Below are 72,089 nucleotides of genomic sequence, written 5' to 3'. Positions count from 1 at the left end.
AGTCTAAGTCCCAGGGTGCTTGTTCACCAGGGCCCCTGATGGTGGGGATGGACTTGGAGCTCCCTGAGACCAGGTCGTGACTACTGGGTGCGTCCGTCAGTGGTAGTAGTATGCGCAAGGGGCTCCCACGGGGAAGAGTCTGATGTGAGGAGGTCAGAAGACCCCACTGCACGGGATGGATGGATGAGCAAGGTCAGACGGGCCGGGTCGGTAATAGAGAGGGCGGCAAGGTACAGGGCAGCGGGCATAGAATGGTTGGGTCACACGCCAGGTCAGCAACAGCAGGTCAAATCCAATAGGGGGCATTCAGGAGAGAGGTCAGGCAAAGCAAGGGTCAGAATAGGAGAAAACAGCAAGGTCAGGTACAATCCGGGTCAATAACTTACAGGGTACAGGTTCACAGGATACAGGATGCAGGAAAGACCAGAAGGCACTGAATGACAGCTCAGGGCCATTTAAATATCCCGCCCTGCGCTGCCATTGGTGCCCAGCGGGCGGCCGCGGCTTCTACTGCGCATGCGCGAACTCGAACGCCGCGGCCGGCCTGGACCTAGTGCCCGTGTCCCTGCACAGGGCGGTGCACTGCGCCTGCGCCGGGACCATCGCGGCAGGGATCGGGGAGATCCCTGACACAATGACAACAATCCGTCCAGGCCCTGAGGCAGCAAAGCAGCCCCAAACCATGATGCTCCCTCCGCCATGTTTTACAATGGGGATGAGGTTTTGATGTTGGTGTGCTGTGCCTTTTTTTCTCCACACATAGTGTTGTGTGTTCTTCCCAAACAACTCAATCTTGGTTTCATCTGTCCGCAGTATATTTTGCCAGTAGTGCTGTGGAACATCCAGGTGCTCTTTTGCAAACTTCAAACGTGCTGCAATATTCTTTTTGGACAGCAATGGCTTCCTCCGTGGTGTCCTCCCATGTACTCCATTCTTGTTTAATTTTTTTTCTTATTGTAGATGTGTCAACAAAAATGATAGCATGTGCCAGAGATTTAGCTGACACTCTGGGATTCTTCTTTACCTCATGCAGCATTCTGCACTGTGCTCTTGCAGTCATTTTTACAGGACGACCACGCCTAGGGAGAGTAGCAACAGTGCTAAACTTTCTCCATTTGTAGACAGTCTGTCTTACCATGGACACATGAACATCAAGGCTTTTGGAGATACTTTTGTAACCCTTTCCAGCTTCATGCAAGTCAACAATTCTTGATCGTAGGTCTTCTGAGAGCTCTTTTCTGCGAGGCATGGCTCACATCAGACAGTGCTTCTTGAAACAAGTAAACTCAAAACAGGTGTGTGCTTTTTAAGGGCAGGACAGCTGTCAGCAACACATCCAATATCATCACACTGATTGGAGTCAAGGTTGGCTCACTCCTGGCTCCAATTAGCTCTGGGAGAAGTCATTAAGCTAGGGCCTCACATACTTTTTCCTCCCTGCACTGTGAATGTTTACATGTTATGTGCAATTAAACCATGGCAACATCTAATGTTTGTGTAGTATTATGTTCAGCAGACTATGTTCTTCTATTGTTGTGACTTAGATGACGTTCAGAGCACATTTTATGCCCAATTCATGCAAAACTCCACGTAATCCCAAGGGGTTCACATACTTTTTCTTGCAACTGTATGATGTTCACACCCGTGCCGCCCTGCAGCAATATTTCTGCCATAGGGCGGTCGGGAAGCGGTTAAAATAATAAACACTTTATACTTACCTGCTGTGTGAAGTGGTTTTGCACAAAACAGCCTTAATCCTCCTCTTCTTGGGTCCCACTCCACTGCCTCTGGCCCCTCCTGCTTGCTGAGTACATTCAGAGCAAGCTGCTTGCACTGAGGGCACTTATGTGTGCTTGCTCCCAAGCTGGCTGTGTGTCAATGGGACACAGAGCGTGGCTCAGTCCCACCCCCCGCTCTCTCCTCTCTGGCTGTGAATGATAGCAGCGGGAGCAATGGCTCTTGCTGCTGTCTCAGCCAATGAGGAGAGAGACCCAGGAGAGCTGAGGCTCCTGTGCACATTCATGGATCGTGATGGGGCTCAGGTAAGTATTGGGGGGAGGGGGGCTGAGAGGGAAGCAGCACACAGAAGGTTTTTTGCCTTTGTGAATTGAATGCATGAAGGTTAATTAACCATATTCTCCCATTTTGTAAAAGATTTAAGGGATCTAAAATAGTTCATTTTCTCCTGAATCTTTACAGTGTTAGTATACCTTTACAGAAAAACTTCAAAAGTTACCAAACACCAGGCACCTCTCTACCAAACCCCTTCCATCAACCCCCACCCAATCATGTCTACATTAGTTTTTTTGCACTTGCTTTTATTGTTCATTGCTAGCTTTACCCTGTGTCTTTTTAAATTCCATTTTTGCTGCTGCTATAGTTTGTGTTCACTTCATTGGGCATTGCCTCCCTACAGGATTTGCGTATAGAGGAGGAAACTTTCAGAGTGGAATTGAAACAACTAGTACAATTTTCCAAATAACTGCTTACTCCAGACTTATATACAAAATAAACTCCGCAAACCAACAACTGCAATGCACCCTGTACACTATGGGGTTGATTTACTAAAGGCAAATAGACATTGCAAGTGCAGCTGCTCCAGAGCTTAGTAAATGAGGTAAAGCTTTACTTTACAAAGAATACCCAATCGTGTGCAAGGAAAATTAAAGACAGCATTTCTGCTTGCACATGATTGGATGATGGAAATCAGCAGAGCTTCCCCTCATTTACTAAGCTCTGGCGCAAATGCAATTGCAGAGTGCACAGTCTGTTTGCCTTTAGTAAATCCACCACATTGCTGACAATATTCGTTCAGCTCAGCAATGAATGTGTTGCAGAAAATGTTGCCAAAAATTTACCAAATTAAATTCAGACAGGTTTCCCAAAAAAGTTACAATGTGGCCTTTGTGTATTAATATTAAAATAACCTTTGGGTGTTCCCACACAAAAGTCATAAACTAAACTAAACTACAGGAATTGAAAAGCTTTTTTAATTAAAGCATTTTTAGGAGAATTTTAACCCTTTTCTGCCCCCTCCTGGAGGCCCCTTCACTGGGTCCTAATACCAGGGGGCAGGATGGACTTCCCGATCATGTGAGCACTGTTATTGGCTGTCACAAGATTGAGAGCTTGTCCCGTCAACTTTCTATTCATAAACGAAGACTGTAGGATGTCTGTGACAGCTCACTAACTGTGCTGGGAGAACGCAGTGTGTGCGCTCTCAGCAGAGAAAACTCATGGCTGTATATATGTAGTATGTGAGCATTGAGGTTCACCTTCTCTGCTGCCACACATATAGGGCATCACAGTGGGTAAATGGTTAGCACTTCTGCTTTGCAGTACTGGGGTCACCAGTTCAAATCCCAACCATGGCATCACCTGCCCGGAGGGCTGTTGGTTTGAATCCCAGCCATGGCACAACCTGCCTGGAGTTTGCATGTTCTCCCTGTGCCTGTATGGGTTTCCTCAAGGTACTTTGGTTTCCTCCCACACTCCAAAAACATACTGGTAGGTTAACCTCCTTAGTGGTATTCCCGAGTGTAGCTTGGGGTAAAATTTGAGTACCAAGAGTGGTAACCCCGAGCTACACTCGGGCTTACCATGCTGCGTTGCTCAGGGAGTCCCTGCAGCACTTACCTTGTCCTTCGCTCCCACGATGTGTCCCCTGCAGCGTCCCCGGCCATCTCCCCCGGCCGATGCCGGCATCCGGCTTCCGTGTTCCGGTCCCTGTGACGTTGGGACGTATGGGCGCCGGAACCGGCGGCAAACTTGAAAAATTTAAAATGATTATTACATAGTAAAACATTGCTGTTTCAATGCATTTCACATACATTTTGTCCTGTGCTCTGCCTGCATTTTGACTGTTCTTTCTGCCTGGAAACTTAGAAAAGTCCATGGCGTCCAAAAAGCGTCCCTTTACGCCAAAAGCGGGTTTAGACCAGCTAGAGAACAGCGATAGTAAATCAGAACCACTTGCAGAATTGAGTGATAATGATTCGTGGGGAAATTCGTCATCAGACACTGAAAACGATTTTGCGACTTTCCTCAGCGATGTGCGAATTTGCCTCTGTATTTCAGATTTCAGTGTTTTTGGTTTGATTATATTATTGAATTACATTTATTATTATTATATTATTATTTTTTATGATTATTTATTAAATTATAATTTATGATTTCGTGTTTCAAATTTTATCCTACCCGGGATGTTTACTAGACTCTTGTTCGTACAGATTTCAGTGAGTTATTCCTAAAAATTACAGCCTACAATAAAAAACTACATATTTCCATGCAAAAAAATGGTACCGCTTTCAGCACAAAAAATTGGAAATAATCATACCGCCGAGGAGGTTAATTGGATCCTATCTAAATTGGCCCTAGTATGTATGAATGTAAGTTATGGACCTTAGATTGTACGCTCTTTGAGGGTTAGGGACTGATGTGAATGTACAATATATATGTAAAGCGCTGCATAAATTGACTATAATAATAATAATTATTATGTCATTGGCAAGAGGTAAAAACAGTTAAAAAAAAGAAATGCTTTGGTAATGGGCTGTCACCACCTCTACTTTCGATGCGGTTGCTCATGTACTGTATATTATGATTTACAAGGCTGACAAGCCTCTTTGCACTTTATATTTGTAATTTTGGACTTCAGAACTCTTTGTGATATGCTTGCATGTATTTGCAACAACATACTTCATGTGCTTAGGTATTTTTGTAAGTTTTTTTTCTAAATTCAATAACAATATTGAATTTAAAAAATAAATACTTTGACGGGCTGCAGACAGGCTGGACACTGCTTAGGTGTGTCCCTGGCACTTGAAAATGCAGGGATTGGACACACAGGGATTAAATGTCCAGTGTACATGTGGCCTTTTCATGCCCTAATCAAGTAAGCATATATAGCAGACAGTGTGGAGCAGCTGGATAATATATTCTTCTGCAAATCAGATTTTGTAGCATACAGTATAGACTTGCAGCAGTTTATATTAAGTCCCATGCACACTGATGACAAGCTTGTAGTTAAAGCTCAAAATTATAACTGGAGCTTCAAATGAATGTATTCTTAAATGAGCCTAAGCCAAAATCCATGTGATATAAAGCAAAGTTTAACCATTTTAGCACTGGAAGGTTTTACCCCCTTCATGACCAGGTCATTTTTTTTGCTATACCGCACTGGGCTACTTGAACTGGTAATTGCATGGTCATGCAACGCACAATCAAAATTGTATCACATTTTTCATACAAATCGAACTTTCTTTTGGTGGCATTTTAATGAACACTGGATTTTTTTGTGATAAAAATGAAAAAATACCCAAAATCTGAAAAAAACCCACTATTTTTTACTTTCTGCTATAAAACATATCCAATAAAAAAAATTGATTATTTATTACAGGTACTTATATCGCGCCGTCAATTTACGCAGTGCTTTACATATGTATTGTACATTCACATCAGTCCCTATCCCTCAAGGGGTGTACAATCTAAGGTCCCTAACTCACATTCATACACCTACTAGGACCAATTTAGACAGGATCCAATTAACCTTCCAGCATGTCTTTGGAGTGTGGGAGCAAACCCACACAGGCACAGGGAGAGCATACAAACATGCAAACTCCAGGCAAGTGGTGCAGTGGTTGGGATTTGAACCAACGACCCTAGTACTGCCAGGTGGAAGTGCTAACCATTTAGCCACTGTGCTTACCAAAAATCAAATTTCTTCATAAATTTTGGCCAAAATGTATTTTGCTACATGTCTTTAAAAAAAAAATCTCAATAAATGTATATTAACCATTTCAATACCGTGCAATTTTACACCTTCCTGCCCAGGCCAGTTTTCAGATTTCAGCGCTCTCACACTTTGAATGACAATTGCGCGGTCATACAACATTGTACCCAAACTAAAATTTTATCATTTTCTTCACACAACTAGAGCTTTCTTTTGGTGGTATTTAATCACTGCTGGGGTTTTTATTTTTTGCTAAATTAACAAAAAAAGACCAAAAATTTTGAAAAAAAAACACGTTTTTCTTTGTTTCTGTTATAAAAGTTTACAAATAAATAATTGTTCTTCATAAATTTAGGCCGAGATGTATTCTGCTACATGTCTTTGGTGAAAATAACCCAAATTAGGATGTATTATTTAGATGTAGGAAAGTTATAGAGTTCACAAACTATGGTGTATATCTGAAAATTGATCAATCCTGAAGTACTGACAGCCAATCTAATTTCTTGAGGTCCAAGAATGTCAGAATAGTACAGATATCCCCCAAATGACCCCTTTTTGCAAAGTAGACAGTCCGATGTACTTCATAAGAGGCATGGCGAGTTTTTTGAAGTTGTATTTTTTTTGTCATAATTTTTCGGAAAATGAAAAAATTAAAAAAATTATTTTCACTATTTTTTTTTTTACATACTGTCACCAGTGCAGTACAGCGTCATCATATAACTGGCATGGCGGTGAACAGGGACACTGACTGGTGACAGTATGAAAAAAAATATATATATATATTTTTTTTAAGATTTTTTTTATTTTTTTATTATTTTTAATTTTGTATTATTATTTTTTATTTTTTTTAAGATTTTTTTAAATATTTTACTATGACCAAAGTAGTACAATGTTACCATAGTAACATTGTACTACTTTGGGGAAGTGATCAGTATTTTTTTTTTTTTTTTTTTACACAATTTGCTTATAGCAAAGAATTACTTTGCAATAAGCAAGCATTTACCTGAATGAAATCGATTCATTCAGGTTTTTTTTTTTTTTTGTGCTTAGCTGTGATTTGGTCACAGCTAATCAGATGACATGTGCATGTGATTAGCTGTGACCATTCACAGCTAGGCACTAGTATACAATGGATGGCATGAATGAAGCCATCCATTGTATACAACTGTCATGTGACCTGCTGTGATTTCTCACAGCAGGTCACATGGTACCAGCAACGGGGGCCGGTACTCAGATCTGTCATCGGCCGTGTCCGAGGTACACGGCCGGTGACAGATCGCGCTGCTGCGCGGCTCTGCATTAGCGCAAAATGTCATATACCAAAATCATATACCTTATATCATGAAAACTGTCTCCTCTTTTGAATAAGCGCCCTAGAGCTATCAGCAATGCACAGTTTTAGTTCCTATTACAAGTTATGATTGCATCTATACAAACTGTAGCTGAAGCATGGAAAACCCCAAGACTCTCCCTTACCGAGACGAAACATAGAATCACTCAGGCCATGAGCCATGGTAAAATCAAAGTTGCATTACAGAGTCCCCAAAGATATCAAAACATGGCAACCTTGGATGTAAAACTTTCTGCCACCAGGCTCCGACTCCACACTCCTGATAAGGCCTACTAGAGCACATGCCTAATGGTCGAATTGGCAGTTGACAGTCAATCGAGACCCCCGGGACCCCTCTTTTCCAACCTACCTGACCCCGTCCCTAAGTAACCAACATTTAATTAGTTTCTCTCTCTCTTCCCACCATGTTACTTTTTATGTTTAGACACCTAAAAATAATAGGAGTTTAGATACATGCAACCTCATTCTGTATAACTCAGTATTTTGTATGCATATGTGTATACAAGCTTTGTGGTAACCCAAAGAATTGTTATCGGTTCATGTTACATGATTTGAATTGTACCTGTAAACATTCTTGAATAAAAAAATATTGAACAAGAAAATGTCTCATAATTTTCTTTATTTGACACGGCACCCCTTCAGGGCTATGATATAGCCTAAAGACCTTCTATATAAGCTTCCATGTAAAAATAAAGGTTCAATGGTTATACATAAGATCCTCTGTTGGAAACCTTGAAACAACGCAAACAGAGTTTAAAGATGCAGGAACTCACCATAACTTGCAATGATAGTCATATACAGATAACGAAACTCGAGAATAAATTCAAATAAATTGTTTCCACAGTTGTGTTCCACCCGGAGGTTCCACCTGGGGTAAATGGAGTCCATGAGGCACTAGGCATACTAGGTAATGAAATGCTGCAATACATTTTTGGCATTGTGTATGGTGTCTTTCTCTAGCCAAAGTGATAACCATCCAAAAAACAGAACAGCCCTAAATATCCTAATCCAAAATGGCACTGGATCTGTGACATCACGCTGCCCATCATGGGTGTAGTCCCATGTAGGTGTGCAGGGATGTATTGCTACCTACTATTGAAACATCTTCAGAATAATATAATCAACAAATACAAAGAATACAAAAAAGGCAAAAAAAAACACTCATAGACTTCATTCAACTAAAGAAAACAGGCAAAATGAGTTCAATCATTGAGGTTAGGGTTAGAATGTGCCTTGAGTCTATAAATCCATCTGTTTTCCAATGTAAGCACATTTTTTGTCAATATTTTGTTTTTAAAAAGGGAAAACCTACATGATAATTTCGTCTATAACGGATGTAGCAGATTAAAGATCAGATATCCACACCTTTTAACTGGGCGTTTCATCTTTCTGAATTAAAAATACCTGCAGTCAGGAAGAGCCCCTAATACTACAAGGTGCAAAATGCAAGGAAAGCAGAACTTTTGGTGGAAAAGTGAACCTAAAAGCTCTGTTTAAAAAAAAAAAAGTTATACTTACCTGCTTTGTGCAATGGTTTTGCACCGAGAAGCCTCGATCCTCCTTTTCTCGTGTTCCCTGCCGGCATTCCTGTCTCCTCCAACTCCCACCCGAGTGCCCAACATAGCAAGCTGCTTGTGTCTATAAGACATAAGCTCAGTCCAGCTCAAAGTCCCAGCTCACTGGCTGTGATTGACAGCAGCAAGAGCCAATGGCAGCTGCTGCTGTGTCTTAGCCAAGGAGGAAAGAGAGAGCCGGAAGAGCCTTGTGCACATTGTTGGATCAGGATTGAACTCAGGTGAGAAAATAGGTTGGGGCTGCGTGGGGGGGGGGGGGGGCTTCACTCAGTGTTTCACCTTCATGCATAGAATGCATGAAGGTGAAACACCTTCTGCCATTACAACCACTGTAACCTGCCTCCTGGTGTAGATGTACAGTATTTACACATGAAACAAGTGCCTTTGATCTGGCAAACAGCCTTTACATTTTTCTAAAAAATTATCATGAACCAAGGAATCCGCTATAGTTTTGCTTTTTTGTAAATTATTGAAGGTGAAGGTAACATAAATTTAGAGGTCACTGGACCTACCATAAGCTGGTGTCAGTGTTGTTTAAGAATGTTAATTACAGCCAGGGAACTGTCAGTGAACTTAGTAATAAATAAAATTGATGAATTCTCTTTAAATGATGTGATGGCTCATGAGAAGTTGAAGTAGGAAAATGCCCTGAAGAAAATTTTAGTAAGGCTCTTGGCCCCGTTTTATTGACTTAGCTCAGAATTTTATCTTTATTTGATCCATCTATGGGCAGACTCGTTGTACCCAAATTGATCCATCGAAAATGTGAGTACAACCAGACTGTGGGATTTTTTGCATGTGATCACTGCTGGTGGCTACAGCCGCTACCAGTGGTCATTGTGTTCTGTTGTCCAGGAATTACCTCCCCCACCCACAGAACACAACAGCGCTGCAGGAGGATACTGAAAGTGTTGATGGGGTAATCAAGCAACTTTCTTTCCTTCCTCCCATGGTCAAAGGAAAGAAAATACCTTGTCATCAGAGCAATTCCTAGAAACTGGGAGCCCTGGATTGTTGGAATAATTCTTTAATAACGTTTTTCTATTTTTTTAGTCTAGTTTGCTTTCTGACTTTTGCTTGGGAGCTTCCAAACCTTAAAAATTCTCTTGTAATATTTTGAATTGAAGTCAGGTTGCTACTTTTTCTTCACCTAATTTTTGATACTTTCTGTTTAGGACACATTCACACATACAGTGTCAAACCTACATTTATATGAATTTTTAGGATGTTAAGCATGTATGTAATTGTTTTTCAATGTGTCATTAAAACTCAGCATATACGTGAATTTAGCTGCCTTTCCAGGATCTTAGACTTATTTCATGACTTTGACAAAGCATGTATCTGTGCAAAACGTGTCATCATAGCAACCAGGTCTTGTTATGGTCCACCCCAGGCACTCTGGCTTCTCTGTCCATCCATTAGCATCCATCTGCCGTTTCTGCGCTTCACTGATGTCACTTCCGGCATGCGCTGATGTCATTTCTGGTGCGCGAGGTCCAGGGACATCCGAGGTAGCATCCTGTTCTGTGAGTGGTACCTTCTCACAGTTGGCGACCCATCTTCCAGCAGAGCAGCCCACAGGATTCCTCTGCACTGCCTCCTGCACCCTGTACCTGTTTCTGTACCAGTAAGCCAATTTTATTGACCACATTCACACACATACCACCAACTTTTTCCTTCATTCACATTGGACATATGACTATGAACAATGGTTTTAATTCCTTTCAAGTGGATAATAAAATCCTTCTTTTTTACTCTGGATAACATTGTCATCATCCTTGCTAATTTTTAATACTGAACTGGTCACTATTAATTTGGCTCTATACCAATAGCGCTCAGTATCAGCTACTGTTCTATTCACATATGTCTCCTATGGTTTATTGAGCAGCCGTGGTTATAGCCTTCACAAGCTACAAGACCTAATTTTTGGTTACTAGAGCCCAAGAAGTTTGTCAATTTCTTCTAATGCTGAGAACACCTTCTGTAAACTTTAATATATTAGTGTTTATATAAAGTGAATTTAACTACTTGTTAATCTAGCTGTGAGATTGAGACAGTAAAATACAGCAGAGTGTACAGTAACTAAATAATGAACTTAAAGCAGAGTTCCAGCCGTTTAATTTTATTCTAAAGGCACCCACGTGAGAGTGACAGCTTAGGCAATGCAAGTTGAGATAACCTGTACTTGGAATCCTTTGCTTTCCTTATAAAAAATAAAATTACTTACTGCACCCTCATATTGTGAACGCTGTCATCTTAAGTGTGGGCACCGGAAGCCCGCTCAGACATTCTCCTGGGAAATTGTGCAGCTGGCTACAAAGCATGCACTTCGCGTTCTCTCTCCTCCGCAGTGTGAAGAAGGAGTGGCACTTTCTCGCGCCTGCACAGTGTGAAGAAGGAGTGGCACTTTATTGCGCCTGCACAGTGTTAAGAAGGAGCGGCACTTTCTACCGCCTGTGCAGTGTGAAGAAGGAGTGGCACTTTCTCACGCCTGCACAGTGTGAAGAAGGAGCGGCACTTTCTAGCACCTGTGCAGTGTGAAGAAGGAGTGGCACTTTATTGCGCCTGCACAGTGTTAAGAAGGAGCGGCACTTTCTAGCGCCTGAGCAGTGTGAAGAAGGAGAGGCACTGTCTTGCGCCTGAGCAGTGTGAAGAAGGAGCGGCACTGTCTAGTTCCTGCACAGTGTGAAGAAGGAGCAGCACTTTCTAGCGCCTGCGCAGTGTTAAGAAGGAGCGTCACTTTCTAGCTCCTGCGCAGTGTAAAGGAGCGGCACTTTCTAGCGCCTGCGCAGTGTGAAGAAAGAGCGGCACTTTCTAGCGCCTGCACAGTGCTAAGAAGGAGCGGCACTTTCTAGCCCCTGCGCAGTGTATAGAAGGAGCGGCACTTTCTCACGCCTCTGCAGTGTGAAGAAGGAGTGGCACTTTCTCGCGCCTGCACAGTGTGAAGAAGGAGCGGCACTTTCTAGTTCCTGCGCAGTGTGAAGAAGGAGCGGCACTTTCTAGTTCCTGCGCAGTGTTAAGAAGGAGCAGCACTTTCTAGCGCCTGAGCAGTGTGAAGAAGGAGTGGCACTTTATTGCGCCTGCACAGTGTTAAGAAGGAGCGGCACTTTCTAGCGCCTGAGCAGTGTGAAGAAGGAGAGGCACTGTCTTGCGCCTGAGCAGTGTGAAGAAGGAGCGGCACTGTCTAGTTCCTGCACAGTGTGAAGAAGGAGTAGCACTTTCTAGCGCCTGCGCAGTGTTAAGAAGGAGCGTCACTTTCTAGCTCCTGCGCAGTGTAAAGGAGCGGCACTTTCTAGCGCCTGCGCAGTGTGAAGAAAGAGTGGCACTTTCTAGCGCCTGCACAGTGTTAAGAAGGAGCGGCACTTTCTAGCCCCTGCGCAGTGTATAGAAGGAGCGGCACTTTCTCACGCCTCTGCAGTGTGAAGAAGGAGTGGCACTTTCTCGCGCCTGCACAGTGTGAAGAAGGAGCGGCACTTTCTAGTTCCTGCGCAGTGTGAAGAAGGAGCGGCACTTTCTAGTTCCTGCGCAGTGTTAAGAAGGAGCAGCACTTTCTAGCGCCTGAGCAGTGTGAAGGAGAGGCACTGTCTTGCGCCTGAGCAGTGTGAAGAGGGAGCGGCACTGTCTAGTTCCTGCGCAGTGTGAAGAAGGAGCAGCACTTTCTAGCGCCTGCGCAGTGTTAAGAAGGAGCGTCACTTTCTAGCTCCTGCGCAGTGTGAAGAAGGAGCGGCACTTTCTTGCGCCTGCGCACTGTGAAGAAAGAACGGCACTTTCTAGCGCCTGCACAGTGTTAAGAAGGAGCGGCACTTTCTAGCCCCTGCGCAGTGTATACAAGGAGCGGCACTTTCTCATGCCTCTGCAGTGTGAAGAAGGAGTGGCACTTTCTCGTGCCTGCGCAGTGTGAAGAAGGCGCTGCACTTTCTCGCGCCTGAGCAGTGTGAAGGAGCGTCACTTTCTAGCTCCTGCGCAGTGTGAAGAAGGAGCGGCACTTTCTTGCGCCTGCGCACTGTGAAGAAAGAACGGCACTTTCTAGCGCCTGCACAGTGTTAAGAAGGAGCGGCACTTTCTAGCCCCTGCGCAGTGTATACAAGGAGCGGCACTTTCTCATGCCTCTGCAGTGTGAAGAAGGAGTGGCACTTTCTCGTGCCTGCGCAGTGTGAAGAAGGCGCTGCACTTTCTCGCGCCTGCACAGTGTGAAGAAGGAGCGGCACTTTCTAGTTCCTGTGCTGTTTGAAGAAGGAGCGGCACTTTCTAGTTCCTGCGCAGTGTGAAGAAGGAGCGGCACTTTCTCGTGCCTGCACAGTGTTAAGAAGGAGCGGCACTTTCTAGCGCCTGTGCAGTGTGAAGAAGGAGTGGCACTTTCTCACGCCTGCACAGTGTGAAGAAGGAGCGGCACTTTCTAGCACCTGTGCAGTGTGAAGAAGGAGTGGCACTTTATTGCGCCTGCACAGTGTTAAGAAGGAGCGGCACTTTCTAGCGCCTGAGCAGTGTGAAGAAGGAGAGGCACTGTCTTGCGCCTGAGCAGTGTGAAGAAGGAGCGGCACTGTCTAGTTCCTGCACAGTGTGAAGAAGGAGCAGCACTTTCTAGCGCCTGCGCAGTGTTAAGAAGGAGCGTCACTTTCTAGCTCCTGCGCAGTGTAAAGGAGCGGCACTTTCTAGCGCCTGCGCAGTGTGAAGAAAGAGCGGCACTTTCTAGCGCCTGCACAATGTTAAGAAGGAGCGGCACTTTCTAGCCCCTGCGCAGTGTATACAAGGAGCGGCACTTTCTCATGCCTCTGCAGTGTGAAGAAGGAGTGGCACTTTCTCGTGCCTGCGCAGTGTGAAGAAGGCGCTGCACTTTCTCGCGCCTGCACAGTGTGAAGAAGGAGCGGCACTTTCTAGTTCCTGTGCTGTTTGAAGAAGGAGCGGCACTTTCTAGTTCCTGCGCAGTGTGAAGAAGGCGCTGCACTTTCTCGCGCCTGCACAGTGTGAAGAAGGAGCGGCACTTTCTAGCGCCTGTGCAGTGTGAAGAAGGAGTGGCACTTTCTCACGCCTGCACAGTGTGAAGAAGGAGCGGCACTTTCTAGCACCTGTGCAGTGTGAAGAAGGAGTGGCACTTTATTGCGCCTGCACAGTGTTAAGAAGGAGCGGCACTTTCTAGCGCCTGAGCAGTGTGAAGAAGGAGAGGCACTGTCTTGCGCCTGAGCAGTGTGAAGAAGGAGCGGCACTGTCTAGTTCCTGCACAGTGTGAAGAAGGAGCAGCACTTTCTAGCGCCTGCGCAGTGTTAAGAAGGAGCATCACTTTCTAGCTCCTGCGCAGTGTAAAGGAGCGGCACTTTCTAGCGCCTGCGCAGTGTGAAGAAAGAGCGGCACTTTCTAGCGCCTGCACAGTGTTAAGAAGGAGCGGCACTTTCTAGCCCCTGCGCAGTGTATAGAAGGAGCGGCACTTTCTCACGCCTCTGCAGTGTGAAGAAGGAGTGGCACTTTCTCGCGCCTGCACAGTGTGAAGAAGGAGCGGCACTTTCTAGTTCCTGCGCAGTGTGAAGAAGGAGCGGCACTTTCTAGTTCCTGCGCAGTGTTAAGAAGGAGCAGCACTTTCTAGCGCCTGAGCAGTGTGAAGGAGAGGCACTGTCTTGCGCCTGAGCAGTGTGAAGAGGGAGCGGCACTGTCTAGTTCCTGCGCAGTGTGAAGAAGGAGCAGCACTTTCTAGCGCCTGCGCAGTGTTAAGAAGGAGCGTCACTTTCTAGCTCCTGCGCAGTGTGAAGAAGGAGCGGCACTTTCTTGCGCCTGCGCACTGTGAAGAAAGAACGGCACTTTCTAGCGCCTGCACAGTGTTAAGAAGGAGCGGCACTTTCTAGCCCCTGCGCAGTGTATACAAGGAGCGGCACTTTCTCATGCCTCTGCAGTGTGAAGAAGGAGTGGCACTTTCTCGTGCCTGCGCAGTGTGAAGAAGGCGCTGCACTTTCTCGCGCCTGAGCAGTGTGAAGGAGCGTCACTTTCTAGCTCCTGCGCAGTGTGAAGAAGGAGCGGCACTTTCTTGCGCCTGCGCACTGTGAAGAAAGAATGGCACTTTCTAGCGCCTGCACAGTGTTAAGAAGGAGCAGCACTTTCTAGCCCCTGCGCAGTGTATACAAGGAGCGGCACTTTCTCATGCCTCTGCAGTGTGAAGAAGGAGTGGCACTTTCTCGTGCCTGCGCAGTGTGAAGAAGGCGCTGCACTTTCTCGCGCCTGCACAGTGTGAAGAAGGAGCGGCACTTTCTAGTTCCTGTGCTGTTTGAAGAAGGAGCGGCACTTTCTAGTTCCTGCGCAGTGTGAAGAAGGAGCGGCACTTTCTCGTGCCTGCGCAGTGTGAAGAAGGAGCGGCACTTTCTTTTGCCTGTGCAGTGTGAAGAAGGAGTGGCACTTTCTCACGCCTGTGCAGTGTGAAGAAGGAGCGGCACTTTCTAGCCCCTGTGCAGTGTGAAGAAGGAGCGGCACTTTCTAGCCCCTACGCAGTGTATAGAAGGAGCGGCACTTTCTCACGCCTGTGCAGTGTATAGAAGGAGCGGCACTTTCTCACGCCTGCGAAGTGTATAGAAGGAGTGGCACTTTCTCGCGCCTGCACAGTGTGAGGAAGGAGCGGCACTTTTTCATGCCTGTGCAGTGTGAAGAAGGAGCAGCAATTTCTAGCACCTGTGCAGTGTTAAGAAGGAGATGCACTTTCTAGCGCCTGCACAGTGTGAAGAAGGAACTGCACTTTCTAGTTCCTGCGCAGTGTTAAGAAGGAGCAGCACTTTCTAGCGCCTGAGCAGTGTGAAGGAGAGGCACTGTCTTGCGCCTGAGCAGTGTGAAGAGGGAGCGGCACTGTCTAGTTCCTGCGCAGTGTGAAGAAGGAGCAGCACTTTCTAGCGCCTGCGCAGTGTTAAGAAGGAGCGTCACTTTCTAGCTCCTGCGCAGTGTGAAGAAGGAGCGGCACTTTCTTGCGCCTGCGCACTGTGAAGAAAGAACGGCACTTTCTAGCGCCTGCACAGTGTTAAGAAGGAGCGGCACTTTCTAGCCCCTGCGCAGTGTATACAAGGAGCGGCACTTTCTCATGCCTCTGCAGTGTGAAGAAGGAGTGGCACTTTCTCGTGCCTGCGCAGTGTGAAGAAGGCGCTGCACTTTCTCGCGCCTGAGCAGTGTGAAGGAGCGTCACTTTCTAGCTCCTGCGCAGTGTGAAGAAGGAGCGGCACTTTCTTGCGCCTGCGCACTGTGAAGAAAGAATGGCACTTTCTAGCGCCTGCACAGTGTTAAGAAGGAGCAGCACTTTCTAGCCCCTGCGCAGTGTATACAAGGAGCGGCACTTTCTCATGCCTCTGCAGTGTGAAGAAGGAGTGGCACTTTCTCGTGCCTGCGCAGTGTGAAGAAGGCGCTGCACTTTCTCGCGCCTGCACAGTGTGAAGAAGGAGCGGCACTTTCTAGTTCCTGTGCTGTTTGAAGAAGGAGCGGCACTTTCTAGTTCCTGCGCAGTGTGAAGAAGGAGCGGCACTTTCTCGTGCCTGCGCAGTGTGAAGAAGGAGCGGCACTTTCTTTTGCCTGTGCAGTGTGAAGAAGGAGTGGCACTTTCTCACGCCTGTGCAGTGTGAAGAAGGAGCGGCACTTTCTAGCCCCTGTGCAGTGTGAAGAAGGAGCGGCACTTTCTAGCCCCTACGCAGTGTATAGAAGGAGCGGCACTTTCTCACGCCTGTGCAGTGTATAGAAGGAGCGGCACTTTCTCACGCCTGCGAAGTGTATAGAAGGAGTGGCACTTTCTCGCGCCTGCACAGTGTGAGGAAGGAGCGGCACTTTTTCATGCCTGTGCAGTGTGAAGAAGGAGCAGCAATTTCTAGCACCTGTGCAGTGTTAAGAAGGAGATGCACTTTCTAGCGCCTGCACAGTGTGAAGAAGGAACTGCACTTTCTAGTTCCTGCGCAGTGTGAAGAAGGAGCGGCACTTTCTAGTTCCTGCGCAGTGTGAAAAAGGAGCGGCACTTTCTCACGCCTGTGCAGTGTGAAGAAGGAGCAGCAATTTCTAGCACCTGTGCAGTGTGAAGTAGGAGCGGCACTTTCTCGCCCCTGAGCAGTGTTAAGAAGGAGCGGTATTTTCTAGTTCCTGCGCAGTGTGAAGAAGGAGCGGCACTTTCTAGTTCCTGCGCAGTGTGAAGAAGGAGCGGCACTTTCTAGCGCCTGCGCAGTGTTAAGAAGGAGCGGCACTTTCTAGCGCCTGAGCAGTGTGAAGAAGCAGAGGCACTTTCTCGCACCTGTGCAGTGTATAGAAGGAGCGGCACTTTCTCACTGCGAAGTGAAACAACAAGAAGCGCACCAACCTTGTGCATTACCTCAGTAACCAAAATTTATTTAATGAAGGAAAGGTACTCACAAACAGCGAATAAAAACAGGCATGTAAGTCCACCAAGGGACTTCAAAGGTAAGAGGCCAGCGCGAATCCCATCATGGGTGTAGGTACTCAGTCCAGCTGACGCGTTTCGAAGGTCATGCCTTCTTCCTCAGAGCAGCTCTTTGCGGCACTTTCTCACGCCTGTGCAGTGTGAAGAAGGAGCGGCACTTTCTCACGCCTGCGCAGTGTGAAGAAGGAGCTGCACTTTCTAGTTCCTGCGTAGTGTGAAGAAGGAGCGGCACTTTCTAGTTCCTGCGTAGTGTGAAGAAGGAGCGGTACTTTCTCGCGCCTGCACAGTGTGAAGAAGGAGCGGCACTTTCTAGTTCCTGCACAGTGTGAAGAAGGAGCGGCACTTTCTAGTTCCTGTGCAGTATGACGAAGGAGCGGCACTTTCTCGCGCCGGTAGTGTGAAGAAAGAGCGACACTTTCTCACGCCTGTGCAGTGTGAAGAAGGAGCGGCACTTTCTTGCGCCTGTGCAGTGTTAAGAAGGAGCGGCACTTTCTAGCGCTTGAGCAGTGTGAAGAAGGAGCGGCACTTTCTCTCACCTGTGCAGTGTGAAGAAGGCACTGCACTTTCTCATGCCTGCGCAGTGTGAAGAAGGAGCGGCACTTTCTCATGCCTGCGCAGTGTGAAGAAAGAGCGGCACTTTCTCATGCCTGCGCAGTGTGAAGAAGGAACGGCACTTTCTCATGCCTGCGCAGTGTGAAGAAGGAACGGCACTTTCTCATGCCTGCGCAGTGTTAAGAAGGAGCAGCAATTTCTAGCGCCTGCACAGTGTGAAGAAGGAGCGGCACTTTCTCGCGCCTGCGCAGTGTATAGAAGGAGCGGCACTTTCTCACGCCTGCGAGTGTGAAGAAGGAGCGGCACTTTCTCACGCCTGCGCAGTGTGAAGAAGGAGCAATCTTGAACCTGCACAATGTGAAGAAATCCCCGCTATCGCATCACTTCCGGTCTCATAATAACACAAGATTTTGGTATTAGGCATTCCCTAGGACCGCTGGGATAGATGACGCCGATATCCCAGAAGCCCTAGAGAATGCCTGAAGATGTAATCTCCTAGGCAGAAGTGGAGACAGAAATGATCAATTATTTAGGAAAAAAATATACATATATATATAGCCAAACGGACTGTGAAAAGGGAGACCATTGTCTTTCAGGGGAGAAAAAAAAAAGGCTGGAACTCCGCTTTAATCCCGATCTTCAGGAGGTGTGGCTATTCATAACAATGATATAAGTGCTACATCTCTACACAGCAGATTTAAAGAGTATGTTTAATAAGTGGAGCTCATGCAAGGTAAGGGAATGTTTTGTCTGTCTGTCTGTCTATCCAGTATTCATATCTCTCTGTCTCACTTTGTACAAATTCTTTTGAGTTTTAACTATGATAGACAGGAATTGCTAGCAATTTTAAGTAACCCTAATGGTATGGTTTTTATTCATTTGTTGGTATGAAGGTGAATGGACGCCCTACAATGAAAAACATTGTATTCTAGTAACTGCACATGGTTAATACCTGTTAGAAACCAAATAAAAAAAGTTACTTTGTGACCTGCACACTATGTTGACATACACAACCATACAGTAGATACATGTTTCGTTGACTCCGTATCGAAAATATGTTGCAGAAAATATTGCCAGAATTCAGCTTAATGAAGTTTAGACCAGGATGTTGTAATTTTTATTTTTTGTAATAAAACAAAAGTTCATTCATTGAGTGTTTTCAGAGAGGGGCACTCGGCTCACTACGAAGTGGTATCAAAACGTTTTGAGGCTAGTTTTGTAACACACCAACAGATGGCAGCACAAAGCTGCATGCACAGTCACAGGAAGCACCTACCTTTATAAGACAGTGTGCCAAAAGACATTGTCCTGTATACATCAGGAGCTGTTCAACTGGTGCTATTCTGACCACATGCCTTACCACGTCTGTTATTTAATCATGGACAGCACATTAGAACAAAGAGCAAACATGAAATGATGCGTAAAACTGGGCAAATCTGCCACAGAGACATGATTCTGCAAGTTTATGGTGATGCTTCAATGAGTCGTTTGAGGTGTTTTGAGTGGCACACGTGCTTCAAGAGCAAAAGAACATCACTGAAAGACAAGAGATCAGGAAGATCTTTCACAAGCTCAACCCCCAAAAATTCCCTCTTGTTGAAGATGAAGATCCAGATCAAAGGTCGCTGTTTTGACAACATTACAGAGATCCAGCGATTTGTCCAGTTTCATGCAGAATTTCACATTTGCTCTTTGTTCTAACTTGCCGTATATGATAAAACCGCAGACTTGGTAACGCATGTGGTCAGAATAGTACCAGTTGCACAGCTGCTGGAGTACACAGGAAGATGTCTTTTGGCAGACTGACTTATGAAGGGCGGTGCTCCCTGTGACTTTGCTTGCAGCCTTGTGCTGCCATCTGTTGGCATGTTAGAAAACTAATCTCAAAAATTTTTGATACCACCTTGTAAAAATCTAACAGAGAATAAATTGCTAGGCTTACTGGCATAGTGTAGACTATTTTAGTCTTCGAAAAAAAAAAATGTAATTCGTGTTTAAAAATTGGGTTGGCAAAAATCATATTTAGAGCTGACCCATCACAAAAGACATATGAAAAGAAACAGAAATTCCTCAAAGATCCCACACCCATGAAAACCCCAAATAAACAAGTACACTAAATCCAAATAACAGGTTAGACAAATCCAATTTTCATCACTCTACAATAGTGTAACACTTACCTTCAATTCCTTTTGGGCACTGGAGGTTAACCAGCAGCAGGGTGGATTTGATTTAAATCAAACTGATTTAAATCACGATTTAAATCCCGATTTAAATCACTAGTCAGTAAGGCTTGATTTAAATCCTAGTTTTCTACATAAAGACTAATTCTTGCTGGTATAACTTTAATATGCAAGTAGATGAAGATTTTTAGAATAACAACTTTTCATATTAGTTTTTTTATCCCCAGTTTAATAGGTTAATCATTCATATTTGGACAACTTTTCTGTTGTACTTAGGAAGGAGAAAAATAATCATTACCTTAATAATAACAATTTAAATAGATTTATTCAACTGAAACAATAACATTCCAGCATATGCTATTTGCTTAAACATCCATGTTTGTTAACTAATTTGGCTAAACAAAATATATATATTTTAAGAAACTTAGACTGTCAGCCCCTTCCTCCTCACACTTAGTTTCACTTTCTTCTTCTGCAGATCTATTCCACTTCAAACAATCAGAAAAATATTGTTTCTATTCTATTCACTGAACTTCTTGAAACTTAGCACTGAAGGGGTTGATTCTGTATTCATAGGTTTGTAGAAGTTAGGATGAAGGTCTTTTTCTTAACTCTGTTCATGTTATAACATTTTTGCTGTGAAGAAGAGGCATGTGATCTCCGCTGAGTCAAATTCAGTTTTGAGAACTGCAAAAGTAAACCAACCATCTGTGATAATATCTTGTAGGCAGAGAAACTGCCCAATAATCTTATAAAAACCTCTGGAAGAGCATGACATTGTGAATGGATTCATGGAATTTATTTACCAAAAAAATTAAACATATACAGCCTTATTCTACATAATTAAAAAACTAATCTTTATTTCATGATGGAATAACCTTTGGATGGTAATATATTTTCCTCAAAAAGCATTTTATTCAAAAAAATCTGATTTAAATAAAAAAAATCAGATTTTTAAAAAAAAAATCATTGATTTTTATCCACCCTGACCAGCAGTAGTATCAAGAAGAAATAGATTCATCAAAGAGGGTGCATACTGCAGAATACTAGAAACTATGACGGACCAACAATAATGATTGCCCCTTTTTTAGAAAGGCCCATGGACAGCCAATAAAAAGTAGATTGGAAGAACAAGGAGAGGCTGTAGGGGAGATGAAAAGACTAAACAAAAGTGAAAAGGTTGAAAAATCATGAATAAATCCCAAATAAAGACTTTTAAACTTTTGTTCAGTGCCCTGTTACCAGATGAACTATCCCAATTAAAAAGGGTTTGAATTTTGCATCAAGCTTAAGACCCAATCTAAATAAGTAAAGGAATGCGCCAATGTAAAGGGTTCTCCATCCGTGCTGATTGGCTGATTGCAGTATATTGCTCCCATACCTTGGATATCTCTACAGATCATCGCTCCCAGAGCAATAGCGAGTATGCTGATTTATAATTTGATCAGCATATAGCTCTGGTGAGTTATTCATTTCATTCGGTGGTGGATTTTTTTCACGGTGTCATTTGGTTTATACAAGACTTCAGAATTGATTGTCACTTTTATGGTGGTTGGACTTTACACAAGATTTGTGGACATTCATTTATATTTATTTATTATTTATATATTTTTTGTGGTAATTTGACACTATTAGCGCATTCCTTTACTTATTTATGTTATACACCTGATTTGGGTTAGGTTTGCAGCTTATTATATTTTTTGGTTCATTTTGGCGCTTTTCTTATTATTACCACATTAAAATCCAATCTGTTCTGTCTTTTAAAGGGCTAAATGCAGTACAGGTGATAGAAATTGACACTTGAAGAGACATTATGCCAGCAATATGGCTAAGAAGAAGACAAGGATATACTGGACATGTTCGATGATCTAGAATGTCTCCAGATGGTTTATTTACTTTATCCTGAAGGTGAGAATAGCAAGTTATAATTGATAGAATGTGGCTCAATATACGACATAAACATTTTCGACCCTCAAACCTTCACAATTCACAGGGCCTTAAAGTTTACCTAAAGGCAAAACTTTTTTTTTTTTGGGATTGAGTACATAAGAATTAGAACCTCTGTCAAATTGTATTGCTGTAGAAAATATGGCAGTATGACAAGAGCAATACTGCCTACAAAAAGTGGTTAATTGAAAATCCAAGCGGAGTAATATAACTGCATTCAATAGCTGCAAAAATACTTTATTTGATCCCATGGATCATAAAGAGGTTGGACATGGACACGGTGAACAAATCATGATAAAATTACAAAGTTAAAAAACATTCGGCGTCTTCAAATCTGGTTATTAATCGGCAAGCAGGAATCCACATAAGGCAATGAAGTTTCCTAACTACGTGATCATAGATTTCCATATGGTTCCACATAGTATCTGAATAGGGAGAACATTCTTCAAAGATATTCTTTGGTAAATACCACAATAAGCGGAATGACTTCCTATAATGGAAACCAAAGAAGGATCATAGTAGTGGAAACATAAAAAGAATAATGTATGCACAAGTCATGTACTAGAACAAGGCATCCAAACTAAATAGTAAACTAAGAATTCCATTACCTTCTCATGAGCTTGACCATTATGAAATAATGATGGATGCAAGGCCTTCCTGGGTGACCACCCCAAGTGGAAATGAATCCACAATAGCAAGTGATTCTAAGAATGTATAAACATAAATCATGAATACCTGAATAGAATAAATGTAAGGGTAAAAAATATATATTACCATAAATAGGATCAAGGAGACTCCACCTCACTTGAAATGAGATCAGGTCTTTGTGTTTCTAATAATGAATATGGGGGTGGAAAAAAAAATCCAAGCTGATTGTAGCAGGCAAAATATACCTGAATGTATATACCCAAGTCAGGGTTTCCAAAAATTACTCTTACTGAGAAATGATGCGGTTCCTCATAGATGTATGAGACTACTATCACATACTACAGCACGTATGTAGCATAATAAAAACATATTCCTCCAATAGGAGTTCCAAAATTTTCTACTATGTATCCTGGGTTTATAATTCCACATTTATTTTGACACGGATAAATGTGTCATATTAGGTGGCTTTTTTCTTTTTGTTTGGTGCAAATTGTATTGCTGCCTATGCTGTCATTAAAGTGGAGCTCCACCCAAAAGGGGAAGTTCCGCTTTAAGGACTGCTCCCTCGCTCCCCATTAAGGATTGGCACCTTTGGGGGGCGGGGAGCGGGTACCCGCTCCCAGTTCCAGTCCAATCGCCTAGGCCATCGGAAACGGAAGGTGTTCTCCCTCCCTGTAGTCTTTTGGGACATGTGACAGGTCCCAGAAGATTACAGGACCATTAATGAAGCGCAGTGCTGCTCGCGCATGCGCAGTGGGTACCTGCAAGCTATCACAGCCTTGTGCCCACACTGAAGATGCCGGCCTCCTGGAAAACAGGACGGCCAGTGAAACGGGCTGCGAGGGACACACCACGGGACCGAGGGACAGGTAAGTGGCTGTTTTTTTAAAAGTCAGCAGATACAGTTTTTGTAGGTGCTGACTTTTATTTTTTGACAAGGTGAGTGGAACTCGGCTTTAAGGAGATTCACCCTCTCTATTTGTGCAGTTTACCATTATCATTGAAAGTAAAATAAAATCCCACATTGAGGGTTGTCCCCAGCAAAGTAATAGAGAGGAAATCTTCCAATGGGGACACTAGTTCTGGTGATATGGGGGTCCCCAAGAAATTCCTTTATTTTGCAGAGATTTCCTCTTACTTTCTGTTAGGCTATTGGACAGGAAATGAAGGGAAATCTCCGCAATGGGCCACAGGTGGTGAAAAAAAATCTGATGCGTTTATAACATTCTCTTGCTCTATCAAAAATGAAAAAAAAAAATTTTGCCTATAGTTCTACTTTAAATACTGACTTATTAAAAAGTAGTTTAGGTAAAATTTGTCACTTTATGCAAACACAAAACATGTCAATCCAACTTTATACCACAATATAATCTAGCACTAAAACAATTAAGCTGCAATAACCATAATGTCATGAAAAGAGCAGATAAAAGGGAGCAGTATTACCGTACTCTATAAAAAAGACTGTATGAAGGAAACTAAGAGACTGCTAGGTAAGTCTAGTTTCAGATTCTTTGGCAATATCAATATCAGTTTATATAAAGAGGTTAACAGCACACCTTATTTGTATCACATTTCAAAATGATAGGCATTGGTAGTGTGACAAGTGCCCTTTGAGATTAAGTAGACCACTTCTTGCAAGCAATAGTGATGAGCTGGAACAGGGGCAGACTGACAACTCATGGGGCCCCTGGACAATACGGGATAATGGGGCCCGTGTGTCCTCGCCCACACTCAAACCGCACCCAAAAAAGCCCCACTTACATATTGCACTGCCCACATTACATGTGTTTGTGGCAGTCATCCCCCACATATTGCAGCACAGCTGCACAGAAGGGCCCATCAGCAAATCAATGCCCAATTCTTATCTGCAGATTAGGCATGCGAGCCATCCGATAACCTGTCATTTGCCTGACGGTTTCCTAACCCTGCCTTCAGGTACCCTCATGGACCTGATCATTTGGTTATTGCAGCTCAGCTGAAAAGTCCCCCACTTTTATATATCTACATTTGAATAGATGTCCCCCATTTGAATATCTACCGTAGCATAGCCTGCATAGAAGTTTGTGATGTCTTTAGAAGCTACTGGGCATGAGAGAGAGGGGGGTGAGGGGACAAAGAGAGAGAAGGGGGGTAAAAGAGAGAGAGGGGGTGAGAGAGGGGTGGTGAGGGAGGGGTGAAGTAGAGGGGGGTAAATTAGAGAGGGGGTGTGGGGGTTAGATGGAGAGGGTGGGGGTGAGAGAGCGAGGTGGGGGTAGAAGAGAGGGGTGAAAGAAAGAGGTAGGTGAGGTGAGAGAGGGTAGTTGGGGCGGGGTTGAGAGAGAAAGGGGGGTGGAACAGAGAAGGGGTGAGATAGAAGGGGGGGTTAAAAAAGGGGAGGGGTGAGAGAGAGACGCAGTGAGGAGGGTGAGAGGAAGAGGCAGTGAGGAGGGTGAGAGAGAAGGGGTGGGGGGCTGATAGAGAGAGAGCGTGAGAGAGGTGGGGGTGAACGAAAGAAGGGGTAGGGTTGGGGATGAAGAGGGGAGAAAGAAAGAGGTGGGGGTGAGAGACAGAGGGGGTGAGAAAAAGAGGGCATGAGAGAGAGGGGGGGGTGAAAGAAAAAGAGGGGTGGGAGTGAAAGAGAGGGGGGGTTCAGAGAGAAGTGGGTGTGAGAGGCGGGGTTCAAAGAGAGGGGGGGCTCCTTGCCTCTCAGCTGCTTCCTGCACATCCTGTCTGAGCACACAGCTGGCTCTTCCATCCTTATTGGGAGCACAGCACAGCTTGAGGAGATGGAAGAAGGGACATGACTGGGTTTCTGCTGGGATTGCCAGCATGTGCTGTGTGTGTGCCCGGACCAAGCCATGTAAAGTTCCAGGTATCGCAAGGATAGAGGATTAATCACTCATCATTGGTCTCTTCCCTTATCCTGGGCTCCTGGTCAGCTTCCTCCATGGTTGTCTGCCTAGATTATCACCCATATTGTAAGCTCCTATGAAAGGTATCAAGGGAATACCATGGGGCCCCCTACTGACTGCCCGAGTGCTCAAATGGTCACTCCACTGCTGAGCTGCAATAGGAATTGTTCGATTATTACTCAATATATCATCATTACATACACTACATCAATACCACATTAGGTAGGAATTTGAGTGATATAGTATTTCCTTATACAAGACTTCTTTTAAAATAAGCTTGCACGTAACTTTTACATTTTTTTTGCGGGGTTTCCTTCAAAATTCTCAACAAACCCTTATCCAGGTAGGCAACCTTGGAACTAAAAAAGAAAGGAGCAGTGAATGTGCAGCACCTCCACCCACAACCCCCCCCCCCCCCCGTAACATACGGCCATACAGGAAAACAAACAAAAATGCCATGGGGTCCCCCCCCCCACAATCTATACCAGACCCATATCCAGGCATGCAGACTGGCTGGCCAAGAAAGAGAGGGGCAGTGAGCATGCGCTTTTCCCTCTCCTGGAACCAAACATTAGGAGGCATAAAAACTAGTAAGAAAAATATTTTCCCCGATGTAAATCCAATATTAATAACATTGTCCAGTGATGTAGATCCACCTTCAATCATGATTGTTGACTCCCTTTTAACACGTGCCATGGTGATCCTCCTGCACTCCTAAATGATGGCTCCCTGGCTGGCTGCTGAATGGTAACAAACCTGTTGGTGATGCAGGGGGACATCATTAACTAAAAATGGTTGTTCTAATTTGAAAGGTGCTGGCGAATGGCCCCAGGTTGTCATGTATTGGCTGCAGCAGCTGGTGGTTCAGGAGGCACCAGATGTGGCCATTTAGTCCATCCATTTGGTAAATTGAGTTTGGGTCAAATTCATGGGTAACTTGAACTTTGAGCTCATCTCTAAAACAAAACAGACCATCCTGTTTATCCCTAATTAACAATCTTTCTTCACTTACATGCACTCCATAGCCCGTCTTCTCTAATACACGGGGAAAATGACAGTTTCTATATATTCCATTTCTCCACCACAACTTCCTCACTCTAGCTCCTTTACTTTAGGTAAATTCCCACCAACCTTCCTCACTTCACTGAGCAGAATCTCCATGAATCCACTGTGAAGGCCAACACCAACTCCTTAAAGGGAACCTTACAGACAACTTATGCTATTGCAACCTAACATACTAAGAATGCTGCTGATGCCGCTGCCCTGCACCATGCTTCTCTAGTTTAAATTCTCAGTACTTTGGGTATAGGATAAGGGGGAACAGATGACACTCTCTCTGCTGCTTTAGAATGCAATGCTTAGTTCTTGAGTGGCCAATCACTAGGCTGGCCTAGATACTATCACATGGTAAAAGAGAGTGAGGGGCTATGTCTTACAACATGCAATCACAATACATGGGCAACAAATGGAATAGTTGTGACTCCATATAGGTGACTGGTGATGCCAGTAAAGCACAAGTAAAATGCAGGCACAGGAGCTCAATCCTTCATGCCCAACATCTCTTCTCCACTTACACTTAGAACCATGTCACACTGGAGATTTATTTGCAGTGGACTTTTTTTAAAAGAGAAATTTCTTGCTGTGGTAATCATAGTCATTGTCTATGGAATTTTTAATTTGCTAATTTTACAGCAATTCACAGCTCAGCTTCAGCGACTGAGTTTGTGCAGCTCACCAGCGACAATCACTTCTATTGCAGTGTTTTTACTTCCATTCTGCATAATAGTGTATGTTACATTCAAAACATTCCTCTGGTAATTATTGTCATGGTCACCAGAGTGCTTATGTCTGCTCTCAAATTAATTTTCAAGCCCACAAATGGATGGTGTCTCATAAGCAGCACCATGGTAACTGTAGATCTAAAAAGAGGGTTTAGTTATGTTTTTCATGTTTAAATAATTGGCCATAAATGATATATACAGTTGCAAGAAAAAGTATGTGAACCCTTTGGGATTACGTGGAGTTTTGCATGAATTGGGCATAAAATGTGCTCTGAACGTCATCTAAGTCACAACAATAGAAGAACACAGTCTGCTGATCATAATACTACACAAACATTAGATGTTGCCATGGTTTAATTGCACATAACATGTAAACATTCACAGTGCAGGGAGGAAAAAGTATGTGAGTCCCTAGCTTAATGACTTCTCCCAGAGCTAATTGGAGCCAGGAGTGAGCCAACCTTGACTCCAATCAGTGTGATGATACTGGATGTGTTGCTGACAGCTGTCCTGCCCTTAAAAAACACACACCTGTTTTGGGTTTACTGGTCTCAAGAAGCACTGTCTGATGTGAACCATGCCTCGCAGAAAAGAGCTCTCAGAAGACCTACGATCAAGAATTGTTGACTTGCATGAAGCTGGAAAGGGTTACAAAAATATCTCCAAAAGCCTTGATGTTCATGTGTCCACGGTAAGACAGACTGTCTACAAATGGAGAAAGTTTAGCACTGTTGCTACTCTCCCTAGGCGTGGTCGTCCTGTAAAAATGACTGCAAGAGCACAGCGCAGAATGCTGCATGAGATAAAGAAGAATCCCAGAGTGTCAGCTAAAGACCTACAGAAATCTCTGGCACATGCTAACATTTTTGTTGACACATCTACAATAAGGAGAACATTAAACAAGAATGGAGTACATGGGAGGAAACCACGGAGGAAGCCATTGCTGTCCAAAAAGAATATTGCAGCACGTTTGAAGTTTGCAAAAGAGCACCTGGCTGTTCCACAGCACTACTGGCAAAATATACTGTGGACAGATGAAACCAAGATTGAGTTGTTTGGGAAGAACACACAACACTATGCGTGGAGAAAAAAAGGCACAGCACACCAACATCAAAACCTCATCCCCACTGTAAAACATGGCGGAGGGAGCATCATGGTTTGGGGCTGCTTTGCTGCCTCAGGGCCTGGACGGATTGTTGTCATTGATGGGAAAATGAATTCCAGAGTTTATCAAGACATTTTGCAGGAAAACGTACGACCATCTGTCCGCCAACTGAAGCTCCACAGAGGATGGGTGATGCAACAGGACAATGACCCAAAGCATACAAGTAATTCAACAAAACAATGGCTGCAACAGCACAGAATACGCCTTCTGGAGTGGCCCAGTCAGAGTCCTGACCTCAACCCGATTGAAATGCTGTGGCAGGACCTTAAGAGAGCGATTCACACCAGACATCCCAAGAATATTGCTACACTGAAACAGTTTTGTGAAGAGGAGTGGTCCAAAATTACTCCAGATCGTTGTGCAGGTCTGATCTGCAACTACAGGAAACGTTTGGTTGAGGTTATTGCTGCCAAAGGAGGGTCAACCAGTTATTAAGTCCAAAGGTTCACATACTTTTTCCTCCCTACACTGTGAATGTTTACATGTTATGTGCAATTAAACAATGGCAACATCTAATGTTTGTGTAGTATTATGTTCAGCAGACTCTGTTCTTCTATTGTTGTGACTTAGATGACGTTCAGAGCACATTTTATGCCCAATTCATGCAAAACTCCACGTAATCCCAATGGGTTCACATACTTTTTCTTACCACTGTATGTTAAATGAACTGTACTACATTTCTGCAAAATGCTGCAGAAATGCTTAGGTGTGAACCTAGGGTTAGAGACTATTACCATGTTTGAGTTTGATTGTAATCCTGATCATAAGATTTCTGTGTATTTCTGTGTATTTCATCATCTATACATTTGTCAGGAATGGAATGCCAATAGACGAGTTGGCTCCTCTGGACGAACTTCTTTGCACAGGCTATTACATGTTCCCTTTCATGCTCATATAAATTGGGCACTTGCTAATATTAATGCACCTGTGCAGTCACGCATTCTCATGTGCGTCGGTGCCCATCTGCACTTGTGACAGATGTTGGTGCCAGGGCCGTCTTTAATATTATTTGGACCCTGGGCAAACATTTTCGTGGGCCCCCTACCTGTTCATGCAATTTTGCTGTTCATCCCAACATCCCAATACACAAACACACACATAGACTTATCTCAAAAACTTAAATAATGTAAGCATAAAGAACACCCACCGATTGGTCCAGTTTTACTGATTGGTTGTTGGTTGCACATCCTTACTGCTCACTGACAGGTTGCTAGAGGTTACTGCACATCATCACCACTCAGTAACTGGTTTCTAGAGACTAGTGCACATCATTACCACTAACTGATTGGTTGCTAGAGGTTACAGCACATCATTACCTCTCACCCATTGGTTGCCAGAGGTTACTGCACATCATCACAGCTCACCCATTGGTTCTTAGAGGTTAGTGCACATCATTATCGCTCACTGATTGGTTGCTAGAGGTTACAGCACATAATTACCTCTCACCCATTGGTTGCCAGAGGTTAGTGCACATCATCACTGCTCACCCGTTGGTTGTTATAGGTTACTGCACATCATTATTGCTCACTGATTGGTTGCTAGAGGTTACTGCACTTCATTACTGCTCACTGATGGAGAAGTGATTTCATGTAATGAGAAACAAACACAGAACTAATAACAATAATAACAATAAATCATTGGGGGAGGCCACTGTAAAGTTTTGTGAATCATAATTATGCTTCTATCTATACCCCATTGTAATGGGAGACCCCCAAAACATGTCCAACCCCCATACCCCCATTGGAATACCAAGATGTCAGTTAGATAGCAGTTAGTGTCACTGTCACTGATAGTTGGGGGACAGGTCAGTATTGTGGTGTGTGCTGCCGCTGTTGGGGTACAGTTGGTTGGATGGCAGGATGCAGTTTGAAGTGATGGTGGCAGCTTTGGGGTGAGAAGCTGAGATCATATCTTCCCTATAATGAGAGGGGAGTAGGGTGATAGGATGCCAGCAGTGGAGTACAGGAGGGATGATGATGACAGAAGGTAGGGTGGTAGGATGCCAGAGGTAGGGTACAGGAGGGATGATAGCATGCCAGAAGAGGAGTACAGAATGGATGATGATGACAGGAGATAGGGCGATCGAACAGTGATTATTCCTTGGTAATGGAACCTAACCCATGGACCATACTTACCGAATATTAAGCAGCTGAACACCCTCTGGGGAACTCCTCACTACCTTCTATTCCCTTTCTCACCTTATTTTTTCTTTTTTCCCTTTTCTGGTTTCTCTTCTTCCACTTTTCTGTTTGTGTCTCTCCTATTGCTCTTGACAATTTTTCACTATGACTCTTTTATACAGCAGAACTTAGCGAATCCATTTTTACAATGCTCACTGGGCTTAACCTCCATTGCAATTCTCATGCAGTGATTCAGTATTCACTGGAGAATGTCAGGAGCAGGGGCGGAGGGCCCTGGGTCAGTAGGGGGCACAATTCACTAAGCGGTATGTTAGGATACCGCATAGCATTTAATAAACAAAACGTTTGAATTCACCAAAAAATGCTACTAAAATACCGCATGAATTATTTTATCAAGTCATGCAGTATTTTAGTAGTGAAAAACATGAGTTAATGTTTTAGCTGTCAGTGGGGTTCCCCAGTGACAGCTGAATGTAAAAGAAAGAATTATCGGCAGTATATATATATTTTTTCTTTTTATTTCCAGATCTTCAGTATTGACGCTTATTCTTTGCGGTTGAAAGTTATGAATCCATTGAAAAGGAAAACATTGCATTCCAAACTATTCCTCCTTGTCCTCTGCTGTGCTCTGAGTGCATTTCTTCAATTATTCAAATTAATCACTCGCTAGGACTATGATAGTAAGTGCTTTTGATGTAAGAAATTGAACTAAATGGGAAAACCAGCAAATTTCCAGTCACATTTTCTTTTTTACATAGTGATGTGGAAAGTACCCCAATAGTTTCAAGCTGTGTTCAATGCATGCCCCCCCCCCCCCTCAGTTTATTGGATCATGCATAAGGTGCTTCCAGGTGCATATGTGTTGTGTACGATTGTTTATCATAAATAAAGCTATCATTTCTGACCTCCTTCTGAAAAAAAAACCTAAAAATGTAAAGGTTTGCTGAGATGAATTCCGTTTACTATAAACAGCATTATTCTGCAGAAGTAGTACTCCAGGTACTAATGGAGAGTAAAAAATACTTCTGCAGAATAATGCTGTTTATAGTAAATGAAATTCATCTCAGCAAATCTTTACATTTTTAGGTTTTGTTTTCAGATTATAGGTGTAGGCCATTTATGTACCTTCCAAAGCCTAACAAAAAACTCCTAGAGATGGCATTCCCCCATCCTACCTTATTTCTAGGACATTGCTAAGAAACTCCCAAAAGTAATTTTAGCTAAAATATATATCACCAGCTTTTTTTTTTTCTACAGCACACTATTACATCTATTGATATTTTTGATGATTGAAAAGGCTATTTTTATTCAGTTATATCACCTTTATCTCTAGGTAATATTTGCCTGTTTAAATATTTGAATAAACTATTTCCGTGGGACTTACTTTTCACATGACTTGATGTAGAAACAATGTTCACCCAATACACTGTACACCATCACCCCAGATTACCTGCAACCCCTCTGGCTCCCCATGCACTCTATTTTCACATAAATACTTGTTGATAATTTCCTTTACCAACTTCAGCCTGGACTTCTAAACAAGATTCTGCCTGCATACTTTTTACTGCCGTTTCCTGCTCATTGCTGACCTCAGCATCTTCCCAATCTTGCTTCTGCTTACCATTTGGCTGCTTGACTGTTACCAACCCAGCCTGTGATCTGACTCTGCCTGTATCTGAACTCATTGCAGCCTCTGTGTATTACCAGCTGTACTCTTGTGCATTTGATACCAGCATTCTCGAGTTCCAGTCACCAGTCCCGACACCTAGGTGCCATCACTCTTGCAGACCCTGTCTTAGCTTCAAGAGTTGCTCAGATGGGAATTGTGCAAGAGGCCATCTTCATCATCTTGGGCTCTTCAGTTATGTGACACAGCAGCAGGACAGTTTTGTGAACAGAATATACTGGAACAGATGGGTGGACACAACATAGGTGTTTTGCTATGATAAAAATTAAAGGGAAACATCTCAAAGACAAAATTCAGCGAAAAAGAAGCAACCAGCCGTAGAACAGGGGCCTGCATGCTAAGGGTTTGGTATGTTTCTCTTACGTTCTCTTATGTTCAGTGATGGACACAGCTCTTCTATTCTTGACCCTAGGGTTTATAGCGCCACCTATAGGAGTAGGACACTAGGCAGAAAAAAACACAGCACCGCCTGAGGGCAGTCCTAACTGGTATAAATACGTTCTCTGCTATAGCCAAGCCAGTATTTCTGCCTAGTGTTTCAGGAGTAAGGACCTGGTTCCCTGCTGGGACATGTGGTTCTATAAATTTTTCTTCCCCTTTTTTCCTCAGATTTTTTCTGCAGAGATCTTCAATCAACAGCCAGGATGGGCTGGATAATCTAGATCCATTGGGCACCTCAGTTTGACCAACAAGCATGAGCAGACCTTTAGCTAAGTGCTGGGTCATCCGCGACAAAGCCCCATCCTGTACTGGGGCAGCCAGCGAGTTAAGGGGGACACACATGACTGGGCACTGGAGGCTGTGTCACAGTGGTACCTTGGCTGACAGCCTCCCCCTTTGGTGATGAGGATGATCTGTCATGAGAGCCTTACCTTCACGCTCCACAGAACTGGTAAGTAGATGTCTCCCTCCCCATAAATTGTGTGGGCATGGGTACACCCTGAGGCAGCTGACTCTGCAGGGTTTTCCTTCTCCCCTACAGGTCTGGGCTCTGGTACCTTACCTAACCCTGATGGGAGGGTTCTCTGGGGCCACCATGGTTCCATGTATCAAGTAGCCCTGCCTTTGCCCATTGGAGGCCTCGATCTGTGGAGGTTTGCCAGTTCCTAGGGGAATTCATTGCTTTTGGGCCCCCTCCCCTTTCCTGGGTCGGAGTGTGGACCAGCGATTGTGGGGAATTGCAGTGTTGGCCTCAGCTCTAGCACCTGGGGGATGTTTTGTTAATTTTTGCTTCTGCCACTCCCTGCTGTGGGCAGGGAGTGTTCTGGACCCCCCTACCCGGCCTGTGCCTCAGGACATTGCAAGTGACGCGGTCAGGCTGCCTGTAAATTTATGCAGTGGGTGGCCACTCTGGCAGATTGCTGTACTGCCATCTTTGCTATGGGCATTTCATTGCTCCTCTCTTCCTGTCCAGGTATTGGGATCTTCTGAGCAGTATTTACCAAGGCTAGGGTATGTACCTTCCCAATGGTGCTTGAGCGAACTGATGTGGACAGTTTCCCCATCTTGCCAACCTACCCTCACCACACTGGAAGTGGTTCAGCTAGCCTAGCTAGCCAAATGGCTACAGATGAGCATGTCCAGGTGCATTTTAATCCATATAAGAAGCAGACTACTTTCTCCCCCATCTCTGCCTTTTGCGCAGGGGGGTCTCTACACCCCTTCTTGGTGGCTCTGGGTTTTTGCCTTTCTGCAATGGGGTGTTGATTAAGAGTTTTTACTTGGTGTACTGGTAAACGCCAGGTTTTCAGCCCTAGCGATCTTCTTTTTTCACCCCTTAGCCTCTAACTCCTTGCTTTGTACCCTTATCCCAGAAGTTCGCGATGTGGTGCCCCTGTGCATTCCCCATTACTTCTGGGGAACCTGAACTTGGTTATTTCGGTCCTTCAGTAGCCTCCATTTGAGAGCTATAAGGACATTGCCTGCTTGGGTTTTCTCAGTAGTTGCCTTCTTAGTCGTCATCACTTATGCACATGGGTGTCTGGGTTGGCAGCCTTGTGCTGTATTCTCCCTATTTAGTTTTGTGGGAGTAAGGTGGTTCTCTGTGAACCTCTTTCCTTTGAAGTTGTTGTCAAATTTTCATTTTCATGAAAATTTGCTCTGCCATCCCTGTGTCCATGACCTTTGCACCCTGGACACTTGCTCTGCACTGTTCATCTAACACTCCCCTCCCATAGACTATGTATGTAGGTATGTAATATCACATGCTATAAATATAAGCACATATTGTTACCATATAGGTTACACTCCCTAAAGGAGATTTTCCAAAAATTGTACAATGGGTATATAATGTCACATGCATGAATCCATTATCATAGCATTGGGGTTATTTCCCCCTTTTCATACAATGTTTTACCCACATTGCCATATATAGGCTTAGGATTATGCTTCTCTCCAGATGGTAACTGTATCTGTCTTTTTTGCTTGCATGTGACATTATATACCCATGGTACAATTTTTGGAAAATCTCTTTTAGGGAGTGTTACCTATATGGTAACAATATGTGCTTATATTTATAGCATGTGATATTACATACCTATGGTATAATTTTTTGAATACACCTCCTGCAGGGAGTGTAACTAATGTGCAGGTGCTGCAAATGCTTTAGACTATGGTAGTCATAGCCTTTGCAGCACATATATCTAGACCGGTCTTGGTGTGATTTTTATGGTTTTAGGTCTGTGTATATTGTCTCATACTGGGGTGATGGTAAACCACGGCGATTGCCTGTGTGTCAATCATTAATGTGTAATAAAGCATAATTTTTGGAAATTTTTCTGAGTATCGCATTCTGTTCACAATGTAGTCGCTTTCCTGTGAATCTCTTTTCACAAATCCCTTTTTGGTCTGCATGTTTTTTGGCTACTGGATGGAAGCCATATATTGGGTGATACAGTCATTTATATTTGAACCTCTAAAATCTATATTTTACTAACTTAGGGAACACAACCCTACAAAAATTCAAAATGGATTTCAAAAAGGTTACAACCTTTCAAACATTTAAAGCAAAATTAACTGGGAACCATTATTTTTCTTCCTTGCATTAAGTTTATGGAATGCACAATATTTGACCAATCCCGAGAACTAAAATTAAGGGCTGAATAAAACTTGTAGATCTTTAGATCATACTGGAAAAAAGGTTGTCTCTAACTTGTTTTTCTAATATGCCTCTTTTAGTTTGGTTTAACCATAATGCTACATCAGTAATGTTCAATATATGTTTTGCTGTTGCAGACATTGTACAACTTGCATTGGTTTACAGACACCAAAACTCTGTTGTGAACACTGTCTGTTCTCAGAAAAATCACACGAATGTCTTTCTTCCACTGGACAGAAAAGTTGTGGCACAGTTGTATGTAGAACACAGCCATAAGTTCATCTACTGTGTGGTGCCAAAGGTGGGAAGTTCCAATTGGAAGAGGGCCATTCTTGTTCATCACTTCTGCACATGGGTGTCTAGGCCGGCACCCCTTTGCTGTAGCCTCCCTATTTAGTTTTGTGGGGGTAAGGTGGTTCTCTGTGCACCTCTTTCCTTTGGAGGTGTTGTCAGATTTTAATTTTCATTAAAATGTGCCCTGCCATCCCTGTGTCCATGACCTTTGCACCATGGAAACTTGCTCTGCACTTCCTGGAGGTAGTCCAGGCAGTTTGTATGTATTGGCTCTATTTTTGTACTCATGGATGGCCTGGGGTCGGTCACTCTCTCCTGTTGGCTTCCTCAGGCAATGTTCAGACACCTGCCATTATGGGGCGTGCTTCTCCTTTTTCTGTTACGGCGTGCCCTACTGGGGCTCTTGGTGTCTCTTGGGTGTTTTGACATCAGTTATCTGTGCCTCAGATAAGTAAGATAGCTACCTGTTCATCTGTGCATACCTTTACCACCTTTTGCAAGTTTCTTTGTGTGCATTTTCAGATACTTGTATTGGCTGCAAGGTTTTGCAGGCTGCTGTTTAAGGTTCCTCGTTTCCCTTCTGTGGGGGCGTTTGTGGGATAGTTGGCATGTTTGCCTGGTTACAAAGGGTATTTGGTTTACCCACCCCTCATTGAAACACTACTTTGGGATGCGCTGTGTCCGTCACTGAGCACAAGGGAAAACGGCACCTACCCCTAATCTTCCTATACTGCTTTGTGACTAACTGGCTCACCCATGGAGAGGGGGGTTTATACCAGTGACTAGCCATAGGCAGTACTGTGTTCTTTTTCTGCCTCGTGTCCTACTCCTGTAGGTGGCACTATAAACCCTATGGTGAAGAACAGAAGGATAGGTGTGCATCTATGAACTCTATTTTTTGTGTGGTGAACCCCATGCCCATTTTTTTAGCATGGGACTCACATTTGAAATAAGTACCAAATACAAAGGGTCTGATATGGTCTTTCGGATCCCATATCATTTTCTTTTTGTTTGTTTTTTGGCAGGATGCTGCCTCAGAATCCATATTACTTTGATAAGCCTCTGGTATGTTTTTCGGGAGGGAGGTCCCCACTGCGTTATTTACAAAATAAAGAAAGCTTTCATGAAAATATAAATGACCAGCATTTTAGCCAGCTTTTTTTCATATGTAAATGTCATGATGCACCACTCAACAGGTGCTTTTAGGGACCCCCCCCCTTCCAAAGCAGTTTTTTTTAATGAATAATGCATTTTTAATGTAATGTTGCACTTCCAACATTTCCAAATTCACTGCTTCTTGCAAAACAAAATTTTTAATTTAAAAACGTTGTCATGGTACATGTCCCCTGGGGCAGTGCCCAGCCCCCCATGCACTTTTTCACCAATCCCTTAGCTAGTTGCCTTAAAATGGAGGGTACTGATTTAACAGATTTTTACTTTAATGGGGTTCAGATTCAGCAGCTAAACTTATGATACGTTCTGTTGAACCCAGGGGCAGGCTGACCATTTGGAAACTCGGGCACTGCCGAGGGCCCGGGGTCAGTAGGGGGCCCCATGAGATGCCCCTGCTACCTTTTTCCTAGGCTTTTTTGAGTTTGGGCAAGGGCACAGGGGCCCCATGATCCCCTATTGCCTGGGGGCCCCATGAGTTGTCAGTCCGCCCCTGGTCGAACCTATGCAAACTGAACCCTAGTGCTCAAGTGGATGGTGGCATCATCAGCAACCCTGACCTCCTGCTACGTTCATGTCTGCCATTTTTTTCTTATGAGGTCCATGACTTTTATTCTTACTATGGTGATAGGGTAATATAAATATGAGGTGCTTTTGCTCATAAATTCAGGAGCATGATGCACACAAGGGGAAGTTCCAAAAACTATTTTAGCAAGTAAGCACTCCAAAATTACCTTGTCACCATCACAGAATAAAAAAATAACAAAATAAATATTTTTAAAAACGCAAAGAATGGCAGCTGGAAATCTACCACTGTGGAGTCACCACGGCAATGAACTGGTATATTTGGGTTGTTTCCACCAGCTAGCATGGGTGCAGTTGAAGCACCGGCAGCTTTGTCAAACTAACATTCTTTTTCACCCTCAATTTTCTGTTTCCTGCTCTTTCCCTGTGTAGTGAAATAGTGAGCAGTCTAGGGCTATAGAATTTCCACTGTTGCTGTGGCTCCTGTGACCTGACTATAAAGAAATTGAACAAAAAAAAAATGATTTCTGGGTGCCTGGGAGGAGTAAGATTATGCTGTCAAAGCTTGGCAATTGCACCCCTACCACCACATCAGCACAAATTAATAAATGTAAATAAATAAAATAGATACATTTAATAAAGAATAATACATATGCAAATAAAAAGTAACATGAATAATTAAAAATGAGTAAGGGTGGGAGGAGCCTGAACATGGCGGCTGTGGGGAGCGTGCGGCAATAGCTCCCTGCTAAGCGCCGCTATTCGACCTCCCTAGTGACCATCTGGAGCAGGACTCGGGGATCTGACTCACCGGAGTCTGTCGGACGGCGGAGGAGAGGAGAGAGAGCCGGAGATGGGACCAGGGCGGAGGTGGCAGTGACGCGCTGGTCCGCCCGGCGCCTTGCGGGGGAGAGATCCGGGAGACTGAGGGGCGAGGTGACGTGGTGGGAGCACGTGACCAGCCCCGGAGGATCTCTGGGAGAAGGAAGAAACCGGCCGGCGTCCCGATGTAAGAGGGAGCCGCCAGCTCACACATGTTCAAACCCCCTGGCCAGCTGATCGATCCTGGGTCTGGGTGACCCAATAGAGTGAAGAGAGCTACCCTGCTTTCCTGTGAAGATCTTGGACAAAGGGCAGGAGGAGAGGAGTGAAACCCAGAGGAATCCCCCCTAGGACTGAGCTGCTGTGAAAGCCCTATACCTTAAACTCGGAGCCACTGCTTGGAGAAGAAAAAGGGTGAGTGAGAGCTGCTGGGGGCTTATCGTATGGGGGAACCCCGAGTGATATAGGAGATCTAGGGGTGAAGGAGAGGAGGGGAGGATTCCCTGGGTTAAGAAAGAGAAGATGAGAAGAGCTCCAGGTGTCCTAGGAGAGTAAAAACATAAGGGAAAACAGCAGGTTTTGTCTGGTGTACAAATTAAAGGACTGATATAATTTCATCTTGAGGATAAGAGAAGAAAACAGAGATTTAGAGGACATGAAGAACAAAGGTCCTAAGGGAACAGGGCTCAAAGGGTCTCAAACAGGTACGATAAAGAAATTTACATCGCAAGGAAATATTACGCCAGAAAGGACCCAAGGCGCAAGCGCAAAAGGGGAAATGGACATTTCTCTGGGAAATAGTCCTAGATTATCAATGGGTATGAATAGCAGCTGTAGCCACCTAACAACAGAGGGCTTGGAAAAAAAGGAAGTAGACGGTGAACTACAAGCACCAAATAAAAAGGAGATGATAGAAATGTTCCAAAATTTGGAAAAAATGATAAAACATGAAATGACAGTTGTGCGGAATGATTTAGGACACCTGCTATCGAGAGTGGAAGAAACAGAGGAAAAAGTTAAAAACCAGGCTCAAACCATAGATAATCTAGAGAAAAAAATAACTTACTTGGAGAATACCCAGAAAAAATTGCTCTATAGGATGGAAGTTCAAGAAAATAAAGAAAGAAGATCTAACCTTAGAGTTCGAGGAATTCCAGAGCAAGTAAAAGGGGAATCACTATATGACCTAGTTGTAAAAATTCTAAACTCCATAATAGACAGACCTGAAACAGACGGGATTAAACTGGATGGAGTGTTTAGAATAGGAAAGTTTAACCAAGCTGCGGAGAAGGAAAGATCAAGAGATACAGTGGTCCAGTTCCAAAAATTTGGGGTCAAAGATGAGATATGGAGGAAGATTAAAGGAAGATCATTAATTAAGTATGGAGACTTAAATATCCAAATTTATGCGGACCTAACACCAGAGACCCTATGGAGAAGGAGATCCCTGAGACCCTTGTTGGAACAAATGAGAAAACAGAACGTCCAGTATAGATGGGGTACCCCAGCTTGTTTAATTGGCTGGAAAAATGGCGTAACAGCATATTTGAGATACCCGGAGGAACTGAGGGATTTTTATGACAGACTGAAACTGCAAAGAATGGCGATAGTGGGGTGGGAAGAAGAAGAAAAAGAAAGAAGGGAAACAGAAGATACAAGGAAAGAGGACTGGCAGCGGGTCGGGGGGAGGGGTGGCCCGGGCGTGGGGAGAGAGGGGAGGGAAAATTGAGAAAAGTATTTTTTTTTCTTTTTTTTTTTTCTCTTCTATCTCTCTCGACCTCCCAGGCCCCACCTTTGTTGAAATGGTAATCCCTCGGGAGCTTCGGTTGAGGGGGGAAGTAAAGATTTTGGTATTCTCCTGTGGATAGAGAGATGGGATCTGGGGAGGTCGAAGGAGAGGCTAGCCGGCCATGGGTGGAGCTTACGCCCAAAGCATCAAATCAGTGGTGGAAATAGATCCACAAATGATTTATAGGCAATATTCAAGCCTAAAATTGGGTAGGGGGAAAAAAAAGAACGAGGGATGGGGGGAGGGGGGGGATGGGAGTTGGGTTGGAGGGAGGGAGGGGAGGAGGTATTGGGTTAACACTCTGCATGACAGTAGGGATAAAGAGGAAGAGGCAACTTGGAAGAGAGATGGAGCGAACTGGGAAGGATGGAAGAAATACAGTTTATAACCTATAATGTGAACGGGTTGAGTTGTCCAGGGAAGAGATTTAAGTTGTTTAAGGAGTTACATCATAGGGCAACGTCAGTGGTATTTTTACAGGAGACGCACTTTGAGATAGAGGCAAATGTGAAATTGAAATCTAAATATTATCCAATATGGTATTACGCAGACTCTCCAATTAAAAGAGCAAAAGGGGTTGCAATAGGATTGGCAAAGAATATGAGATTTGAGCTGGAGGATAGAAGGACCGATCCGGAGGGGAGATTTTTATTCTTAAAAGGTAAACTTCAGGGGATTGAGTGTACTTTAGCCAATATATACCCCTAATAAAAACCCGGAGATGTATATGAAGGGTCTGTTGAAAAAATTTATGGAATTTAAAAAAGGGCGTTTGATAGTAGCAGGAGATTTAAATTTCTGTATGGACCCACAAAAGGATAATACCTCTTCTGTGCAAAGAGAGGGGAGTAGGTCTCTGAGAGCTGTGAAAAAAGTGATGCATGAGTATCAACTTGTGGACACCTGGAGAATAATGCACATGAAAGACAGAGACTATACCTTCTTCTCTAACGCACACGAGACATACTCGAGATTAAATTACATCTTAATAGACCATCAACTTATAGAACATCTGGTTAAAATTGAAATAGAGACAAGAACGTTCTCGGATCATGCCCCGGTCGTAATGAAAATGGGATGGGGAAGAAGGTGGACTGGAGGATTAGGGTGGAGGTTAAATGAGGCTCTTCTTCTGGATGAGGATTTAGCTCAGAAAATCGAGAAAGAGATTAAGGTATATTTTAAGGAGAACGAAACAGAGGAAGTATCGATAGCTACAGTTTGGGAAAGTCATAAGGTATTTATAAGAGGAATCTTGATTGCGGCAGGAGCAAGGAAGAAAAAAGAAAGAAGAGAGAGGGTCAGTGGGCTTCTAAAAGAAATACTGGACCTGGAGCAGATTCATAAGAAGAAAATAACAAAAGATACAAGACAGAAGTTAATGGGTAACAAATATGAGCTAGAGAGGTTGATGGATGAGGAGAAGAGAAGAGTATACAACAGGGTTTTAAATGAGAGATATAGATGGGGAGATAGACCAGGAAAATATCTAATGAGAGCTTTGAATAAAAAGAAAAATAGGAACTATATAGAAAAGATAAAAAGTCCTAAGGGGGAGTTGGCCCACTCAACTAAAGAGATAATTAAAGTGTTTACGGAGTATTACAGAAAGCTATATAATATTAGTCCCCAAGGTTCTCTAAAAGAAGCTCAAGAGGGAATCAATGAAAAAAAGATGATATATCTAAAAAACGCGGGATTACCAAAACTAAGTGAAGCACAGTTGAACTCCTTGGACGTGGAAATTTCCCAGGAAGAAATTAAAACAGCATTAAGAAGCACAGGGGGGGGGGGGGGGGAAGCCCAGGCCCGGATGGCTATACAGTTAAGTACTATAAGAAATTTAGTGAAGTACTGTTACCCAAGCTGGAGAAGTATATGAATGCTCTGGGAGGTCGGATGGAGGTGAGGAGAGAATCTTTACAGGCCCACGTAGTACTTATTCACAAGGAGGGAAAAGACCCATCTCAGTGCTCCAGCTATAGACCTATTTCATTATTGAACACAGATACCAAACTGTACGCAAAGGTTCTAGCAAACAGGTTGAAAGATCTAATGCCTGAATGGATCCATGGAGATCAGGTGGGTCTCGTACCAGGGAGAGAAGGTAGAGATAACGGCTTGAGAACCCTGATGCTTATTCAGAAAAGTAGAAAAGGGAAAGCCCCGGTGGTGCTCTTGTCAATTGATGCAGAGAAGGCATTTGATAGAGTGGACTGGGGCTTTATGATGGACAACTTAAAAGCGCTGGGGATAGGTGATAGAATGCGTGAGTGGATAAGTAAATTATATAGAGAGCCTACTGCAATCATTACGGTAAATGGGGAGAGATCAGAACCCATTGGAATGTCTAATGGAACAAGACAGGGCTGCCCACTGTCCCCTTTACTATATGTGTTGTCACTCGAACCTCTGTTGTCAATAATAAGGAACAGTGGAGCGGTAAAGGGAATTCAGATAGAAACTATAGAACATAAAATAGCGGCCTTTGCGGACGACTTACTATTCTATGTGGGGAATCCCCGAATAACACTCCCAAATATAATGAAGATTCTGAAGGAGTACGGTGAATTATCAAATCTAAAAATTAACCCAACGAAAACAGAGATCTTGAATATTAATATATCAAAGAATGAAAAAGAAAACTTACAAAAAGAATTCCCCTTTATATGGAGAGAAAAAGAGATAAAATACCTAGGAATAAAACTCACTACCTCATCTAAGCATTTGTATAGATTAAACTATATTTCATTGATAAACGAGATCAGGGAAGATTTAAAAACACTAGAAGGAGGAAACCCATCCTGGATAGGACGTATAAACCTAGTCAAAATGGTAATTATGCCTAAAATATTGTATAGATATCAAATGGTACCAATTAAAATTCCAGAGGCCTTCTTTAAGATAATAAAAAAAATGTTAACAAGATACATATGGAAGAATAAAAAACCTAGAATAGCATATGAAACATTGAGTAGGACTAAAGAGAAAGGGGGATTGGGTCTGCCAGATGTCAAGAGATATTATAAAGCAGTGGTGTTAGCAAGAATATATGACTGGACATTTAACCATAAGGGGAAAAGTTGGGCAACAATTGAAAATGATCTTAGTGGAATTAGATTGAGTCAGATGATATGGGTTCCAGCACAGTTTAGAGGAATCAAAGAAAGCACAAGTATTTACACTTTAAATGTTTTAAGGGTATGGGACAACTTACACAAAAACATGAAATGGGAATTTAATTCTATATTAATGCCTATCACAAATACTGAGTATTTTCCCCCGGGGAAGGATAAGATATCAGGGAGATGGTTTAGAAAGGAGGATACCCAACTGAGAGATGTTCTGGTGGAGGGGGAATTGAGACCACTTAAAGATTTAATAGAGAAGAAGAGAGATATCTTTACTAGAATAGATGAGTGGAAATATCATCAATTGAAATTTTTATTGGAAATCTCCCGACACCCCTGAGATTAAAACAGGAGTGGAATATGTTTGAAAGGCTATTAGAAACACGAAGGGATGGGAAGCACGGTATTTCGAAAATCTATAGAATACTCACAGAATTAGACACAAACACAAAGTTAATTTTTATAACAAAATGGGAAAGGGATATGGAAGTAGGGTTTGATGAGGACAAACAGAGAAAGATGTTTAGATTGATACACGAGAATGTTAGTATGAGAGAGGTTGAGATTAATTATAAGTGTGTGACACGATGGCACATTACACCGAGTGTTGAGCACAAGATGAATGGGGAAAATCCAAAAATGTGTTGGAGAGGATGTGGAGAGATAGGCACGGTGTTTCACATATGGTGGGAATGTCCGAAAATCCAGGTTTTTTGGAGGATGATAGTCAAATTGATTGAAGAAATAACTGGAATTGACATAGGGTTAGACCCAACTACGTGCCTCCTACATAATGTGGAGACATCTGTAAATAAATACAAAGACTCAGGCGTATGGTACTTCTTAAATGCGGCGAAAGGTTTGATACCCAAGTTTTGGCAGAAATCTGAGGTACCGAAGGAGGAAGACTGGATTAATAGAGTAAACCAGATAGGTAGAATGGAAAGATCATACCATATGCAGGAAGATAGGATGGGAGTTTACTATAGGAGATGGGAAAAGTGGGAAAAAGCAGGATTGAAAAAGAAATATAGGAAACTATGAACTAGGACGTTAGCTAAAAATTAATAAGCCTCGAGAGATTAGAATGGGTTAGAATCTGCAGAGGGGGAGGAGGGGTGGGAAGGGTGGGGGGGGATGGGAAAGAAAAGAGTTTTTAGAAGGGGAAAAGTAGAAATGTTATAAATGTCTATTTATATGTGAATTGTTTCCCTTTATGGGTATTTGTATTATTATGAAAAATGAAATAAATATTTAAATTAAAAAAAAAAAAAATTAAAAATAAGGAATGGCAGCGGAGAATTCACTTCTCTGAGGCCACCCAGGCCAGGAACATTCTGCTAAGTTATATGAGTGATGTTGCAGTACAAAGAGCTTTGGCAAACTGGCATTGAGACCACCAGAAGTAGGAGTGGTTATAGAGATGCTTATGTACTAATGACCCCCAAAGGGGCTGCTGGATGTTTTTGGGTCCCTTCTGGCCTGCAATAGTGATGACCCGCCCTTACCTGTACCCAAATGACACCACGGCATGCTTGAGAATGTTTCAATGGGCTATAGTTGACTGGAAAGCCCTGTAAGAAAAATGGGTTTGAAGGAAAGTGCAGCAAATTGCCTAACAGTTCAACAGACATTTCCAACTGAAACAAGTATCCTACAGCTCCCATACAATCCCCCTGGTTAACTAGTGCCCTGTTCCTGCCCAGCCACTGGCCAGTGAACTTGGTGGCAAAGTCCGAGCGCTCAGAGAGAAGCAAGTGTCTAAAGAGCCCACACAAATGTGGCAGTTCCAGAGCTCCAGTGATTCCACAACAACTTAGTCCAGCCTCCTTCTCCCTGCAGATGTCACTCAAGTAGGGAGAAGCGAAAAAAAAAAATGTCCCTGTGGAATTTGTTTCCCCATCCGTGCCCAGTGCTACACTTTTTTTTTTTTCTGAAGCTCTGGTGGTTCACTTTACTGTGTCATCCGCTTCCACTTTCAAGCATGTCACTGCTTTCCCACTTCTGCCTCTCTTTTACGAATGTCCTGCTCTCAGTTGCAGGCTGACCCATCATCATTGTGCTGTTCACTGTTCATCTAACACTCCTCTGCCATAGACTTCAATCAAATTTATGGTAGTTTATTTCTGATGCAATCCAAACAGATTTAATCAAACCCACAATAAATTTAACACAGGCTGATAAGCTTATCATTACTCTGGGTCACTTAACAGAGTGTGGTAGATAATACAGAATTGGAAAACCAAAGTGCATGTTTTACCGGAAAGGCAACATAACAGAAAGTGCTGAAAGCAGGCCTTAGGGAAAACATCCCTACAAAAATACAAAACGGATTTCAAAAAGGTTAAAACCTTTCAAACTTTTAAAGCAAAATTAACTGGAAACCATTATTTTTCTTCCTTGCATTAAGTTTATGGAATGCACAATATTTGACCAATCCCGAGAACTAAAATTAGGGGCTGAATAAAACTTGTAGATCTTTAGATCATACTGGAAAAAAGGTTGTCTCTAACTTGTTTTTCTAATAAGCCTCTTTTAGTTTGGTTTAACCATAATGCTACATCAGTAATGTTCAATATATGTTTTGCTGTTGCAGACATTGTACAACTTGCATTGGTTTACAGACACCGAAACTCTGTTGTGAACACTGTCTGTTCTCAGAAAAATCACACGAATGTCTCTCTTCCACTGGACAGAAAAGTTGTGGCACAGTTGTATGTAGAACACAGCCATAAGTTCATCTATTGGGAAGTTCCAATTGGAAGAGTGTCATTCTTGTTCTAAATGGATTAATTGGACACACAGTAAATTAGCTCAGACGTTATGAAGTTCATTCATCGCCTTTGCTGTGCAGATTAAGCTCCTACTCCCAAGCCAAGCAGATAGAGCTAGTCTCCAATTATACCAAAGTGGTGTTTACCAGGGATCCATTGGAGAGGGTAGTGTCAGCATACAGAGACACATTTCTTCATGAGAATGTTAAATACATTACAACCTTGGCTGATACTATCAGAACAATGTTTGGAATTAAACGCAATCCTGCTGACATAATTACCTTTGAAGAATTTGTTTGTTGTATTTTTGTAGAAGATCCAGAAAATAGAAATCCTCATTGGAAGCCAATATATCAACTCTGTGATCCATGCAAGATTCCCTATGACATTATTGGTAAGTATAAAGCCTTAACTCGGTGCAAATTTTGTTTTGAAGACTATCAGGGCACCAGAGAATGTGACATACACAAGCATGAAACATTATTCAAATGAAAGTCGTACCAGTAATGATATTACTAGACAGTACCAGGAAACACTGCCTCCTGACCTGTTTAGACAACTTCTGAATTTTTATAACTTTTCCTGAGTTATAACTGAGTTTTTAACACTTTTCCATGTTTGAGCATGACTGATTACTACAAGATTTTACAGCCTGAAACTTTTCAGATGAAGTTACATTGATGAATAGTGTTTTATATATCAATCTCACAGCAAAGTTTAATGGTCTTAGTCATAGCTACAGTATTTGCTGGTTTAAACACTATCACTCTTTTTTATATGTAAACTAAGCTCCCTCCAAAAAGAGCAGACAGGTGGTGCAAACACCTAGTGCATTATCCAAAATTTTTTCAAAGGTGTAAAAGACAAAAACATACTTGAGTATCTCTGAGAAAGGGACTCGTCCCCGAAACACGTCAGCCTCCTGACAGTTGGAACACCTTGTGGCCATCTTCATTATGCAAAAGCTTTTTATACATGCTATGTCTGTGAGTATGTTTTTGTCTTTTACACCTTCGAACAAATCTTGGATAATGCACTAGGTGTGTGCACTACCTGTCTGCTCTTATTCCAGTGGTTGATTTCCCTCGTTTGAGGAGGGCTGCATCCTTGAAGCATTATCTTTAGGCCACCTCTGTCCTGGTCCCCTTGGCCTCCCTTTGGCATTTCATTTCCTGGAGTGCTGAAGAGTACACATGGTTATCTAAGCTCCCTCAAAAATTAATCCTTTGCTTCTCAAAAACAAGATCCAATGCTAACAAAATTGAACACAGTAGGTTTTTCATATCTCTTCCCTTTTCTTCCCCAACCCCCTTTTCTATTATTCCCAAACTTAAATCTTGTTTTCTTCTCTAACTAATCTTCTATTTCTACAGTTCACTCATGCAAAAGTATTGCCGAACTACAGTGCATCCAGAAAGTATTCACAGCGCTCAACTTTTGCCACATTTTGTTATGTTACAGCCTTATTCCAAAATGGATTAAATTATTTTTTCCCGCAACATTCTATAAACAATACCCCATAATGACAATGTGAAAGAAGTTCGCTTTGAAATCTTTTCAAAATAAAAGACGAAAAAAAAACCCCACATGTACATAAGTATTCACAGCCTTTGCTCAATACTTTGTTGAAGCCCCTTTAGCACCAATTACAGCCTCAAGTCGTTTTGCGTATGATGTTACAAGCTTGGCACACATATTTTTGGGCAATTTCTCCCATTCTTCTTTGCAGTAGCTCTCAAGCTCCATCAAGTTGGATGGGGAGCGTCTGTGCACAGTCATTTTAGGTCTCTCCAGAGATGTTCAATTGGGTTCAAGTCTGGGCTCTGGCTGGGCCACTCCAGTACATTCACAGAGTTGGCCCGTAGCCACTCCTTTGTTAGGGTCATTGTCCTGTTGAAAGATGAACTGTTGCCCCAGTCTAAGGTCCAGAGCACTGTGGAACAGGTTTTCATCAAGGATGTCTCTGTACATTGCTGCATTCATCTTTCTTTGATCCTGACTAGTCTCCCAGTTCCTGCCGCTGAAAAACATCCCCACAGCATGATGCTGCCACCATCATGTTTCACTGTAGGGATGGTATTGGCCAGGTGGTGAGTGGTGCTTGGTTTCCTTCAGACATGATGATTGGCATTCAGGCCAAAGAGTTCAATCTTTTTTCATCAGACCAGAGAGTTTTGTTTCTCATGGTCTGAGAGTCCCTCAGGTGCTTTTTGGCAAACTCCAGGTGGGCTGCCATTTGCTTTTTACTGAGGAGTGGCTTCCGTCTGGCCACTCTACCATACAGACCTGATTGGTGGAGTGCTGCAGAGATGGTTGATCTTCTGGAAGGTTCTCCTCTCTCCACAGAGACACGCTTGAGCTCTTTCAGAGTGACCATCGGGTGCTTGGTTACCTCCCTGGCTAAGGCCCTTCTCTCTAGGTCACTCATATTGGCTGGGTGGCCCGCTCTAGGGGATTCCAAACTTCTTCCATTTATGGATGATGGAGGCCACTGTACTCATTGGGACCTTCAATGCTGCAGAAATTTTCCTGTACTCTTCCCCAAATCTGTGCCTTGATACAATCCTGTCTTGGAGGTCTACTGACAATTCCTTGGACTTCATGGCTTGGTTTGTGCTCTGACATGCACTCTTAACTGTGGGACCTTATATAGACAGGTTTATGCCTTTCCTAATCATGTCCAATCAACTGAATTTTCCACAGGTGGACTCCAATCAAGTTGTGGAACTCAAGAATGATCAGTGGGAACAGGATGCACCAGAGCTCAATTTTGAGTGTCATGGCAATGGCTGTGAATACTTATGTACAGTGGGGATCGAAAGTTTGGGCACCCCAGCTAAAAATTTGTATTAATGTGCATAAAGAAGCCAAGGAAAGATGGAAAAATCTCCAAAAGGCATCAAATTACAGATTAGACATTCTTATAATATGTCAACAAAAGTTAGATTTTATTTCCATCATTTACACTTTCAAAATAACAGAAAACAAAAAAATGGCGTCTGCAAAAGTTTGGGCACCCTGCAGAGTTAATATCTTGTACTGCCCCCTTTGGCAAGTATCACAGCTTGTAAACGCTTTTTGTAGCCAGCCAAGAGTCTTTCAATTCTTGTTTGAGGTATCTTTGCCCATTCTTCCTTACAAAAGTCTTCCAGTTCTTTGAGATTTCTGGGCTGTCTGTCACGCACTGCTCTTTTAAGGTCTATCCATAGATTTTCAATTATGTTGAGGTCAGGAGATTGTGAAGGCCATGGCAAAACCTTCAGTTTACGCCTCTTGATGTAATCCCCCGTGGATTTCGAGGTGTGTTTAGGATCATTATCCATTTGTAGAATCCTCTCTTTAACTTCAGCTTTTTCACAGATGGCATCAAGTTACCATCCAAAATTTGCTGAAATTTTATTGAATCCATTTTTCCTTCTACTCGTGAAATGTTCCCTGTGCCACTGGCTGCAACACAACCCCAAAGCATGATTGATCCAACCCCATGCTTAACAGTTGGACAGGGGTTCTTTTCATTAAATTCTGTGCCCCTTCTTCTCCAAACGTACCTTTGCTCATTCCGGCCAAAAAGTTCAATTTTAACCTCATCGGTCCACAGAACTTGTTTCCAAAATGCATCAGGCTTGTCTATATGTTCATTTGCAAAGTTCAAACGATGATTTTTGTGGTGAGGACGTAGAAGAGGGTTTTCTTCTGATGACTCTTCCATGAAGACCATATTTGTACAAGTATCTCTTTATAGTGGAATAGTGTACCACAACTCCAGTGTCTGCCAGATCTTTCTGGAGGGATCGTGCAGTCAAACGTGGGTTTTGAATTGTTTTTCTCACAATCCTGCGAGCTGTTCTGTCTGATATTTTTCTTGGTCTTCCAGATCTTGCTTTAACTATCGCTGTTCCTGATGACTGCCATTTCTTAATTACATTCCGAACAGAGGATATTGACATCTGAAAACGCTTTGCTATCTTCTTATAGCCTTCTCCAGCTTTGTGAGCGTCAACTATTTTCAGTTTCAGTTTTCTAGACGACTGCTTAGAAGAACCCATGGTGCTGATTGTTGGGGCAAGGTCAGATGAGTCTGGGCATTTAAAACCTTTGAGATTGACATCACCTGGTCTTCCCAGACGATGATTGAGAACAATCCATGACACTGGCAGGTCTCAGCTTGGAAAGGGGGCAGTGCATGCTATAAATTCTGCAGGGTGCCCAAACTTTTGCAGATGCCATTTTTTTGTTTTCTGTTATTTTGAAAGTGTAAATGATGGAAATAAAATCTAACTTTTGTTGACATATTATAAGAATGTCTAATCTGTAATTTGATGCCTTTTGGAGATTTTTCCATCTTTCCTTGGCTTCTTTATGCACATTAATACAAATTTTTAGCTGGGGTGCCCAAACTTTCGATCCCCACTGTACATGTGTTTTTTTTAATTTTTTTATTTTTAATAAATTGCAAAGATTTCAAAATGAGCTTCTTTCACATTGTCATTATGGGGTAATGTTGTAGAATGTTGAGGGACAAATAAATTTAATCCATTTTGGAATAAGGCTGTAACATAATAAAATGTGTCAAAAGTTAAGCGCTGTGAATACTTTCTGGGTGCACTGTATATCAAGCGCTTATATAAGCTACTTACAAATTGACTGCATCTAGACCACTTAAGTGATTACTGTAGACCATTGTAATCCACTGATTTAGCTGTATCAAAGCATACATTCATGAACACAGATTTACATTTTTTTTTTACTGATACACTTTGTACTTGATAGTTCTACAAAAATATCACCAAACTTAGCCTACAATCTGTATATTGTTTGCTTTTTAGATTTTACATCTTTTATTATGATGCATTGTGTGATCCTTGCTTGTATTATTTGGCAATTACTGTTAGTTCATTTTTTTTTTTTACTTTGGAAAAATTATAAAGAAGACCATGGTACAAAAAAATTGCACACAGTAAAATGAAAAATACCAATACAACATTTTCTTCAGAAACCTGAAGCGCAAAACCTGTAATTTCATCACACACAGTCAAACTACATTTAACGATGGTACAGGCAAAGTTTATCTAATTATGCAATTTATTAACTCTTCTACAGATATGAGCTCACTAGTTCTTGTGGTTTGTTGTAATTAGGTAGAACTATTAGAACACTAGTGTTGCTTTGGAGAGCACTGCCAAAACATCTTGCAGGGTTGTCTGAATTATAATGTTGTCAAAAGTCAATGGAGCGTCTTTCCTTGGTTGCTAAAGGACATATTCTTAATAGTATACTGTAAGTTCAGGGGAAATCTTTAACAAACCGTGTAACAATAAAACATTGGATCTAAAATAAACATGTTCAGTCCAATTGGATTAAACAAGGAATTGAGTGTTGGTACCACTCTGCAGCTGAGCAGTCATACCTCCCATTGCTTTGCTCATATGGTTGTGATGTATAGTATTTCTATTATATGCAATGGACATACAGCTGTTTGCACTGTACTTTAGTACATTACACCCCCCCCCCCATTTGTTTTTGTATGGCAATTCTAATTTAAAAAGTTACCCTTTGTTTCCTCCATTAGTGTTACCATGTTGCAATTTATACAATTCATAACATCATTTGGCATTCATTACTATTACATATCTGTGAAAAACACATTGTCTCCTTCTATTGGCTATTTACTGTCATTTTTATTCCACAACTTTTACCTATATGCATCTAGGATTTTTCATATACAGTATAATTTATCACACAGATTTTTCCGTGGTGCACATTTAATTTTTAATTTCATTTTATTTTTTTCTACCCCGGTGAATTAGTATACACGTCCGGTCAAACGTTTTAGAACATCCTTCATTTTTCCAGTTTTAAATGAAATATACACAGTTTGATGTCTCAATGTACTCTGAAAATAAGGCATAAAAATAGAAACCTTGAAATTGGTTTCTTTAACATAAGGTAATCTAAATTTTTTGACTCATCAAAGTAGCTACCTTTTGCAGATATAAGAGCCAAATACACTCATGGTATTCTTTCTGTAATGGAAAGCAACCATTATTCAGAAAATTCTTCCCAACACTGTTGCAAGAGTCCCACAAATATCTTCCACTTGTAGGTTGCTTTGATTTCACCCTTCTGTTCAGTTCATTCCAAATCAGCTCAATGATGTTTAAAGTCTTGAACACATGGGCCAAAATCGGTCAGTTCAGCAGGAAGCAGCCGACTACTGGCCCATGTGTACAGCTGTATGTTCTACAGAAGTCTCATGACCAGCTTCTGTTGAAAGGGCATGCTGGAAAACCAGCATCCAACCTGCATTGGATCCATTTTGAGAGCAATATACTACTTCCTGTGGTACAATACTGTCCAAGGTATTGCTTAAGAGGGTGTAGTAACACAGTCTGTTTAATTAAAAGCTCTCTGTCTGTATAAATCAACAACATTTTGGGATAACTTTAAAAATTATTAGCATCAAGGCTTTATTTACTTGTATTGTTGCAGAACAATAAAAACTGGAAACATGGGGGTGACCTTAATCTTTTGGCCAGTAGTGAATATTATAGCTGACATATCTTCAACATATACTTTTATTATCATACAAATTCTAATATATTTTATTCGATTTTATAGTACAGTGTACGTAAATTGACCTCTTCAATGCACTTCATCTTCTTAATAATATCAATCAGCTTTTATTTTGTATTATGTATCTTAAACTTTATCGCTATATGTACTAACACATTACCAATGTGGTAATAGGAGCCCTCCTATTTTTATCTTATGGACCGTTATCCTGCATGTATATGTATTTATCAAAACCTAAAATGGCAGTGTTTTTTCAGTTCCACCACCTGATTTCCTGCACCCATTCTCTGCCTGATTTTATCTATATACAGTGGATATAAAAAGTCTACACACCTCTGTCAAAATGTCAGGTTTCTGTGATGTAAAAAAATGAGACAAAAATAAATAATTTCAGAACTTTTTCCACTTTTTCCACATAAAAAAACAAAAATAATGTGGTTGCATAAGTGTGCACACCCTCTTATAACTGGGGATGTAGCTGTGTTCAGAATTAAGCAATCACATTAAAAATCATGTTAAATAGGAGTCAGTACACACCTGCCATTATTTAAAGTGCCTCTGATTAACCACAAATAAAGTTCAGCTGTTCTACTAGGTCTTTCCTGACATTTTCTTAGTCACATCCTACAGCAAAAGCCATGGTCTGCAGAGAGCTTCCAAAGCATCAGAGGGATCTTATTGTTAAAAAGTATCAGTCAGGAGAAGGGTACAAAATAATTTCCAAGGCATTAGATATACCATGGAACACAGCGAAGACAGTCATCATCAAGTGGAGAAAATATTAGAACTGGACGTCCCTCCAAAATTGATGAAAAGACAAGAGGAAAACTAGTCTGGGAGGCTGCCAAGAGGCCTACAGCAACATTAAAGGAGCTGCAGGATTATCTGGCAAGTACTGGCTGTGTGCTACATGTGACAACAATCTCCCGCATTCTTTATGGCTTCTCCGGAAGAAGATGAAAGTTTTGGAATGGCCCAGCCAGAGCCCAGACCTGAATCCCGGAATCCGACCGAAAATCTGTGGGGTGATCTGCAGAGGGCTGTGCACAGGAGATGCCCTCGCAATCTGACAGATTTGGAGTGTTTTTGCAAGGAAGAGTGGGCAAATATTGCCAAGTCAAGATGTGCCATGCTGATAGACTTATACCCAAAAAGACTGAGTGCTGGAATAAAATCAAAAGGTGCTTCAACAAAGGATTAGTGCAAGGGTGTGCACACTTATGCAACCATATTATTTTAGTTTTTTATTTTACGTCCCCCCAATTAAAAGATTTCAGTTTGTTGTTCAAGGTGTACAGTATATAGGTTACATTAAAGGTGTCAAAAGTTCTGAAATGATTTATCTTTGTCTCATTTTTTTACATCACTGAAACCGGACATTTTAACAGGGGTGTGTAGACTTTTTATATCCACTGTACACTGCTCAAAACAATTAAAGGAACACTATTTAATCAGAGTATAGCATCAAGCCAGTTAAACTCCTGTGATATTGATCTGGTCAGTTAAGTAGGAGAGGGGTTTGTTATTCAGTTTCAGCTACTTTGGCGTTAATTAAATTTAACAGCAGGTGCAACAATGAGACAACCCCCAAAACAGGAATGGTTTTACAGGTGGAGGCCACTGACATTTGTTTTCTCTACTCATCTTTTCTGGAGCCCCCAACACACATGCCGTAGACACCAATGTGACCGGGATGTGAAGCCAGTGCTGAGCAATCAACTCAATGTGTTTCATTCAGTAGTTCCAACTTCTTCAGGAATCAATGGTGGGTAAACAAACTAAAGTATATAACACAATATATTTTTTTTCTCAATAAATAATTAAAATCTCAATAGTGTCTATGAAATACAAACAACAAAAATACAAATGTATCATTTTATCACATGTACTTACAGACATGAAAAAACCTATCCAAATGCAATCATGCAAGAAAAGGGAGGAGGCACTGCTAGGGACCACAGGAGAACAACCCAAAGATATAAATATAGAAAAATGTATTTAAAAAATGATTTTAATAGGTTTATAAATAAGCAGATAGTAGATGGTTATGTGCGAGTGTACTCCAGGGCTGGTACAAGGCATGGGCGGAGGGAGCACCTGCAGTTCCCTTCACTTTTCTACAGTAGATGAGAACAAATACAGGGAAATGAAGTGTTAAATCTTATCTCTTATTTATGCACTTAGGAGTGCTGCTATCTTCAGTTGTCAATTCACTGCTTGTCCAGTCAGTCTCCAGTTCCTGGACCTGTCGGCGTAGACCTGACTCAGCCTGAGTGTTCACTAATCAGGTGAGAAGATTAAGATTGGCCATACATTATACACTTTTCTTCAAAATTTAGCTTTAGATTGACCAAAAACCATATCATATGAGGTCAAACCTAAAGAATGCTTTCAATTGTATCCAATTTGGCAGGCCCTTGTGCTACATAGTTGAAGGTAAATCTAAAGGAAATCGGGCAGAAAATTGTAAGAATTGTATAGTGTATGGGCAGCCTAACACTTTATTTAATTTGTTTAGTTGATTACACTTAATGACTACTGTAGGTAGAGTTTAAAGGAGAAGGATCACCTCTTAAAACTAGTGCTCCATGCTGGTAGATTAGAAGTACCTACATTGAGGAATTTGTTTGTTTGGCTATCTTTTGACTGGTATTTTAGGTGGACGTGACTGATGGAATGAAGTAGCATATGCACCAGGAAGACTTTTAATGAAAAGAGAGGATTGTCCAGGTCCTCTCCTAAACAGTTCAATCCCCACCTAGGTATTTCTCAGTATTGAAAACCAACTGGGGTATTTTTCTTTGAGTGCTCATTCACAAATGTGGACGTGACTGTTACTCCTCTGAAAAGCTATGATTGGATCACTTTCTTAGGACTGTCTGAGAGTTGGTGATTTGATTCAATAATTGCTGTACTACCGCACTGTAGTTAGATGTGGGGCGGTTGCAGGGGGCCTCAATGAACTACATTATTTGTGTTCGGCGGTAGCACTGCCCAGCAAAAGCAACATGAGGTTTAAGCTCAGCATCATGGCTGTGGCATGTGACCAGCTAGTGGTAGCTATATGTTGTGTGTTCAGGCAGTCGGATGTGAGGTGCCCTAAGAATCCTTTCACACAGAACACTTCAATCTGCAGGGGATCCGTGAGCAGATCCCTTGCTGAATCAGAGCTTACGGGCCAGTTTACAATTGTGATGGCCCTCTGAGTAGTGATTTGCATTGGATTGCTTTTCAGAGATCATTTGACAGATGGAGAGAAGGCATTATATCGCTTCTTCGACACTTATTTAAACCCCTAAAATCCCTCACCATGTGCCAAACCACATGCATTGTATGGGGTTATGGAGAAGCTGCAGTTCAGCCCCATTCACTTGCATGAATTATGTTCAGTGGGATATCTGCCTGTCAAACATGACAGGGTACAGTGTTGTAATTTTTGCCAAGCATGTGTGTTCCCCCTATACGATTGCCTTTGCAAGTTGGGGGGGGGGGGGGGCAGTTAAGATGCAGTAAAAGCACTTTGAATGACAATTGTGAGATCATGCAACACTGTACCCATATGAAATTTTTATAATTTTTTTTCACACAAATGGAGCTTTGTTTTGGTGGTATTTAATCGCCACTTGGTGTTTTATTTTTTGCACTATAAACAAAAAAAAGAGCAAAAAATTAAAAAAAAAGTTTTTCTTTGTTTCTATTATAAAATGTTTGCAAACAGGTAATTTTTCTCCTTCACTGATGAAGTGGCACAGACAGGCGGCACTGATAGGCTGCACTGATGAGGCAGCATTAATGATGCTGCACTGATATGCAGCAATGATGGTCACTGATAGGTGACACTGACGGACAGCACTGACTGATGGCACTGATGGGCGCAACTGCTGGGCTGCACTGGTGGGTGGCACTGCAGGCCACTGATCATCAGTGCCGATCTGCTCTGTGACAGCTGCCGGTTATCGGCAGTACTTTCCTCCCGCTGTGACAGAATGAGGAAAGTGCTGCCGATAACCGGCAAATGTATTTTCTCTGTGATCTGCTGTATCATTGGACACAGCTGATCACGCGGTAAAAGACCACTGTGATTGGCCTTCTACCTCATCACAAGATCAGCTGCGTCTGTAGGATACAGCAATCACGGAGATCGCCGTGTGCGCGCTGCTGGGGGCGCACGGAAGGGCACGTTCTGGGAGGACGTCATATGACGCACTCCTAGAACTGGGTAACCGCTCTGTAGCCATCATTTGGCTATAGCATGGTTACCAAGTTTTAAAACAACACCGCCTGTCAAACACCCTCTGAAAAGTGATCTGCCACGTATTACTTTTCTGAGGGGCAGCAATGATAGCCACACATCTGTATGGGCTTTTTCAGCAAAATGTTCTTGCTCAGGGCTCCCTAGATCCCTCTAGTTCCATGCACACCTCAGAGCCCACCTCCCCTTCCCTACTTTATCCCACTGATTGTCCTCCTCAGACTGACACTAGTGATGCAGCACAATTTTTTCTCTTAGCAACACTGCTGACACAGGAACATTTTTCCTTCCAATGACACCACCGACAGAGGGACATTTTTCCTTCCAATGACACCACGGACAGAGGGACATTTTTCCTTCCAATGACACCACCGACAGAGGGACATTTTTCCTTCCAATGACACCACCGACAGAGGGACATTTTTTCTTCTAATGACACCACTGACAGAGGGACATTTTTCCTTCCAATGACACCACTGACAGAGGGACATTTTTCCTTCCAATGACACCACCGACAGAGGGACATTTTTTCTTCCAATGACACCACCAACAGAGGGACATTTTTCCTTCCAATGACACCACCGACAGAGGGACATTTTTTCTTCCAATGACACCACCGACAGAGGGACATTTTTCCTTCAAATTACATCACCGACAGAGGGACATTTTTCCTTCCAATGACACCACCGACAGAGGGACATTTTTTCATCCAATGACACCACTGACAGAGGGACATTTTTCCTTCCAATGACACCACTGACAGAGGGACATTTTTCCTTCCAATGACATCACCGACAGAGGGACATTTTTCCTTCCAATGACATCACCGACAGAGGGACATTTTTCCTTCAAATGACACCACCGACAGAGGGACATTTTTCCTTCCAATGACACCAACGACAGAGGGACATTTTTCCTTCCAATGACACCACCGACAGAGGGACATTTTTTCTTCTAATGACACCACTGACAGAGGGACATTTTTCCTTCCAATGACACCACTGACAGAGGGACATTTTTCCTTCCAATGACACCACTGACAGGGACATTTTTCCTTCCAATAAAACCACCGACAGAGGGACATTTTTTCTTCCAATGACACCACCGACAGAGGGACATTTTTCCTTCAAATGACATCACCGACAGAGGGACATTTTTCCTTCCAATGACACCACCGACAGAGGGACATTTTTTCTTCCAATGACACCACTGACAGAGGGACATTTTTCCTTCCAATGACACCACTGACAGAGGGACATTTTTCCTTCCAATGACATCACCGACAGAGGGACATTTTTCCTTCCAATGACATCACCGACAGAGGGACATTTTTCCTTCAAATGACACCACCGACAGAGGGACATTTTTCCTTCCAATGACACCACCGACAGAGGGACATTTTTCCTTCCAATGACACCACCGACAGAGGGACATTTTTCCTTCCAATGACACCACCGACAGAGGGACATTTTTCCTTCCAATGACATCACCGACAGAGGGACTTTTTTTTTCTCCACCACTGTTAACCCCATATTTGTGCTTCAGTTTGCTGCAGTGTACCATAACAATTGGTACTATTTCAGTGCATAGCACAAACATTACATACATTTCATATTCCAGCTTGTTCTGGACAAGGTAGGTACTGGTTTTCTCTGGTGTTCAATCACCAATAGGATAAAACAATACTGACCACATGGTAACATTTCCTTTTTTTCTCCCCTATTTTGTTTTAAAGCAAATGGCCAATACATCATTTTCTTTCTTGTTTTTGTAATGATTACTTCTTTACATATTTATGTGTACTTTTATGCATTTTTGGGAAAATTAAAATGAAATGAATTTGTTGACCTTTTGTGTTTTAATCAAAGAGTTCACAAACCCGAGAGAGGCCGTTGTGTTACCTAATGTATTTTTAGAGTCTGTAAGCTCAGTTCTTTGGGCATATGCAATTTTAATGAGTGGCGTGTTGGGTATCTTTTTACTCTGAGTAAAATCATTTTTCATATTTTACCAAACAATGGGTGTTTGTGTGCACTAAAATTCATTAAACTGTATTTTAAAAAACAATTGCTTTTGAAAAATTGCTGCGCAAATACTGTGTGACATAAAAACCTGCAAACCCAACATTTTATTCTCTAGGGCCTCTGCTAATATATGATGTTTGGGGGTTATAAGTAATTTTCTGTCAAAAATGTTTTTTTTTTGTAGGAGAGAAATGTCAGAATTGGCCCGGTAGGGAAGTAGTTTTAATTAGAGCAGGTGGCTGACAAAGGATGAGATGGCTGAACTATTTGTATTCAGATAAGTGTCAGTGTGTCAATGCTATCATGGCTGCCATAGGCAGGGACTGATCTCATTACATCTTAACATGATTCTGCTGTGTGTTATCTTGATTTTATTGTGGGCTTGTGTTCTAACAGACCGCCCAGCTGGAAAACTACCATGTGTCTTGTGTGTGAAAGGTGAGTATACAAGGATTCTAGCTCATAGGATAGTTTGAGGAATCACCTAGCTGCTACACAAACCCTTAAGCAGACCATACATGGGTTGAATTCTGAACAATTTTTCAATTGAAAATTTAAAACATCGTTCGTTCTGTAATCCAATGGTGCCACCAATGATTTCAAAAATCGGTTGTTTTTCACAAATTTGTTAGCATGCCTGATAAATGAAATGGGGAGGAACCATGAAAATCGGCCGGTGCCATTGCCCCACTAACAGAGCAAAAATCGGTTGATTATTCTTACGTCAGATTTTCAAACGAAAAATCGTACTGAAATTGACCCATGTATGGCCAGCCTTAGAATGCACGAAATTTATATGCAAGATTTGCATCTCCTTGTGTGTGTCCAATCAGATTTTGGGAATGTCTCTAGCAGTGAGGTGAGATATATATGCCTATACTGGGGGGGGGAGGGGGGTCACCATCCTAAAAACAAAAATACCAATATACAATAGAGAAGGGGTTTCATGGGTGACCTACCAGAATATGCATATCAAAAATCAGAAGTACACATATAATTGTATAAAAAGTCATCACAATTTTATTCAAGCAAAATATAGAAACAGACTACATATGGTATAATGATCAAAAAATCGATGCTTACAAATTACACTTGTTATTGGCGACAGAGCCCACCTCCCCTTCCCTACTTTGACATCTCTATAAATAGAATACAGTATATATAAGATTTATATACATGCATGGGTAACATAAATAATAAAAATGTCGATTGACCCATGGGAGGAGAAAAATGGACATGCAACATCAAGGGAAAAAAAAATGAAGGGGGGAAAAAAAAACACCAAACAATTTACAAAAACAGTACGAAGGATCTCAGGATGTGGTGACCACCATCTAGACCAAGGGGAGGCATGCAAAAAAGAAACCATGAAAAAGCGGCAATAGGCACAATATCCACAATTTTATGGCATCATTAAAAGAGTAATAAACAATTCTAAAAATAAATCATAACTGTTTTCCCACCTTGTTCTACCTTCTCAAAGAAAGCTTTCTCGTCATTCCTCCTCCCCCAAACAAGGATCTCGCTCCAGGCTAGCCAGTCGCTGGTGGCGTGATCTCTTAACATATGCAGATTTTTGTGTATCTCCTGATTTAAGTTGTTTCCTGTGTTCAGATTGGGAAACTTTGGTTAATAATTTGCCAACATGCTAGTCAATTTCCAGAGTGATGGACGCTGATACCAGCCTCTCTCGTCCCTGTACTCTTTGCACCCTGACATTTTTTGGTAGCGTGCATGGTATAATCCATTAACCTGTGTACTAAAGGCTGTAAACTTAAGTGACTGACCCACAGAGGTGAAAAATGGCTGAGAAGAAGTAACATAGCCAAGACAACCCATTTTATCCATATGAGTCAAAGGCATTAAGAGCACCAGATCAGTGGCTAGATCAAGGAGCAGCTGCTCTGTGCCTTGGATGAGCATAATTGGGCACAGCAAGTCCTTGCTTTGACAACACAGTAGGTGACTCACAAAACCCCAGAGGAGAAGCCGTCTTTTCCATCACAGGATGTGCATGGATGTGATGCCTAACACCAAAATATTGACCTTGGTGACGAATTACAACCACTGGGCTCAACGTATCCAGCACTACTCCTCCAGTTCATCCTTCAGCACCAGCAAGCAGTGTAACTCCAGCTGGAGCTTTTACAAGCAACGTTTCAATACCAGTTGGTGCTAAATAAACTCTAAGGGCTCATTTACACTTGCTTCAAAATGTGGTATTGGACATCCTTTTTTAAAGCACCTGTCACTAAATAAAATGGTAAGCTTAGAGTCCTGTTCATATGTTGCGTTTGCTTTGCTTCAAAATTATACCTTATGTCGCTATACGCAGGGCTGTAGATATTTTTTTCTTCGGGGGGGGGGGGGGGGGGTTCAGATCGCAGCTGCAATTTTACACCCCCCCCAACTTCTTCCCCTCGAAGGAAGGGAGGGGTGGGTAGAAGGGGTGGATGGATGGAAGGAAAGAATGAAGGAGGGGTGGATGGGTGGAAGGAAGGGAGGGGTGGAAGGGAGGGGTGGGTGGAAGGAAGGAAAGGAGGGGTGGGTGGAAGGAAGGAAAGGAGGGGTGAGTGGGTGGAAGGAAGGAAGGGGTGGGTAGAAAGAAGGAAGGGGTGAGTGGAAGGAAGGGGTGGGTGGAAGATAAGAGGTGGATGGAAGGGTGGGTGGAAGGGTGGAAGGAAGGGGTGGGTAGAAGGAACGGAAGGGTGGGTGGAAGAAAAGGAAGGGTGGAAGGAAGGGGTAGGTAGAAGGAACGGAGGGGTGGGTGGAAGGAAAGGGTGGAAGGAACGGAGGGGTGGGTAGAAGGAACGGAGGGGTGGAAGGAAGGAAGGGGTGGGTGGAAGGAAGGAAGGGTGGATGGAAGGAAGCAAGGAAAGAAGGGGTGTATGGAAGGGGTGGAAGGAAGGGGTGGGTAGAAGGAACGGAAGGGTGGGTGGAAGAAAAGGAAGGGTGGAAGGAAGGGGTGGGTAGAAGGAACGGAGGGGTGGAAGGAACAGAGGGGTGGGTAGAAGGAACGGAGGGGTGGAAGGAAGGAAGGAAGGGGTGGGTGGAAGGAAGGAAAGGAGGGGTGGGTGGAAGGAAGGAAGGGTGGATGGAAGGAAGCAAGGAAAGAAGGGGTGTATGGAAGGGGTGGAAGGAAGGAAGAGAGAGGTGGGTGGAAGGAAGGAAGAGGTGAGCAGAAGGAAGGAAGGAGTGGGTGGATGGAAGGAAGGAAGGAAATAATAGGTGGGTGGAAGGAAAGGAAGGATGGAAGGAAGGGGTGGGTAGAAGGAAGGCAGGGGTGGGTGGAAGGAAGCAAGGAAGGAAGGAAGGAAGGGGTGGAAGCAAGGAAAGGTGGAAGGAAGGGAGGGGTGGGTAGAAGAAATGGAGAGGTGGGTGGAAGAAAGGAAGGGGTGGGTGGAAGGAAGAAGGGTGGAAGGAAGGAAAGGAGGGGTGGGTGGAAGGAAGGGGTGGGTGGAAATAAGGGTGGAAGGAAGGAAAGGAGGGGTGGGTGGAAGGAAGGAAAGGAGGGGTGGGTGGAAGGAAGGAAGAGAGAGGTGGAAGGAAAGAAGAAAGGGGTGGGTGGAAGGAAGGGGTGAGTGGAAGGAAGGGATGGGTGGAAGGAAGTAAGAAAAGAAGGAAGGGGTGGGTGGATGGAAGGAAAGGAGGGGTGGAAGGAAAGGAGGGGTGGAAGGAAGGGGTGGGTGGAAGGAAGCAAGGAAGGAAGGAAGGGGTAGAAGGAAGGGGTGGGTGGGTGGAAGGAAGGGGTGGGTGGAAAGAAGGCTGGGTGGAAGGAAGGGGTGGATGGAAGGAAGGAAAGAAGAGGTGGTTGGAAGGGGTGGGTGGAAGGAAAGAAGAAAGAGGTGGGTGGAAGAAGGAAGGGGTGGAAGGAACGGAGGGGTGGGTAGAAGGAACGGAGGGGTGGAAGGAAGGAAGGGGTGGGTGGAAGGAAGGAAAGGAGGGGTGGGTGGAAGGAAGGAAGGAAGGGTGGAAGGAAGCAAGGAAAGAAGGGGTGTATGGAAGGGGTGGAAGGAAGGGGTGGGTGGAAGGAAGGAAGAGAGAGGTGGGTGGAAGGAAGGAAGAGGTGAGCAGAAGGAAGGAAGGGGTGGGTGGATGGAAGGAAGGAAGGAAATAATAGGTGGGTGGAAGGAAAGGAAGGATGGAAGGAAGGGGTGGGTAGAAGGAAGGCAGGGGTGGGTGGAAGGAAGCAAGGAAGGAAGGAAGGGGTGGAAGCAAGGAAAGGTGGAAGGAAGGGAGGGGTGGGTAGAAGAAATGGAGAGGTGGGTGGAAGAAAGGAAGGGGTGGGTGGAAGGAAGAAGGGTGGAAGGAAGGAAAGGAGGGGTGGGTGGAAGGAAGGGGTGGGTGGAAATAAGGGTGGAAGGAAGGAAAGGAGGGGTGGGTGGAAGGAAGGAAAGGAGGGGTGGGTGGAAGGAAGGAAGAGAGAGGTGGAAGGAAAGAAGAAAGGGGTGGGTGGAAGGAAGGGGTGAGTGGAAGGAAGGGATGGGTGGAAGGAAGTAAGAAAAGAAGGAAGGGGTGGGTGGATGGAAGGAAGGGTGGGTGGAAGGAAAGGAGGGGTGGAAGGAAGGGGTGGGTGGAAGGAAGCAAGGAAGGAAGGGGTAGAAGGAAGGGGTGGGTGGGTGGAAGGAAGGGGTGGGTGGAAAGAAGGCTGGGTGGAAGGAAGGGGTGGATGGAAGGAAGGAAAGAAGAGGTGGTTGGAAGGGGTGGGTGGAAGGAAAGAAGAAAGGGGTGGGTGGAAGAAAGGAAGGGGTGGGTGGAAGGAAGGAAAGAAGGGGTGATTGGAATGAAGGAAGGGGTGGATGGAAGGAAGTAAGAAAAGAAGGAAGGGGTGGGTGGATAGAAGGAAGGAAATAAGAGGTGGACAGAAGGAAGGTGGGTGGAAGGAAATGAAGGGTGGAAGGAAGGGGTGGGTAGAAGAAAGGCAGGGGTGGGTGGAAGGAAGCAAGGAAGGAAGGGGTGGAAGGAAGGAAAGGGTGGGTGGAAGGAAGGAAGGCAAGGAGGGGTGGGTGGAAGGAAGGAAGGGTGGAAGGAAGGAAGGAAGGAAAGAGGTGGATGGAAGGGGTGGGTGGAAGGAAGGAAGGTGTGGGTGGAAGGAAGGAAATGAGGGGTGGGTGGATGGAAGGAAGGAAAAGAGGGGTGGGTGGAAGGAAGGAAGGGGTGGATGGGTGGAAGAAATGGAGGGGTGGAAGGAAGGGGTGGGTGGAAGGAAAGGAGGGGTTGGTGGAAGGAACGGAGAGGTGGGTGGAAGGAAGGGAGGGGTGGGTAGAAGGAAGGAAGAGAGAGGTGGAAGGAAAGAAGAAAGGGGTGGGTGGAAGGAAGAAAAGAAGAGAAGGAAGGGGTGGGTGGAAGGAAGGGGTGGGTAGAAGGAAGGAAAGAAGAGGTGGAAGGAAGGAAGGGGTGGGTAGACGGAAGGCGGAGAGAGGTGGAAGGAAAAAAGAAAGGGGTGGGTGGAAGGAATGAAGAGGTTGATGAAAGGAAGGATGGGTGGTAGGGAGGAGTGGGTGGAGAGAAGGAGACGAGGTAGGGAGGGGTGGAAGGAAGGGAGGAAGAAGGGGTGGGTGGAAGGAAGGAAGTGAGGGGTGGGAGGAAGTGAGGGGTGGAAGGAAGGGAGGGGTGGGTGGAAGGAAGGAAGGGTGGGATGAAATTTATGACAAAATTTGATTTTTATATTTTTTAACTGGACATGTTTTATAGCAAAAAGTCCAAAATATTGTTTTTTTTCTCAAAATTGTCAGTACCAAATTGTCGGTCAAATACCACCGAAAGAAAGCTAAATTTTTGGGGAAAATAGGATGTAAATTTAATTTGGGTGCAGCGTTGCATGACCACGCAATTGTCAGTTAAAATAAGCAGCACCGTAACGCAAACTGCTTCTGTAACTGCTTCCTGAAATACTGCTACAGGGCGGCACGGGAGCGCAAAATCACACACACACACACACACACATATATATATATATATATATACGTGATTCACACTCCCATGTTTTTCACGCCCCTCCCAGATAGCATCAGATTTCCCGTCAGTACACCAGTAATCACATTTAACCCCTTGATTGCCAGGAACACGCTCGTACACAATAAACCTGCATTGCTAGAAATATCTTTGATCAGATCAGCACTATACCAGTGTTCACATTAGTATAGTGTCCCCCAAAACACAGCATTAGTGGGATCAGCCCCGGAACCTGCCAGCACCTGCATTTAGCACCTTCGCTCACCCTCCGCCCCCTTCTCCCCCAGAAAGTGCAGTGTCAGTAGGTCACTGTCACTTGATACATTGCACACAAAACTGCAGTGTTTGCAGAATCAGCAACCGTACTTCCTCCATTCACTGGCCAACCCGGAATTCAGGTGGAAACAGAAAATTTAACTCCTCCCCTTGATTTTTTGGAGCTGTTTTTCACGGAAGATCTGTATGCATTGATTGTGGATCAAAGCAATTTATATGCACAACAATTTATCGCCGCCAACCCAAATTCAAATCTTGCCAGATAATTTGCATGTAAACCCATTACGGTTTCCGAATTTAACATTTTTTTTGGGCCTAACCCTCAACATGGGCATTACTGAAAAAAATTAATTGCGGTTGTATTGGTCCACAGACCTGATTTATCATATGCCTGTGTTCTCTGCTGCCATGGCCAGGCATAGATATGAGAGTATAATGTGTTTTATGCATCTCAAACGACAACATACTCTGTCGTCCTCGGGGTGAGCCTGAATTTGACTGGTTCCACAAAATTTGTCCCCTCTTTAATCACCTTAACCAAAAATTTGCAGATGTCTATACTCCCCAGCAAAAAATCTGCCTTGATGAGTCCCACATTAATTTTTCTGGTCACCTTGCATTCAAACAATTTCTCCCCAGCAAGCGTGCCAGATATGGGGTCAAGATGTATAAGACCTGTGAGAGGGCAACAGGCTATACATATAAGTTTTGGATTCACAAGGGAAAAGATAGTCACGTGGAGCCCCCTGGATGCCCAGACTACATGAGGAGCAGTGGCAAGATGGATTGGGACTTAGTATCATCCTTTTTCCATATGGGGTACCACTTATATGTGGACAATTTTTATTCAAGCGTGCCACTATTTAGATATTTGTACAATCTTGAAACTGGCGCATGTGGCACCGTGCGACCTAATGTGTGCCCACCATTACAAGTGGGTGGATGCAGGGCAGTATATTTTAATGGTGGGCATACCACACACTTTCTGGCATAGTACCACGTACCTGGTGATGGAGGCCAATGGAGAGAGGGCTTCCCTTGCGGCTAAGTTTCGGACTCCCCTGAGTGTGAGACAGCGGGAGTCAGGCCCAAAGTTGCACAGGTCGCTTGTAGGATTGCTGGTTGGTGGTCCACTCAGAAGCACAGCTGGTGCACAGAGATAGGTCTGTAGACAGGAGGCGCCTGTGCGTGGTATGCAAGCCCTTTCGGGATTTAGATGTTTACTGGGTAGTCGGTTCAAGCCAAGGTCAGGTACCAGGTGGGAATCGGAGCAGATGTAGTCAGATGGGATAGCTGAGGTCATACACAGAGGAGCGAGAGAGAGTATCTGTAAGCCAGGCCAAGGTCAGATCAGAGGTAAGGCAGAGTAGACAGGTCCAGGAGGAAGCTGAGTCGGTAACAGGAAATCACGGGTCAAAGTCACAGGGAACAGGGCACGGGGAGCTAGAGATCATCCAGCAACTTGAGGAAGTGATGAGCCTCCTTATAAAGTCCGTCTGGCACCAGACTGAGGCTGATGTATCCTTCTGTGGCAATGCAGAGTACTGGCAGAAATGCCAGATCCTCCAGAACCTCTGCCGTGGACAGGATCCTGACACATAGTTGTCTTCTCTTTTTTTTCATTTAGCCCACAGACTGCATTCAAAAAACATAGCATATATACCCAAGGACCAGCGACATACTGGTACGTCACTGGACTTTGAATGGTTATACCAGGATGATGCCTGGAGGATGCAGGCATCATCCTGGTATTGTTTTTTTCAGCCGGTGACAGGCTTTCATGTAAAAGCAATCCTAGTGGCTAATTAGCTGCAGGATTGCTTTTACAAGCAGCGGGAGATGATGTCCCCCTTCCCCGCTGCTTTCCACCACCTTCTCGGACAGTCCCGTGCCATCGGGGGAACCTTAGAATGCAGCCGGAGTTTCTGCCAGATGACCATAGACCTGATTGGAGAATGGAATGGTGCCAATCATCTCTATAGTCTAAGAAATCGGAAGCTATGAGCATTTCATCACTTCAGTTTCACAGGATATAAACCGCCATTTGTAAATTGGGAAAGCATCTGATCACACCGACCTTGGTGAGATTAGATAATGTAAGGGCAGAGGAGATATCTAGAGTCTGATAGACCCCAGATTTCTCAAAAAAGAATATATGACAATGCCCATTGCAATTATAGGGGATATTTGCATTCCCTGTTATAGCATTAGAAGTGATAAAAAAAAAATGAAAGGGACAGTGAAAAAATAATAAAAAAAAATCAAAATCACATTTAAATAAAAAAATCACCCTCTCCCCCTGTGCGCACACCTGCGTGTGCGAGCGTTGACCCTGTTCCGGTATGTAAACAGCGATTGCACCATGCATGTGAAGTATTGCTACAAATGTCAGATCAAGGGCAGTAATTCTAGCACTAGACCTCCTCTGTAAATCTAAAATGGTAGCTTGTAAAGACTTTTAAAACGTTGCCTATGGATATTAAAAACTTGCACAGGGCATGCGCAGTTTTAAACCATGTCATGTTTGGTATCCATTTACTCAGCATTCCATCATTTATATTTTACCAAATAATTGGCCAATATATTGTGGTTTTGTGCATTAAAAGTAAAAAAAAGTGTATTTTAAAAAAGAAATTGCGTTTGAAAAAAGTACTGTGTGACATAAAAAATTGCAGCACCCACCATTTTATTCACTAAAGTGTCTGCTTTAAAAAAATATAATATTTGGGGGTTCAAAGTAATTTCCTAGCAAAAAATACAGATTTTTTTCATGGGATCAAAAAGTGTCAGAAAAGGGTTGATCTACAGGTGGTTAGAAGAGTGAATGATGTGTGGCATAAATTTCTAATGCTGGGCATAAAATGCACCCACCCCCCAAAGCGACCCCTTTTTGGAAAGTAGACACCCCAAACTATTTGCTGAGAGCAGTTGAATCAATAGAATAATTTATTTTTTTTTACCATAAGTTTTTGAAAAATGACATAAAAAAATTTGTTTTTTTCATAAAATTGTCTCTTAAAATGATTTACTGCTCACACATGCCATGGGTATATGTGTAATTACTCCCCAAAATACATTTTGCTACTCCTCCCAAGTATGGGGGTACCACATGTGAGAGACTTTTTTCATGGAAGATTTATTTTTTTTCCACAAGTTTTTGGAAAATGACACAAACATTATTTTTTTTTTTTTTTTACCACGTGTTAGACTTTTTGGGAGCCTAGCCAAATACAGGAGCCTGAAATCCAATGACCACTTTGAAAGCCTGAAGATGTGTAACTTCCTCATTTCACTTCCTCAATACCTATCACAGTTTCAGAGGCCCTGAAATGCCAGGATTATTATTATTATTATTATTACTACGAGTTTATATAGCGCCAAAGGGTTTGCTCAGCGCTGTACAATAGGGGGGACAATACATGGCACAGTACAACAACAACAAACAATGTACGAGGGGTAAGAGGGCCCTACTCTTACGAGCTTACAATCTAGGAGGGAGGGGATAGCACCTAATCCCCAAAAAAGACCCCTTTTTGGAAAGTAGACACCCCAAGGAATTTGATAAGAAGCATGGTGAGTATTTTGCAGATCTCGTTTGTTGCAGCAAGTTTTTGGAAAATTAAGAAAGAAAACAAAAACATATTATTATTTATATTTCAAAACCTTGTGAGAAAAAATGAGATCTGCAAAATACTCATCATGCATCTTTTTAAATTCCTTGGGGTGCAGTGCCGAATAGCAAAAAGAGGCCTGGTTAGGAAGGGGGTAAATCCTCAGGATGGCAAGTGGTTAAGGAGATTCATCTGCTCTGTTTTTCCTATTTACTGTTATCGTTCAAAGTAAAAGAAAATCCCAAAACTTTGGGATGTCCCCAGAAAAATAATAGAGGGGAAATCTTTCAATGGGGACACTAGTTCTGGCGAGCTGTGGGTCCCCAATGAATTCTCTTAATTTTCAGGGATTTCCTCTCACTTTCTTATATATATTTTATTTATGTTGTATATGGATATATTGGATAATCTCCACAATGGGACACAGATGGCAAAAAAATATCTCACAGGGGTTATAAGCATCCCTTTCTCTATCCAAAATGAAAAAACATATTTATTATTTTTGTCTGCAGAAGCCTGGAAAGCATTGCACCTGTGATCAGTAGATCGCTGATGCCATGCAGGTCTCTGCAGACCTGTCAGAATATCTGCTTGCCATACGGGATGTACGAGCAAATCCCTATTCTAACCGGAAGCTTCAATGAACTAGCACGGCACTCCACGGCTGTGTTAGTTCATTGAAAACTACAAGCCATGAGCCGCTAAGGCTGTTGGGACCTGCAGTTCATTTATTCATGGAAGTCCATAAATTAATGATGCGGCCATGTGGGCGGAGCCCCCGCATGACCACACTGTCAAATTTGACAGTACAGGGGGACTTCTCCCCATATTATCTGTCAGAGGGAGGGGGGCAGCAGGTGGCGGCTGCGGCCAGTGGTGTATTTAGGTTTTGTGCTGCCCTAGGCAACACAAAAATTACCCCCCCCCTCCCCGCAGAGAGAGCCTGACATTGACCAAAAACACACCTGCGCACCCCCCTTTCCGAAAGAGAGGTTTCCACAGTACCACCTCCCCCCATACACCTGCAAACCACCCCAACCCCCCCCCCCCCGGTGCTAAAAAGACACTCTCCTTCACAGCTCCACACATCCCTGGGAATGAGAGTTAGGCTCTGCATACACCGTCAAGCAGCCTGAAGTCTCTCTTGGATCCCACCTGCTTCCCATTCTGCTTGTGTCCTTTCTTCCGCATGGCAGTGCTGCCCCCCTGAAAAGTGCCGCCCTTGGCAAATGCCTTGTTTGCCTTGTGGAAAATATGTCCCTGGCTGCGGCTATGGGAACGGGTGGAACATGTAACACGTTCTCAAAGGTGAACTTATCCTTTAAGCATCTACTAAATCCAGTGCATTGCCATCAAAAAGAAGGCTGCCCCACCTACTAGGGACAAGCTGAACACACCTGGGCTCATTTTGCAGAGGTTCGGCCAAACAAATCAAAAGTTCTGTTGAAGAATCTGAACTCTGTTGAGGGTAATGAGAGTCAAATCTGTCAAATCATTTTTCTCCATTTTTCAAGCTAATAGCCAGGGGAGTGGCAGAAAAAGTGCAAGGGGGGGCTGGACATTGCCTTGTGGTACATGCACCAATGCAAAAAAAAAAAGCAGTGAACTTAAAGTGGTTCTAAAGGCTGAAGGCTTCTTTTACCTAGAAATCTTCTGAGTGCAGCAGCTCCCCCAGCCCCCCCAATACTTACCTGAGCCTCATCACGATCCATCGATGTGAATGACAGCCTCGACTGTCCCGGGTCTCTGTCTACTCATTGGCTGAGACAGCAAGCGGGAGCCATTGGCTCCTGCTGCTGTCAATCACAGCCAGTCAGCCAATGAGGAGAGAGGGGGGGCAGGCCCAAGCCGTGGCTCCTTGTGTTAATGTACACATGGAGCAGCAGGTGCCCCATAGTAAGTTGGTTGCTGTGGGGGCACCCAACAGGAGGGAGGGGCCATTAAAACCTGTAGGGGACCCAAGAAGAGGAGGATCCAGGCTGCTCTGTGCAAAACCACGTTTGTTATTTAAAAAAAGAAAAAATCATCTTTATAATCATTTTAAAAATGATTATAAACCTGCTAGGGAGGTTCCCTCAACCTGCTTGTGAAGGTGGCACAATTCTAATATGTAACAAAGTAGTAGAGCAAAAGTGACATTGACAAAGCATAAAAAGCAGTTTAAAATGCCATTAATTTCCATTTCCCTGCAAGCTTCTTTTCAGTACATAGAACAAAGGTATACCGCTCAGGCAAACAATGCAGATCAATCCACAACAGGTGCAGGCTCTGGCTCGCCACCACACACGATGCAACAGGAAGAAGGGTCAGCCGCACACTGGAGGATAGATGAATATAGTGTGTATTTATTGATCCATAGGACACACAAAACACCAGGACATGAATACAGGACCTGTTAACGTGTTTCACACGATCTCCTGCTTAATCACAACAAAGAAAACAACAAAAGTACTGTCTTATATATATATATTAGTTAATAAAGAACACCTGTCCTAACCAGCACTCCTGAATCCTGAGGATACGCCTTCTAATACATTGTAACAAAACATATAAAACCATTGTATCAAAAACAGTGATCTCAGAGAACAAACAAGAAAGGAGGAAAAGAAAAAGGAAAGCAAAGTGGAATAAAAAGAGAAACAAAGAAAAATAATAATGGATAAAAATAATAATGAAAAAAATATAAATGAAAATAAAATTTAAAATGAAATAACATACACAAACACGGATAAAAGCGAGTAAATATCCCAAGAAGGTAAGGCCTTGCAAGCAATGGACTCACTGTCCAGTTCAGAGGTAATGAATGCACAATTCAAAATGGAAAGCTAATTTTAGCAAGAGGTAGATTAAATGAACATCTGTACAAAATCATCACTGAAAGTGAGAAGGCTAATGCGGCAACTCATAACCCACATGACAAGTGCATCCACCTGTGGCATAGAAGATTGGGGCATCGAAACCCAGAAGCTATAAAGGACTTTGCAAAGAGAGGTCTATCAGAAGACATGAAAATATTGCCTTGCCACACACTCAGCAAGTACACGTGTTGCATCAAAGCAAAGGCCACCCGAACCTCTCTTCCACAGACCAGTCAGAGTAAAACCCTTAAACTCATGGAACTGATACACAGTGATGTTTGTGGACCAATTAAAACCATCACACCTGGCGAGAACAGATATTTACTGACTTTCATCGACGATTATTCCAGGTACACAATAACGTATCTAATGAAGCACAAAAGTGAGACATTAGAAATACTTCAAGAGTTTGTAGCTATGACAAGCAACAAGTTTCAAAGGAAACCTGGAATAATACGCACTGACAATGGAGGGGAATATATGAATAAAGAGATGGAATCATACCTAAAGAAACAAGGTATTATACACCAAACAACCGTACCATACACTCCTGAGCAAAACGGTGTAGCTGAAAGAAAGAATCGCACTCTTGTAAAAATGACAAGATGTATGATTTTGGACGCTGCCTTACCTAACAAATACTGGGGAGAAGCAATAATTAGAGATGAGCGAATCGAAGTAGCCGAAGTGGAATTCGAGTCGAATATCGGAAAAATTTCGCCGAATCCGAAAAATAGCCTAATTCGGACGCGCGAATCGAAATTTTTCCAAAAATGGCGGCTGACATGTGCGGCGATGGAGCGGGGATGTCTGGGAAGGCGCGCAGACAAGGCGCGCTGACCCATAATGCATTCCTCAACGACATGTGATCGCATCAGCCAATCAGCAGCCAGCCAGCTAGCACTGTGTA

General features: G+C 43.2%; 1 long non-coding RNA gene and 1 pseudogene across 1 annotated transcript; one reads left to right on the top strand and one right to left on the bottom strand.

Moving 5' to 3' along the window:
* Positions 1-21,931: 21,931 nt before the first annotated feature.
* Positions 21,932-60,036, bottom strand: LOC149460043 (uncharacterized). Its single transcript, XR_016313163.1, has 3 exons — positions 59,943-60,036; positions 22,324-22,419; positions 21,932-22,205 (listed from the first exon to the last, which is right to left on the bottom strand). It is a non-coding gene; the product is annotated as an uncharacterized LOC149460043 (long non-coding RNA).
* LOC149460044 (carbohydrate sulfotransferase 8-like) lies at positions 32,872-46,216 on the top strand (annotated as a pseudogene).
* Positions 60,037-72,089: the final 12,053 nt, after the last annotated feature.

This window comes from Staurois parvus, unplaced genomic scaffold, assembly GCF_062004578.1.
Source record: "Staurois parvus isolate SC_StPar_1 unplaced genomic scaffold, SC_StPar_1.0 ptg000237l, whole genome shotgun sequence".
In the NCBI taxonomy this organism is placed as follows: domain Eukaryota; kingdom Metazoa; phylum Chordata; class Amphibia; order Anura; family Ranidae; genus Staurois; species Staurois parvus.
The sequence above is the reverse complement of the archived record's forward strand: the minus strand, read 5'-3'. Positions and strand labels throughout refer to the sequence as shown.